General features: G+C 44.0%; 2 protein-coding genes across 6 annotated transcripts in view; both read left to right on the top strand.

Moving 5' to 3' along the window:
* Positions 1–18791, top strand: part of LOC130297439 (lysosomal alpha-glucosidase-like) — an 83934-nt gene extending 65143 nt beyond the window's left edge. For all 5 annotated transcript variants that reach the window (XM_056549918.1, XM_056549914.1, XM_056549917.1 and 2 more), the window contains exons 14-20: positions 5871–6022; positions 10065–10213; positions 11217–11358; positions 12236–12334; positions 14512–14676; positions 14770–14922; positions 18272–18791. In XM_056549918.1, the coding sequence (XP_056405893.1) occupies positions 5871–6022; positions 10065–10213; positions 11217–11358; positions 12236–12334; positions 14512–14676; positions 14770–14922; positions 18272–18334 (923 nt within the window). In that variant the 3' untranslated portion in view covers positions 18335–18791. The remainder of the gene's footprint in view (positions 1–5870; positions 6023–10064; positions 10214–11216; positions 11359–12235; positions 12335–14511; positions 14677–14769; positions 14923–18271) is intronic.
* A 17452-nt stretch (positions 18792–36243) lies between these two features.
* Positions 36244–62033, top strand: ENPP7 (ectonucleotide pyrophosphatase/phosphodiesterase 7). The gene is made up of 6 exons (XM_056549600.1): positions 36244–36517; positions 44679–44824; positions 49586–50209; positions 53233–53509; positions 56815–56958; positions 61868–62033. Exons 1-5 carry the CDS (start codon positions 36244–36246, stop codon positions 56940–56942), a joined length of 1449 nt encoding a protein of 482 aa, XP_056405575.1. The 3' UTR covers positions 56943–56958; positions 61868–62033.
* The last annotated feature ends 10056 nt before the right edge of the window (positions 62034–72089 follow it).

Below are 72089 nucleotides of genomic sequence, written 5' to 3'. Positions count from 1 at the left end.
CGTTGGATAGCACGGAGTCCGGAGGGGCGTGGCCAATCTAAGATGGCAGAGAGTTTATCTGGGTCCATTTGTAGTCCCTGGCCAGAGACCAAGTATCCTAGGAAAGGAAGAGATTGACATTCAAACAGACATTTCTCCATTTTGGCATAAAGTTGATTGTCTCGAAGTCTCTGAAGAACCATGCGGACATGCTGGCGATGTTCTTCTAAGTTGGCAGAAAAAATCAGAATATCGTCCAGATACACAACAACACAGGAATATAAGAGATCACGAAAAATTTCATTAACAAAGTCTTGGAAGACGGCAGGGGCGTTGCACAGGCCAAAGGGCATGACCAGATACTCAAAGTGTCCATCTCTGGTGTTAAATGCAGTTTTCCATTCGTCCCCCTCCCTGATGCGGATGAGATTATAAGCACCTCTTAAATCCAGTTTGGTAAAGATGTGGGCACCTTGAAGGCGATCAAAGAGTTCTGAGATAAGAGGTAGGGGGTAGCGGTTCTTTACCGTGATTTTATTAAGTCCGCGGTAATCAATGCAAGGACATAGGGAGCCATCTTTTTTGGACACAAAGAAAAATCCAGCTCCGGCAGGAGAGGAGGATTTGCGGATAAACCCCTTTTTTAAATTTTCCTGGATGTATTCAGACATAGCAAGAGTCTCTGGGGCGGACAGAGGATAAATTCTGCCCCGGGGTGGAGTAGTGCCCGGGAGGAGGTCAATAGGACAGTCATAAGGCCTGTGAGGAGGTAAAGTCTCAGCTTGCTTTTTGCAAAATACGTCAGCATAGTCCATATAAACCTTATGGAGACCGGTTACAGGGGGAACCACAGGGTCACGGCAGGGAGTACTGGGAACCGGTTTAAGACAGTCCTTGAAACAAGAAGTACCCCAGCTCTTGATCTCTCCTGTGGACCAATCAAGGGTTGGGGAATGGCGTTGAAGCCACGGTAGTCCAAGGAGAATTTCGGAAGTGCAATTGGAGAGGACCAAAAACTCAATTTTTTCGTGATGAGGTCCGATGCACATTAGGAGGGGCTCCGTGCGGTAACGCACGGTACAGTCCAATCTTTCATTGTTAACACAATTGATGTAGAGGGGTCTGGCGAGACTGGTCACCGGGATGTTGAACCTGTTGTTGAGAGAGGCCAAAATAAAATTTCCTGCAGATCCGGAATCCAAGAAGGCCATAGTAGAGAAGGAGAAGGTAGAGGCAGATATCCGCACAGGCACAGTAAGGCGTGGAGAAGCAGAGTTGACATCAAGCACTGTCTCACCTTTGTGCGGAGTCAGCGTACGTCTTTCCAGGCGGGGAGGACGGATAGGACAATCCTTCAGGAAGTGTTCGGTACCGGCACAGTACAGGCAAAGATCCTCCATGCGGCGTCGTCTCCTCTCTTGAGGTGTCAAGCGAGACCACTTGCATAGTCAACTTGCATAGCCTCCACGGCGGGAGGCACAGGAACGGATTGCAGAGGACCAGAGGAGAGAGGAGCCGGGGAGAAAAAACGCCTCGTGCGAACAAAGTCCATATCCTGGCGGAGCTCCTGACGCCTTTCGGAAAAACGCATGTCAATGCGAGTGGCTAGATGAATGAGTTCATGCAGGGTAGCAGGAATTTCTCGTGCGGCCAGAACATCTTTAATGTTGCTGGATAGGCCTTTTTTAAAGGTCGCGCAGAGGGCCTCATTATTCCAGGATAATTCGGAAGCAAGAGTACGGAATTGGATGGCGTACTCGCCAACGGAAGAATTACCCTGGACCAGGTTCAGCAGGTCAGTCTCAGCAGAAGAGGCTCGGGCAGGTTCCTCAAAGACACTTCGAATTTCCGAGAAGAAGGAGTGTACAGAGGCAGTGACGGGGTCATTGCGGTCCCAGAGCGGTGTGGCCCATGACAGAGCTTTCCCAGACAGAAGGCTGACTACGAAAGCCACCTTAGACCTTTCAGTAGGAAACTGGTCCGACATCATCTCCAAGTGCAGGGAACATTGTGAAAGAAAGCCACGGCAAAACTTAGAGTCCCCATCAAATTTATCCGGCAAGGATAGTCGTAGGCCGGAAGCGGCCACTCGCTGCGGAGGAGGTGCAGGAGCTGGCGGAGGAGATGATTGCTGAAGCTGTGGTAGTAGCTGCTGTAGCATCACGGTCAGTTGAGACAGCTGGTGGCCTTGTTGCGCTATCTGTTGCGACTGCTGGGCGACCACCGTGGTGAGGTCGGCGACAACTGGCAGTGGAACTTCAGCGGGATCCATGGCCGGATCTACTGTCACGATTCGGCTGGCAGGAGGTGGATCCTCTGTGCCAGAGAGGGATTGGCGTGGACCGTGCTAGTGGACCGGTTCTAAGTTACTACTGGTATTCACCAGAGCCCGCCGCAAAGCGGGATGGTCTTGCAGCAGCGGTAGTAACCAGGTCGTATCCACTAGCAACGGCTCAACCTCTCTGACTGCTGAAGATAGGCGCGGTACAAGGGAGTAGACAAGAGCAAGGTCGGACGTAGCAGAAGGTCGGGGCAGGCAGCAAGGATCGTAGTCAGGGGCAACGGCAGGAGGTCTGGAACACAGGCTAGGAACACACAAGGAAACGCTTTCACTGGCACAATGGCAACAAGATCCGGCGAGGGAGTGCAGGGGAAGTGAGGTATACATAGGGAGTGCACAGGTGAACACACTAATTAGACCAACTGCGTCAATCAGTGGCGCAGTGGCCCTTTAAATCGCAGAGACCCGGCGCGCGCGCGCCCTAGGGAGCGGGGCCGCGCGCGCCGGGACAGGACCGACGGAGAGCGAGTCAGGTACGGGAGCCGGGGTGCGCATCACGAGCGGGCACCACCCGCATCGCGAATCGCATCCCGGCTGGGGGCGGTATCGCAGCCCACCCGGTCAGTAGATCTGACCGGGGCGCTGCAGTAGCGAGGATGTTGCGAGCGCTCCGGGGAGGAGCGGGGACCCGGAGCGCTCGGCGTAACAGTTATTAGCCATAGTGCAGAGATCTTCCAAATCATCTGTGCTGGCTCCCTTGTAAGCTGTGACATCACATCACAGGCTCTAAATGGAGAGCTCCTATCCCTCCTCCCCTCTCCCTTCCCTGTCAGCATAGGACGAGATTAGTGATGTGAAGTGGGAAGCTGGTATTACTGCTCATTAGATTTATATGCAGCAGCATCGCAAGGCAGTAACATTCGGGCCTCAGATTAAATGACTGTTGCTGTGAATGTTTTGCTCAGCGTCTGCCTCACTCTCCCTATCTCACTGCTGCAGGCTGCGGTGCTGGTATTGTTACACACTGACATAACAGCTAGCAACCCATAACTGTCCAGCATATACCTTGCAGTACTATCCATACATAGCAGGGACAAGCATGAGTTACTTCATGTGAAGATAAGACAGGGCCATCAAAGGAGAGAGGGGGAGTTAACCCATTACTGTCCTCCTGCAGTGCCATGATCCATACAGGGACAAGCATTGGGGTCTCTTAGTCACAGCAGTAAGGTATGTATGTTAATGTAATCTTACGAGTGTGTTGTATGTCTGACTATATGGTAATCATGTGCATGTATGTCATACATGTGCAAAAGTGTGCCTATGTAAGTGGTTACAGTGTGTGTGAGTGTGTCTGTGTAAATGACCATGGTGCACATGACTGAGTATGTGTTAGGGCTCTTTAAGACAGGCCGAAGGGAGACAAGCAACAAGTGCTGATCTTGCTGATCAGTGCTTCTTTGCTGATCCTTCACAAGGCTCAATCAGTTGTGCTGTCTGACCAGATTGTTCATGTGGCCCATTAAATTCATCATTGCCGGCTGTACATCAGGGTGATGTGTGGCCGATAGCATTAATTTATATGGTCCCACAAAAGATCCAATCAGCACATAAATGAGTGTTTGCTCTTTCTTCGGGAATGAGTCTTCCTAGGAAAAAGACATTATGGCCTAAATATTGGTGGATGCATAAAGGGGACCTCTCTCTTATAATTGCTGCCCAAGTCTCTTTAAGACTATGTTAGGCACATAGAAAGAAATGTGTTTGTAAGGGACATGCTATGGTATATGCCAGTATCCAATTCTTCAGGGTTGCTGATGTATACCACAGTAATTTGCTGTCAATGGGTGTTTATGCTGTGGATTTGAGCAGTAATACCAGCTGTGTGTATGCTGCGTAAATCTAATAATCAGTAATACCAGCTCCCCCTCTTCACATTACTGGTCTTGTCCCCTGCTAACAGGAGGGGAGAAGGGATGTAAGTTTTGCATCCAGAACCCGTGACATGATGTCACAGCTTACAAGGGAGAGAACCCAGCTGATATGAAAGATCTGTGCACTATGGCTAACAATATTATATTAGTAAGTTGCTTTATTGTACTTTTCAATACAATACACAGGTTGTTTTTTCCCCAAACAACTCCTTTAATACAGCTAAAAAGCTGCTGTGTAAACAACTTGCTCAGCATTGCTATGTTTCATCTGATAAACCAAGAATGCCTAATAGCTCTCCTTCAGAATGAGGAAAATTGTTTCTCTAGTGCCACCTATTGGACATTGCTACCAGTTTGGTCAACGTTTAACCCATAGAGGGCCTTGAAACATGATTATCTAAGAACTGTTCATTTATTTATCATGACATAAAAAAAATATCCCACCTCAGTTTTTTAAACCTCTGCGAGTCCAGACAATCTCTTACTTACTCTGGTGAAATCTGTAAATAAGCCCATGGCTATTAGGGTTAGTCATCACATGATCCCGGGCATACCTATTTATTTCAGTAGTCCTCTCCATTCATGATATATATTCCTTTTTGCCAATTTGCAAATAAGTGCCATGGGGTGTTTTCCATCATGGTTGTAAGGGTCACAGCAAGTGGTGGATCCTCTGGGCCTGTGTGGATGATGACGTGAGCCGTGCCAGGGAGCAGAGTCTTCACCAGTTTTCACCAGTTTTCACCAGCTCCCGCTACAAAGTGGGATGGTCTTGCTGTGGCAGGCGGCACCCAGGTTGCTACCCCTAGCACGACTCGCCCACACAGGTAGCTGAGATGAAGTGAGGCACAGGAGGTCAAGACAAGATGTGGTCATGACAGCCGTAGGTCAGGGCAGGTGGCACAGTAGCAGGGTCTTTTAACGGAACTAGGATCAGGTACTTGGATAGACAGGATCACAGGAACACAGTAGCTTTCACTCAGGCACTAGGGCAACAAAGATCCGGCACAGGGCATGGGGAGGTGCACACACTTATAGAAAAGGAACAGGTGAAGACACTAATTAGGGCATACTGGCCCTTTAAATCCAAGAGCTCCAGCACACGCGTGCGCACCCTAGGAGGCGGAGGCACGCGCGCCAGGACTGAGAACACGGAAGACCAGGGAGGTGAGTGACGGGCTGGAATTCGCATGCGGGCACGTCCCACGATGCGAATCCCAGCCCCGCGGGCAGCAGGGACATGAGAGGAGAGCGCTCACAGCCAGTGTGTCTGGCCGGAGCACTGACGTAACAATGGTAAAAGCCCAGACAGAGCCCATGTCTACTTTATCAGGGCCCCATGGCTAGCATCTGCCTGTAGGTAAAGACATTAGATAAAGAGGAGATGGGCTGGACTCTTGCCATGCTGTGGAATACTCCCCCATGGCACTTGTGCCTGATATGCATACTAACAAAATGGCTTTTATTTTGGTGCTATTGAAGACTATTACAATAAAAAGGCATGTCTGGAATCAGATGAGAAGCCCTCTCTAGCCATGAGCGTATTTACACCCCTGTTTCCACTTTACAGGTGCAGGGGGTTAGATCTGCTGACAGATTTCCTTTGAAAATATTTTCCAAAGTTTCTTTAATAAAGCAACAACAGGTCTCATATGGTTTCTTTCTTTCCTTTGCAGGTATACTAATGTTTAATATGTACGGGGTTCCTTTAGTTGGAACAGATCTTTGTGGGTTTGTGGGTAATGTAACAGAAGAACTTTGTGTGCGCTGGAGTCAGGTCGGCGCATTTTATCCATTTATGAGGAACCACAACACAATGGATGCAACGGTAAGAAAATCATTTCACTTATGTCATTGTACATTTAGTAAGGACCTATGGTTACTGGTCTTCTAGAATTCCTTGGTTCCATACTTAAAGGGGTACTCTGCCCCTAGACATCTTATTTCCTATCCAAAGGATAGGGGATAAAATGTCAGATCTCGCCACGCCCCCTCCATTCATGTCTATTGCCCAGTGTACTAGCTGTCATACCCCCTCCCATAGACATGAATGGAGGGGGCATGGTGTGATGTCACAAACACGGAAGCCCCAGGCTTCCATGTTCAGAGCGCCGTGGGCCAGCCCGGAGATCGCTGGGGTCCCCGTTTCCGGACCCCGCGATCAGACATCTTATCCCCTATCCTTTGAATAGGGGATAAGATGTCTAGGAGTGGAGTATCCCTTTAAGTATTATACTGTTCCACTGTATACTATAGTGGAAGCTTATTTGCTTATCATTTACCATTTGTTGAAGCATGTACTGTATATATATTTCTCTTGGTCTCCACTGTCACGATGCCGGCTGGCAGAAGGTGGATCCTTTGTGCCAGAGAGGGATTGGCGTGGACCGTGCTAGTGGACCGGTTCTAAGTCACTACTGGTGTTCACCAGAGCCCGCCGCAAAGCGGGATGGTCTTGCTGCGGCGGTAGTGACCAGGTCGTATCCACTAGCAACGGCTCAACCTCTCTGACTGCTGAAGATAGGCGCGGTACAAGGGAGTAGACAGGAGCAAGGTCGGACGTAGCAGAAGGTCGGGGCAGGCAGCAAGGATCGTAGTCAATATGGCAATAGCAGGAGGTCAAGTACACAGTAAGGACAAACACAGTAAACGCTTTCTCAAGGCTCTAAGGCAACAAGATCCGGCAGGGGAGTGCAGGGGCAGTGATCAGATATAGTCTGGGAGCAGGTGGAAGCCAATTAAGCTAATTGGGCCAGGCACCAATCATTGGTGCACTGGCCCTTTAAGCCTCAGGGAGCTGGCGCGCGCGCCCTAGAGAGCGGAGCCGCGCGCGCCAGCACATGACAGCAGGGGACCGGAACGGGTAAGTGACCTGGGATGCGATTCGCGAGCGGGCGCGTCCCGCTGTGCGAATCGCATCCCCGACGGCCATGACCGTGCAGCGCTCCCGGTCAGCGGGACCGACCGGGGCGCTGCGGAGAGAGAGACGCCGTAAGCGCTCCGGGGAGGAGCGGGGACCCGGAGCGCTAGGCGTAACATCCACGTTGCTACTAAGCTGTTGTGAACACTAAGAGTTTTCTGCATTTTAAATGTTTTAGTGTGTAAATTTTCGGAGAATCTCGCAATCTAATGTCTTCAATCTATGGGCAGGGAAAAGCCTTATTTTCAATATTTTTAATCCTTGGCTGGTTGACTGAGGGAATTTGGAAAATACTAAAATCTAGTTTTACTCAATGCATTCCAGTAGTAGGTAGTGTAGAGATGCAAGAGCACACTTTAAAGTGGTACTCCAGGGGAATTATTTTTTTTTTTTTTAAATCAACTGGTGCCAGAAAGTTAAGCAGATTTGTAAATTATTTAAATTAAAAAATCTTTACCCTTCCAGTACTTTTTAGCAGCTGTATGCTAGAGAGGAAATTTTTTATTTCTTTTTTGTCTTGTCCACAGTGCTCTCTACTGACACCTCTGTCCGTGTCAGGAACTGTCCAGAGAAGTATAGGTTTGCTATGGGGATTTTCACCTGCTCTGGACAGTTCCTGATACGGCATCAGGTGTCAGCAGAGAGCACTGTGGACAAGACAAAAAAGAAATTCAAAAAGAAAATAATTTCCTCTGTAGCATACAGCTACTAAAAATAATAATAGAAGAATAGAATAGACTTTTAATAGAAGTCATTTATAAATCTGGCACCAGTTGATTTAAAAAAAAAAATATGTTTTTCACCGGAGTACCCCTTTAACCTGTTTAGGACCCAGGGCGTACCTGTATATCCTGAGTCCACTCCTGATCTATAACGTGGAGCCACGGCGTCGGGCCCGGCCTCTAATAACGGCCAGGACCCGTGGCTAATAGCGCGCGGCATTGATCGTGGTGCCGTGCGCTATTAACCCTTTAGACTCGGCGTTCAAAGTTGAACGCTGCGTCTAAAATGAAAGTGAAACCATGCCGGTTAGCTCAGGGAGCTATTCAGGATAGCAGCGGCGAAATCGCAGCATCCCGAACAGCTTACATGACAGCTGGAGGGTCCCTACCTGCCTCCTCTCTGTCTGATCACCGAATGACTGCTCAGTGCCTGAGATCCAGTAATGAGCAGTCAAGCGGCAGAATCATCGATCAATGGTTTCCTATGAGAAACCAGTGATCAATGTAAAAGATCAGTGTGTGCAGTGTTATAGGTCCCTATGGGAGCTATAACACTGCAAAAAAAAAGTGGAAAAAAAAGTGAATAAAGATCATTTAACCCCTCCCCTATTAAAAGTTTGAATCACCCCCCTTTTCCAATAAAAAAAAAAAACAAACAGTGTAAATAAAAATAAACATATGTGGTATCGCCGCATGAGGAAATGTCCGAATTATAAAAATATATCGTTAATTAAACCGCACGGTCAATGGCGTACGCGCAAAAAAATTCAATAAGTCCTATCAATGCAAAAATTGTACCACTAAAAACTTCAGATCACGGCGCAAAAAATGAGCCCTCATACCGCCCCATACGTGGAAAAATAAAAAAAGTTATAGGGGTCAGAAGATGACAATTTTAAACGTATACATTTTCCTGCATGTAGTTATGATTTTTTCCAGAAGTACGACAAAATCCAACCTATATAAGTAGGGTATCATTTTAATTGTATGGACCTACAGAATAAAGATAAGGTGTCATTTTTATCGAAAAATGTACTGCGTAGAAACGGAAGCCCCCAAAAGTTACAAAATGGCTTTTTTTTTTTTTCAATTTGTCGCACAATGATTTTTTTTTCCGTTTCGTGGTAGATTTTTGGGTAAAATGACTGATGTCATTACAAAGTAGAATTGGTGGCGCAAAAAATAAGCCATCAAATGGATTTTTAGGTGAAAAACTGAAAGAGTTATGATTTTTTTTAAATAAGAAGGAAAAAACAAAAATGCAAAAAAAACGAAAAACCCCGGGTCCTTAAGGAATAAGGCTACATTCACATTACAAAAAAGGAGATTCCATCTGCAGCGGGGTGCCAAAGAAATCCATTAATACTAGGACTGCACTGACATGCATCATCACCATTGATAGGAATGCGGTTCCCACGAAATTCTGCCAAAAGAATGAACCAGTTTATTCTCTCGCCAGAGTCTGGAATTTTCATTGCATGGCAAAATTTTCGGCAACGGAAATTCTGCAGTGTGCACGGTGCAGCAATATCCCATTGAAGACAAATAAGATTTCTAACATTCTGTTCTCACTTTGTTATTATGGGGTATTAAGTTTAAAATGGAGGAAAACTAGAATTTTATTTTTATTTTTTTTTAGCACAAGGCCGCAAGAACAAAATGTGAAAAAGTGAAAGGGTCTGGAGTCTTTCCGGTTGCACTGTAATTGACTTAAAGGGGTACTCCGCTGCTCGGCGTTTTGAACAAACTGTTCCGAAAGCTGGAGCTGGCATCGGGAGCTTGTGACGTCATAGCCACGCCCCCTCATGATGTCATCCGTCACACCCTCTCCCATAGACTTGCATTGAGGGGGCGGGGCGTGATATCATGAGGGGGCAGAGTTATGACATTACAAGCTCCCGTCGCCGGCTCCAGCGTCCACCAGTTTGCTCCAAACGCTGAGCAGCGGAGTACCCCTTTGAAGGTGTACTCATCCCACAGACATCCCATAGACATGGAGGGGGTGTGGAGTGATGTCACGTCTCTGGCCACCCACTGTTTAGAATGCCGGGTGCGGCATGGGTGCTGCACGGTGATCGCAGGGGTCCTTTGGATAGGAGATAAGATGTCTGTGGGCGGAGTACCCCTTTAATGAAAGTCGAGAAAAAACATAGCTGCATTTTTGTAGTTGTTGCTATATTTTTACATTGATATCAAACATAATGTTGTCCATGTTTATCCATTTACAGCCACAGGAGCCGTATGTATTTAGCAATGAAGCCCAAGAAGCCATAAGAAAAGCTGCGTTGAAACGTTATATGCTGCTTCCCTATCTATACACTTTGTTCCACAAGGCCCACACTCGTGGAGATACTGTGGCTAGAGCTCTTTTTCTGGAGTAAGTACATCTCAAAGGAATCTGTCAACCGTTTTAAGTCCACTCCACTTCATGCATAGAAGTGTAATGATACCTTGTGTTATAGTTATGCAACCTGTATGTCGAAGGAAAACTTCTATTACTGCTCCAGCCACCATCATGGCAAGTGCCCAGAAGGCAGGCCTTAACGTTAAGTGCCAAAAGCTCACTATATTGGATGTTTCTCCAGACCCTCTTCTCAACTCTAAATGATGAACCCAGAGGCGCTGTCTAGCTGAATGAAGGGTCGGGGAAGTGTTCAATACAGAAGGCTTTGGACACTTAAGGTGTAGGACCTGACTTCTGGACTCTTGCCATAGTGGTGGGACTTAAAGTGTACCTGTCATCAACAAAAACTTTTGATATAATGTAGATAATACCATTATATGTATATTTGTAATATACATTGGTTAAAAAAATATGTATATTTTTGTCCCTACAACTATTGCTTGTGTGTCTCTATGAGGAGTCCAAATACAGGAAGTGTGGGTGGACAAGCAGGGCTCTGTGCACTTAGGACAAACAGGGCTCTGTACACTAAGGCTCTGTGACATGCTATGGGCTCACACACCAGGATGTGTGACAAGTCAGGAGCCTGCACAGATCCCTGCTTGTCCCGCCCTCACTTCCTGTATTTGGACTCCTCAGACACACACAGGCAATAGCTGCAGGGACAGCATTTTTTCACCCAAAAATATACACATTTTTTAATCAATGTATATTACAAATATACATATAATGGTATTATCTACATTATATCAAAAGTTTTTATTGGCGACAGGTACACTTTAAAAAAAACATTTCTCTGGGTCCTGCAGAGTACATGACTGGAACACAAGGGGTCATTACATTCCTCTCATCTTCTGTATAGAGCAGATTTGAAGGCTCTAAACTGCTGACAGATTCTCTTTAACTTTCTAAACCTTTCATTTTCCATACATTCTGAAGAGTATTATAAATTATTTCTTCACATTTCCTTTATTAGGTTTCCCTCCGATAAAAATACTTGGACAATTGATCGCCAGTTCCTATGGGGAGAAGCCTTATATATCACTCCAGTCTTGGAAGAGGGGGAGACAGAAGTAAAAGGATATTTTCCTGCTGGGGTGTGGTATGATCTGGGTTCGGTATGTATATTAGTTATTTATTAAATTTGCCATGTCACAGCTGTCCCCATTTTGTACAGTTTTACCACATCTGATAAAACGTTATGACCTATTTAAAAATTAGAAAAAATTAGAAAATACCACTTATTGGTCTGATACTGCAGGGTGACAAAATAGCATCACATTTAGAAGAATGGGTGTTCTCTGACCCATGTTCCACTAAGTCAGCTGACCTCTGACATTCACATAGGGACTGAATCAAGAGTTGCCCATGTGGATATGTCACAAATGTCTTTGGTGGGAAACCTCTTTAGCATTGTCACACTTCATAAAATGACATAAATGGTGATTAACTATTTCCAGTCATTACATTAAAGAAGTACTGCACTGCAGCCATAGACACTTATCCCCCGCGATCTCCCATATGGGGACCCGGCATTTCCGCTGCTTTGCACGGCTAATGCGCGTGTCATTGACCTCACTGATGTTGACGACACGTTCCCCCAATACAGCTCTATGGGAGAGGCGGGGATGCATGAACACTGCATCCCTGCCTCTCCCATAGAGATACATGGAGGGGGGGTGTCGGCGTGGAGGGGGCATGTCACAGCATAGCCGTGGCCCCGTACAGGAGATCACGGGGGTCCTGCAGATAGGTGATAAGTGTCTTACACTGCAGATCTCCTTTAAGACTATATGTGTTTTGTACCTATTGTATCAGTTTTAGTAGCAGGGACTTTTATGTGCTTGGTGTTACATGACTGTGTTTTTATGTTCTCGTACACCTTTGTGTGACAGGTGTGTAACTGTGGCTTTCCATTGATGTTGTGTCACCTCTCTCACCCACACTACTACAGTGAACATTTTTTTTATTTTTGTATTTTTTCACCTTTGACAGGGTGCTGCACTTGAAAGTATAGGAGAATGGTTTACTCTTCCCTCACCGTTGGACACTATAAATATACACATTCGAGGTGGTTACATTATACCTGCACAGGTAATACACCGACACAAAACACAATCTGTTACATTCTTATTTATGATGCGCGTTCTGTGCCCATGGCAGAGGTCTCAGAATAGAAAATCAGATACTCATCTGGCGCTCGCAGGATCCGTCCAGGTGGTCAATAAGGTGAAAGACTACAGGTGTGGTAAAGAGTTCAGTCTTTATTGCTTCATAAAGGACAGACAACGCGTTTCGAGGGATCGCCCCTCTTCCTCAGGTCATGGGTGAGGAAGAGGGGCGATCCCTCGAAATGCGTTGTCTGTCCTTTGTGAAGCAATAAAGACTGAACTCTTTACCACACCTGTAGTCTTTCACCTTATTGACCACCTGGACGGATCCTGCGAGCGCCAGATGAGTATCTGATTTTCTATTCTGTGACCTCTGCCATGGGCACAGAACGCGCATCTTGACAAAACCGCCTCGACTATCTCGAGAAACGGAAGGATACAGGCTGCCGCGGATCGCACTATTTCGATACCAAGCCCACAACGGTGTCGCGCTCGCAGCGCGACACAACAAGGTGAGCAACTTCCCACCCCCATTTTCTCTTGTCCCCACGAGGTAACGGCACAGGGTGCGCTGGTCTTTTGTTCCCTTTTTCTCCTCCCTTTCTAAAATTCTTATTTATGACACACACTTCTTTCAGTGCCATTCTACCACAAATCCTGTATGACAACCCTATTTATATGTACAAAGAAATATATTTAATTGTATCCATGAATTGTGCGCCCAATGTTGTCCTAGGCTGCTGCCTACATTACCTATCCCTATTTAATCCCTAAAGAATCCCCAGATATTGCCATAGCATTTAATACATTTAACGGTGGAGAGCAAGGCTTCTATTGATCTTCCCATGTAAGAAGACGGCTTGCTTTAAAGGGAATGTGTCATCTTTTTTTCCCCTGTTTAGTCCCAGATACTGAAACCTGTTCTTTTTTCTAAATTATTTCTATTTTCTGATTGCAATTTTTTATTTTTTTTATTTTTTGTGCATTATTATGGGGACTGTCCTCTTGCCTGAGCTTTTTTTTAAACAGCATTCAGTGATATTCTTAACAGCAGGACCCATGGACATAGGCACAATAGACAGGATTTCAAAACAAACCTGTGTATGTTGTTTGCATAGTATACTTAAAGGCGTTCTCCACCATAAGGTGATTTTAGTTCGTACCTGGCAGACAGTAATGGACATGCTTAGGAAGGATCTGCGCTTGTCTTGGGGCTAAATGGCTATGTTATGAGATTACCATAATACTGTGACTAGCTTTTTGTGAACTGGTATTTCCTTTTTGAGTTTTCTTCTTTGCCTAAAAATCCCACAATTCCATCTTCCTCCCTCCTACACATCAGCCACCCCACCCATTGAAACATAAATGAGCTGCATCCATTCAAAAGACCTGTGGTTTTCAATCAGGGTGCCTACAGCTGTTGCATTAGTTGCAGATTGATCTCTCTCCCACCAAGCGATCCCTCCACCCATTGTAGCAGGCTCTCTGTCATAAGCCCCATTGCAACCTGGGAAATCAGCCCCATTGCAACCTGGGAAAAATCTGAGACAACAGTCATTTTGTATGCTTATAAAAATAAATATTGGGGTAAAAATCACATAAGAATTGTGCGAAAACCGTCACACACAGGTACAGACACCATATTATGAACTACACTAACTTTACAGCCCCTGTAGCATAGTCAAATAAAAAAATTCCTGGAATACCCCTTTAAAGTAGTACCATAGACAACTAAGGGATAAGGATAAGTGTCTGATAACCCGTACAGGGACCCGGCACTGCCACGGCTCTGTGTAGCTAATGCTCATGTCGCAGACCTCACAAAGAGGTTGACAGACACGTCCCCTCCATTCAGATCTACGAGAGGCGGGGAGGCACAAATGGTGCTTCTCCGCCTCTCCCATAGACATACATGAAGGGAGCATGTCGGCCGCAGCATCATGTTGCCTCCTGCATGGGAAGAGCTGCGGCAGAGTTGGAGCCCCGTACAGAAGGTCCCAGCGGTCGGACTCCCCGGGATCAGACACTTATCCCCTTTCCTGTGGATAGGGGATAAGTTGTATTAGGCTGCATCCATTAGTCACATGAACATATATGTTTCTGTAATGACGAGATGTTTGTTCTTGTTATACTGTATGTATTCTCACATGTGATCCACAGGAGCCAGGAATGACCACAGAAGAGTCGCGCAAGAACAGCCTCATACTCCTCGTGGCCCTTACAGCATGTGGATTTGCTAAAGGAGATCTCTACTGGGATGACGGAGACAGTTTGGACACCTACAAGAAGGGGGATTATAGCATGGTTGTCTTTATGGCACACAATGTAGGTTAAATATTATCAGAAAAGCTCAAATGGTAAGTTATACGTGTTGGCAGATACTTGACTTATACTCTTTTTTATTTTGTTATACCACAGAATGTTCTTCTGAATGAGGTGATAAAAATAAATTGTGAAGCAGAAAAACTGAAGCTGGAGGAGGTGGCAGTGTTTGGTGTACCGAAATGTCCTTCAGAAGTTCGGGTTAATGGTGCTGACACCAAAAACTTCAAGTACTTTCCAGAAACAAAGGTATTTATATACTTGAACCAGAACAACCTGTATTCATATATTTGCCCAATACTTAAGTAATAACTACATGTCCTATAACAAAAATGTTTCCAAGCAGACAATAAATCGTGTATCCTATGTAGTTTAGTCTTTATAATATTATTATATTTATCATTTTTTCGGGAGCTGTCCACAGTAGAAGCAAATCCCCATAGCAAACCTATTCTACTCTGTGCAGTTCCCGAGACAAGCAGAGATGTCAGCAGAGAGCACTGTTTCCAGACAGATAAGAACAACTCAACTTCAGCAGCTGATAATTATTGGAAGGATTAAGATTTTTTAATAGACGTAATTTCCAAATCTGTTTAACTTTCTGGAGCAAGTTGATCTAAAAAAAAAAAAAAAAAAAGTTTTCCCCTGGAATACCCCTTTAATGTGTACTTTTAATGGCCCTATCCTAACCGGTCTTTAGACTAATCATAAAGAGACACAAGTCTAGTACTTTGGTCCCATGCACGACACCCATTGAGCATTGTAACCCTGACATGATTGCTGAATGTTTCTCTATGCTGAATTTAAAGGGGGTACTCTGCCCCTATACATCTTATCCCCTATCCAAAGGATAAGGAATAAGATGTCTGATCGCGATCTCGGCTGTGACACCCCAGACATCCGGTGCACGGAGCAAACTTTGCTCCTTGCCGGATGACTGGCAATGCGGGGCGGAGGCTCGTGACGTCTCAGTCATGCCCCGCTCATGACATCACGGCCACACCCCCTCAAAGCAAGTCTATGGGAGAGGGAGCGTGGTCATTGAGGTGGCGTGGTCATGACACTAAGAGCGGGGCATGGCCACGACGGCATGAGCCTCCGGCGCTGCACTCGACACTCTAAATGAATGCAGGATGCAGCAGAGAGATCGCAGGGGAACCCAAGGGTGCGGCATCGGAGGCCTGTGACGTCACGACCATGCCCCCTCTTGATGTCATGGCCAAGCCCCCTCGATGCAAATCTATGGGAGGGGGCGTGTTGGCCATCACGCCCCCTCCCATAGACTTGCATTGAGAGGGAGGGTGTGATGTCACGAGGGGGCGTGGCCGTGAAGTCAGCGTTGCATTGCTAGTCATCAGGCGCGAAGTCCGTGCATCAGATGACTGCGGTGCTGCATCAGAGATCGCAGAGGTCCCAGCGATCCCCGCGATCAGACATCTTATCCCCTATCCTTTGGATAGGGGATAAGATGTCTAGGGGCGGAGTACCCCTTTAAGGATTAGGAAGGAAAGAATGGCAGATTTTTTTGGGAGTGCTGCTACTGCAATCTTTTAGCAAAAGCCAGAAGAATATTAAAGGGCAATGGGAAATATAAAGGAAGGACTTACACTTCATTTTTCATGCTGGATCCACTTTTGGCTTTGGTTTGCAGTGGCAGATTTCCAAAAAAATCTGTCGTGTTCAACACCAGCCTTACAGGTCCGCTTTATGTTCACACGCCAGATTTTTCGCATGGAAATTTGCATGGAAATTCTGCATGTGTTTACAGCCTTATTAACTTCAATGTGATTCCGCAATCCCATTAACACTGCAGAATTTTCACTGCAGATGTTCCGCAGTGAAAATTTAGAATTCCGCAAAAATATAAGTCACTACATTTTTGCAGAATTCCGGAAACCCATTAAAGGGAATTGGGTTAATTTTTTCTCCACAAAATGCAGAAATTATGTGAATTCATGCGGATTCCCCACCAAATTTATCAAAAGCAGTGTATGAAAAAGCTCCTTTTCGTGCGGAATTTGTGTGGAATTTCAGCATAAATTACGCAAAAATGGGAAAAATGCAGAATAATGTGCATGCATCAATATGGCCGAAATTCCGCATTTTAAAGCCAGAATTCTGGCGCATGAACATAGCATATAACTTTATACACACTGCAGAGCTAAATAAACACTGTATGCTACTGTATATTGCTTGATATGACCATATTGAAGATATATACTGGTTCTAGTGAAGAATTACTCAGCAGTATGGCTTTTGATGCAGACCTCCCAGTCCCTATGACTCCACCACGAAAGTCTTTGATATTAGGTGTATGCCCCCTCGCCCCAAAGTTGTTTTGCGGGAGCAGGGACGTTTGAAGGAATTTGGGGGTCCCAAGCAAAATAGACATTCTTTAGCTTGTGGTTGGGTGAACTTGGGTGGGGTAGAGGCATAGCTTAGAGGGCTACTCCGCTGCTCAGTGTTTGGAACAAACTGTTAAGAACACTGGAACCGGTGTCGGGAGCTCATGGCATCATAGCCCGGCCCCTCATGACATCACGCTCCGCCCCCTCAATGCAAGTCTATGGGAGGGGGCGTGGCAGCCCCCCATAGAGGGGGCGGGACGTGAAGTCATGGGGAGGCGAGGCTATGACATAACAAGCTCCCGACACCGGCTCCAGCGTTCGGAACAGTTTGTTCCAAACGCTGAGCAGCGGAGTACCCCTTTAACAAAAAACGAGCCCCTCTTTCTGTTTCTTAAACAGTGAGTGAAATGAACATTACGCATATTTCTATTTGACATGAGAGGCTAATGAAGATACAGAATTGGTCCGTATAAGGCTATGGGTGCCATATTACACTTATGTACAACTCCGAGGTTATTCAGAGCCATAATACACTACAGCAGTGTTCCTCAAGCTCGGTCCTCAAGACCCCCAACAGGTCATGTTATCAGGATGTCCTTAGTCTTTCGCAGGTGATATAACTGTGGTGATGCCTGATTCACCGACCATAATGATATCACCTGTTGGGGGGACTTGAGGACCGCGCTTGAGAAACACTGCTCTAGAGTGTTGTCTACATTTGGTGAAACTACACTTGCATGTAAAGCTTAAAGGGGTACTCCGGTGGAATTTTTTTTTTTAAATCAACTGGTGCCAGAAAGTTAAACAGATTTGTAAATTACTTCTATTACTTCCAGTACTTTTTAGTAGCTGTATACTACAGAGGAAATTCTTTTCTTTTTGAATTTATTTTTTGTCTTGTCCACAGTGCTCTCTGCTGACACCTCTGTCCATATCAGGAACTGTCCAGAGCAGGAGAAGATCCCCATAGGAAACATATGCTGCTCTGGATAGTTCCTTATATGGACAGAGATGTCAGCAGAGAGCACTGTGGACCAGACAAAAAAGAAATTCAAAAAGAAAAGAATTTCCTCTGTAGCATACAGCTGGTGAGGGTAAAGATGTTTTAATAGAAATAATTTACAAATCTGTTTAACTTTCTGACACCAGTTGATTTTCCACCGGAGTACCCCTTTAACAAAAAGAAAATGAAAAATGTGTTATTCTAATGTGAAACATCAAAATTCATGTATTCCATTGTCTTTCTTCAGCTTCTGAAGATTAAGGAGCTTTCTTTACCAATTGGAAAAAAGTTTGAAATCAAATGGTCTTAACCCTGAAGTGGAACCTGAAGCCATGCGGAGAAATGTGATATGGTGATGGATATATATATATATATATATATATATATATATATAGCATTTTCATTGTAAAATCAGTTATTTTTCCAGCCTTATACTTAGTCCAAGTTCACGATGAATATCCTTTCTGCTATTATCTTTACTATAAAAACGTAATTCTTTCATTTTGATGTAGCCGGGTGCATATTTGATTTCTTTAAACGCTAAATATTTTTCCCTCCTCATCCATAAAAACTATTTTTTTGTCCCCCCAAATTATTTACCCACTACCTCTGCATGGCATTAGACAGTGCTGTAGTCTTAGTGAAGGGATAAAGGCATATTGTAGAGGGCATATGTTTAGAACTCAGGTATGAATTGGGGCATTACTTTACCTTGCTGTTCCATGTTACATGATATGTACAGTAAGAATAAACCTTTACTAAACATGTTCATTTTTAGATTTCAATGTATGTAGTAGTTTTGACTTTAGCTCAATCACTTGTAATATTTCCAGGTCAATTATGCTTGAAATAAAAAATTATATGTCTTTTGCAAATATGTCTTATTTAGCCCACCCACCCTCCTTCTGGTAAGCATGTAGAATATTCACCCTTGCAAGGTAACAGTAATCCCAATGGAATGATGGTCCCACAGGGTAATCTGCAGGAAAGCCCCTATTTATTGTCTCAAGTAAACAAAGCGATAAAAACTGATGACAATTTGTTTCGGGGGTCATACGTTGCCCCTTTCATAGAGTAATATAAGCTGTTTACGTGGTGTAGATATGTGGTGTGCCATGGGGTGCAATGAGGTGTATGGGGCAGATGTTGTAGCCCAGCGGCAGATGGTATAAACCCCTAAATGTTCGTGACACCAGGGTGTGGTTTTCCTTAGTAACCACCCGAAGGTAGCTCCGCTATCCCTAGGTTAGGCAGGGTAATAATAGTCTAAGACCAGGTTAGGGTTAACGGTAGCTTTACTGAGGTAGACAGATGGTAATAGTCTTTATAGCTAGGCCAGGATCCCAGAGAGGTGGCCAGTAACACGGAGGGGACCTTGCAGCTTGCTGGGACTGTTTGAACAGACTTCAACTCAGCCACGCTGACTATAATAGTCTTGACTATAGACTTGACTTGACTGTAGGTAGTGACAGTAGACATAGATGACTTGACTTACTGACATGTGGCTGTAGGTGGCTTGAGGCCTCCAGATGTGCTGGACACTGGCTCTGAGACGTCTGGTCTTCACTGTTCCTCAGCAGGAGTCATAAGAGAGAGATTGTAATGGCTGCCCCTCTTATAAAGGGGGGCTAAGAAAGAAGCCCATAGGTCAAGCTGCAGGTCACCTGGCTAGCTGGTGCTCCCTAGGTAACAAACATGTGACAACAACATCATGTGACTAACTCAAAGGTCCTTTATACCTAATACACCTAATATACAGATAACACAATGGGGGAGACACTGCAGGAGAGCCCCTGGGACACAGAGGGACTCAACCTGACAGGGCCTAAGTACTGTATGGGACTATATCCCGTACTGGGACATCACAGTTATATTTGTTATGTACTCACCAATTGTAATTAAAAAAAATCCAATATTGGAGTCACTGTACTGTACTGTATAGATTGCATGGGAAAAATTAGGCTGTAATAGAGGTGTGGACATCATGGCAGTATTTATTACTAATGCAAAGTCCATATTTAGACTAATTATATTAAACTTGTGTGTTCCACCATGTTTAACAATGAGTTCTTGACAAAGGGGGCGGAGGACCTTGAAACGTCTTCGTTGCTCACATGGTGAGTCTCTCTGACTGTGGACGTGGAGTGAATCCAGCTCCTTATGGAGTGAAGAGTGTGATGTTCAGCTGCTCCATATAGGACTCAGATCTGTGCACTTGATGAATATGTGATTTGCAATACTTGTGATATTTCAACAAAATGGAATGATGCAATATTCTATATAAATGCAGGTGGAACAAAAAATCTTTTGGATTGAAGTGTGTTTTACTATATGGACTGACAATGAGTTCTGGCTGCTACCTGTATATATAATAATATTCACGTATGATGCAGAATATTTTACTGACAAAAATAATAAAGCATAGCACATGATATATGTATGTGTCCAAATTGGGCCAAAAGTGTCAATATTTTGTGTGACCACCATTAATTTCCAGCACTGCCTTAAAGGGGTACTCCGCTGCTTAGCATTTGGAACAAACTGTTCCGAACGCTGGAGCCAGCGCCGGGAGCTCGTGAAGTCATAGCCCTGCCCTCTCGTGAAGTCACGCCCGGCCCCCTCAATGCAAGTCTATGGGAGGGGGCATGACTGCCGTCATGCCCCCTCCCATACATTTGCATTGAGGGGGTGGGGGGTGACATCATGAGGGGGCGGGGCTATGACATCAGGAGCTCCCGGCGCCAGCTCCAGCGTTCGGAACAGTTTGTTCCAAACACTGAGCAGCGGAGTACCCCTTTAAGCCTCTTGGGCAAGGAGTTCACCAGAGCTTCACAGGTTGCCAGGGGACCAGTGGGGATTTGAATATAGTGTCAGCCATCTATCCTTTCTAACACCAAATTCATCTTGGTGCTGTGTTTGGGGTCCTTATTTTGTTGGAATAATGCTTTGCGGCTCAGTCTCCAAAGCGAGGAGATGATTCTGTGCTTTAGTACGTTAAAGCTCATGTTGGCATTCATGGTTTCCTCAATGGACTGTAGCTCCCCAGTTCCAGCAGGACTCATGCAGGCCCAGACCATGACACTCCATCACCATGCTTGACTGTAGGCAAGACACACTTGTCTTTGTACTCCTTACCTGGTTGCCACCACACATGCTTGACACCATATGAACCAAATAAGTTTATCTTGGTCTTATCAGACCTCAGGACATGGTACCAGTAATCCATGTCCTTAGTCTGCTTGCTTGTCTTTAGCAAACTGTTTGTAGGCTTTCTTGTGCAGACCGATTTGATGTAGTGTGGTCTAAACACTGACAGACTGACCGACCACCCCTTCAACCTCTGCAGCAATGCTGGCAGCACTTATACTGTATGTCTTTTTCCCAAAGACATTTTCTAGATATGACAATGAGCACATGCACTCAACTTCTCTGTATGGACCCTTTTAGTGTCTTGGCTATATTTCTATAGCCTAGGCCATCTTTATGTAGAGCAACAATTCTTTTTTTCAGATCCTTAGAGAGTTCTTTGCCATGAGGTGCCATGTTGAACTTCTAGTGACCAGTATTAACCAGTTGCCATCTAAGGATGAGCCGGCTCATCCTGAGTTGGCAACCATTGTATGGCGTGGGCTCCCAACTCGAGCCCGCATCATACTGGCTAGCCTCAAGTTGATTCCTGTAGCTGGGGGCCAGTGTTAATAGCTTAACAGCCGACATGCGGCGATTGCCGCGGACGGCTTTTAACCCTTTAGATCACCGCTGTCAAAGTTGACAGCAGCATCTAAAGGGACATTTAAACCATCCCTGGTGGTCCAGTGGATAGACAGGTAATCTTTATTCTGTAGGTTCATACGACAATACCAAATGTATACAGGTTTTAATTTGTTTTACTACTTTCCAAAAATTATAACTTTTTGTTCAAAAATGTATATGCTTAAAACTGTCCTTCTCTGCCCCTATAACTCTTTTACACTGAATCCAAGTCAATCACACTTCTGTGAAATCGCACTGTCCACTCAGGAAGCAGCACTGATTGACAATCAATTTCACATGCTGTTGTGCAAATGGAACAGCCAACAGGTGGAAATTATAGGCAATTAGCAAGACACCCCCAATAAAGGAGTTGTTCTGCAGGTGGTGACCACAGACCACTTCTCATTTCCCATGCTTCCTGGCTGATGTTTTGGTCATTTTGAATGCTGGCGGTGCTTTCACTCTAGTGGTAGCATGAGACAGAGTCTACAACGCACACAAGTGGCTCAGGTAGTGCAGCTCATCCAAGATGGCACATCAATGCGAGCTGTGACAAGGTTTGCTGTGTCTGTCACCGTAGTGTCCAGAGAATGGAGGTGCTACCAGGAGACAGACCAGTGCATCAGAAGATGTGGAGGAGGCTGTAGGAGGGCAACAACCCAGCAGCAGGACCGCTACCTCTGCCTTTGTGCAAGGAGGAGCAGGAGGTGCACTGCCAGAGCCCTGGAAAATTACCTCCAGCAGGCCACAAATGTGCATGTGCCACTCAAATGGTCAGAAACAGACTCCATGAGGGTGGTATGAGGGCCTGACATCCACAGGTGGGGGTTGTGCTTACAGCCCAACACCGTGCAGGACGTTTGGCATTTGGCAGAGAACTCCAAGATTGTCAAATTCGCCACTGGCACCCTGTACTCTTCACAGATGAAAGCAGGTTCACACTGAGCACATGTGACAGACGTGACAGAGTCTGGAGACGCCGTGGAGAACGTTCTGCTGCCTGAAATATCCTCCAGCATGACCGGTTTGGCGGTGGGTCAGTAATGGTGTGGGGAGGCATTTCTTTGGGGGGGCCGCACAGCCCTCCATGTGCTTGCCAGGGGTAGCCTGACTGCCATTAGGTACCGAGATGAGATCCTCAGACCCCTTGTGAGACCATATGCTGGTGCGGTTGGCCCTGGGTTCCTCCTAATGTAAGACAATGCTAGACCTCATGTGCCTGGAGTGTGTCAGCAGTTCCTGCAAGAGGAAGGCATTGATGCTATGGACTGGCCCACCCTTTCCCCAGACCTGAATCCGATTGAGCACATCTGGGACATCATGTCTCGCTCTATCCACCAACGCCATGTTGCACCACAGACTGTCCAGGAGTTGGCGGATGCTTTAGTCCAGGTCTGAGAGGACATCCCTCAGGAGGCCATCCGCCACCTCATCAGGAGCATGCCCAGGCATTGTAGGGAGGTCATATGGGCACGTGGAGGCCACACACACTACTGAGCCTCATTTTGACTTGTTTTAAGGACATTACATAAAGTTGGATCAGCCTGTAGTGTGGTTTTCCACTTTGATTTTGAGTGTGACTCCATATCCAGACCTCTATGGGTTGATAAATTTGATTTCCATTGATAATTTTTGTGTGATTTTGTTGTCAGCACATTCAACTATGTAAAGACGAAAGTAATTAATACGATTAGTTCATTCATTCAGATCTAGGATGTGTTATCTTAGTGTTCCCTTTATTTTTTTGAGCAGTGTATTTTTCTGTACATAGGGTTGTATGAGAACTAATTTTTTGCACAGGATCTTTTTTATTGGTACCATTTAATAATTCGGACAATTACGTGCGCAGAAATACCACATGTGTTTATGGGACTGGGGGGTGATTAAAACTTTTATTAGGGAAGGGGCTTAATTAAATTGTTTTTACCTTTTTTACACTACTTTTTAGTCCCCATAAGAGACTATTACATGCAATCTGTAGATTGCATACACTAAACAATGCTGTGCCATAGCACAGCTTTGATCAGTGTTATTGGTGCTCCATTGTTCCAGGCTGCCATGGCTTTCTGTAGCATTGGAGCGCCGATTGGACTACAGGAGACAGGTAAGGGCCCTCCTGCTGTCCTTTCAGCTGATCGGGACCTCACAATTTCTGCTGGGATCATATTTTTTACATTCAACATTGATTGCGACGTCTAATGAGTTAATGCCAGACATTACTCCTATCTGTGATGTTCTACATTAGCCACGTTATCAGCAGCCGAGGTGTAACTTGTAGCTTCTGGGCCCCAAGACTAAATCTGTAACAGGGCCCCATGTCTACCATGTACCATTTTTAATACTGGTGTTGCGACTACTACTTCCGCACCTTCTATAGTTACACCCCTGGCCGGGACCATCCCACTATGTCATAGAATGAGAGCGGGCACAGGGCATACATTTTCGCCCTGCCTTAACCATTTCTAATACAGTAATGTATCTTTCAGGTAAGATAAACCATGTCTAGAAGATTCTGCTTTTGATGATCTAAGCAGATAGAGAGAGTTATCATTAATATTGTCTGACCTTGTCTATGATCATGACTCAATGATTCCAGAACTTATCTCCAGTGTCCTGTCTTGTCCTTTATGTAATATTTTATCAGGTTTACAACTGATTTGCAGGGAACAATAAATTGGAGAGATAACATAAAATAAACTTAGATAGACTTTGCATATGGCCAATGTGCATGTGTCTTCTCTCACTTGCAAGGTGTGAGCAAATCTTCACCATCATACTTGGTTACTTGCTCTTAAAGGGGTACTCCACCCCTAGACATCTTATCCCCTATCCCCCGCGATCTCCGCACTGCAGCCGGCGTTCGTTTAGAGTGTCGGGTTCAGCACCGAAGGCACATGACATCACAGTCACGCTCTGCTCGTGACGTCATGGCCACACACCCTCAATGCAAGTCTATGGGAGGGGGCGTGACGGCCGTCACGCCCCCTCCCAAAGACTTGCATTGAGGGGGCATGGCCGTGGCGTCACGAGCAGAGCGTGACCGTGATGTCACAAGCCTCTGCCCTGATTCACCAGTTATCCGGCATGGAGTGAAGTCCCCCCCCCCCCCCCATTCCTGGGATAGCGGCATCTCATGAGAAGCACAACTACATGTTCTGAGGATATCCTGTAAAAACATTTGTGAATGGGGCATTATGCTCCTCACCGAGAGCTGCTGGAGATGCCAACGTAGTGCAAGTCTATTGGTTACCAGGGTTGTCCTTCTTTTCCTTGTGCTGTGGTACAATCCAGACATTTACATGTTGGCGATGTCCATGTGATGGCTGCACCTTCCTCATCGTTGTAAGTGATATTATAAGTTATTTTGTCTTGAACATATGAACACGAGGCGAGCAGATCCCCGGCCCGGATTAGACGGTAAGAGTCCAAGCTCTATCTTGTCCATATGTACTGTCCTGGGAGGAGCTTTTTCTACCTTCCTATGGCTTTCTAGGTTGTGTCTCCATCTTATCATCATCATCCTAGAAATCACATGATAAAACATCTGTCCAGCATCTTCATGGTGGACTCGTACCTGCCCTGTACTGGCTGTAGGGTAGGTTCACTATAGGCGTCCATCTCAACCTTAGTTTTTAGGATAGATAAAATGTACATTATAGTTCACTTTGTATTCAATGACATTATACCCCAAATTGGGCTTTAGAAAGGACAATTGTTTATGTTTTTTGGTTGTTTATTTTAGTTTTTACTTACTATTGTTCTTTTCCCTTTCTTTATCTTTCCTTTCCACTTTCTCCTTGTTTAGTTTATTTTTCACTTAGTGTGGCTAGTAACCATGCTTCGGATAGAAAACAAAAATGATAAGGAAGGCTTTATAATCTTTCTCCATGGTCCATTTATCAGTGTTTTTATGGTATCTTTGGCAAAGGTTGCTTCTAAGTAATAGTCCTCGGATTATCTCAAGATAAAAGACGAAAAACAAACATCATTTTAATAGCAAACAAAATGAAGGTTTGAGGAATTTAAGATTGTCGGAAAGCGTGATAATATTACTTACATTTTTTGTTTTATCAGTATTTTATCGTATTTGTCCTCGCTGACCTCACCTTCTTGAAAGAACGTTAGATGGTGAAATACTGATAGAGCTGGAGTGTGTTGTAATCAGGACGGCCATCAGTGTGGTGTGTAATAGAATAATACGATAATCTTATGAAATATATCATATCTGGGCACTTTTATGTGTTAGGCTCCTTTTAGATAACGGATGGAAACAAACAGGCAGTTCTTTCCCCCTCATGGCTTGGTCTGATATTCATTGTCAGCTGCCAAAAAGTCGTGGCATAACATTTTTTAGCACCAGGTTAAACAAACAGCCTGAGCCACATAATCTGGTGCATGATTAGACTTTCTAGTCTGCCCTATTTCTTAAATAGAATTTGTAACCAATGCTGCCCCCCCTCCTTTACTTTACTTTTTTCAATTGGTCTTGTCATTAAAGTTTTAGGTCTGTGTCCCTTTAAGGGATACTTCAGTGAAAAACTTTTTTTAAATCAACTGGTGCCAGAAAGTTAAACAGATTTGTAAATAGCTTCTATAAAAAAAATCTTAATCCTTCCAGTACTTTTTAGGGGCTGTATACTACAGAGGAAATGCTTTTCTTTTTGGATTTCTCTTCTGTCACAACCACAGTGCTCTCTGCTGACCTCTGCTGTCCATTTTAGGAACTGTCCAGAGCAGGAGAAAATCATCATAGCAAACATATGCTGCTCTGGACAGTTCCTAAAATGGACAGCAGAGGTCAGCAGAGAGCACTGTGGTCGTGACCGAAGAGAAATCCAAAAAGAAAAGCATTTCCTCTGCAGTATACAGCCCCTAAAAAGTACTGGAAGGGTTAAGATTTTTTAATAGAAGTAATTTACAAATCTGTTTAACTTTCTGGCACCAGTTGATTAAAAAAAAAAAAAAGTTTTCCACGGGAGTACCCCTTTAATTGTCACTTTTTCTTTTGCTCTTTGACTGATGTGTGGGTCCATTTCCTTCTGGATTTGGTTGATAATCGCTAGCCATGTTTTAAAGGGGTACTCCGCTGCCCCAGAGTTCGGAACATCTTGTTCCTAACACTTGGAGCGGGCAACAGGGGGTCGTGACATCATGACCATGCCCCTCCTGACGTCTCGCCATGCCCCCTCAATACAAGTCTATGGCCCCTTCCATAAACTTGCATTTAGGGGGTGTGACGTGATGTTACGACCCCTGCCACCCACACCCGCGTTCTAAACGAAAGCTAGGTGCTGCACAGAGATTACTGGGGGTCCCAGCTGCGGGACCCCCACAATCAGACATCTTATCCCCTATCCTTTTGATAGTGGATAAGATGTCTAGGGGCAGAGTACCCTATTAACCCCTTAGTGTTACCAAGTGTTTTTCCGTTTTTGAACTTTAGTTTTTTCCTCATTTTAAAAATCATAACCCTAAAAATCCATATGATGGCTTTTTATTTGCACCACCAATTCTACTTTGCAGTGACATCAGTTATTTTACCCAAAATCATTGTGCGACAAAATTGAACAAAAAACACCATTTTTAATTTTTGGGGGCTTCCGTTTCTACACAGTAAATTTTTTGATAGAAATGACACCTTTTCTTTATTCTATAGGTCCATACGATTAAAATGATACCCTACTTATATAGGTTTGATTTTGTTGTACTGCTGGAAAAAATCCTTCTGGAGTGATCCCGACTCTTTTTTGTCGGGTTTTGCACACAAATTGTGTCGAATGTGACGAATTTTGTGACCAAAAAACCCCAAAACCCTCCATTTTACAAGAAAATCCTGAAAAGGGGGTGTGGCCACGGGTTAAAGTGGTCGTGGTCCCGACAAAAGGGACAGTTTAAAAATCTAAATGTGACGAATATTTTCTTGCAGATCACAGATTGCAAATTACTTTTTCAGTATAAAGTTCAGGGTAAGGCTGGGTTCACCCTACGGTTTGTAATTACGGTTCCCGTATACGGCTGGGAGGAGGGGTGGGTGGGGCTTAATCGCGGCGCCCGCACTCAGCCGTATTCGGGATCATAGCGCTCGCTGCCTCTGCCCCAGTCTGCGGCTTCCCTGCGCGTCCCGGTCAGATACGCTGACCGGGAGCGCATGATTTCCTCCGTCGGGGATGCGGTTAGTGTGGCGGACGGTCCCCGCACACACGCCGCATCCTGAGTCCTCTTACCCGCGGTCCCGTCCCCTTGCGCTGCCTCTTCCTCCTGGCGTGCGCGGCCCCACTCCATAGGGCGCGCGCGCGCCGGCTTCATGAAATTTAAAGGGCCAGCGCACCCTTGATTGGTGCTTGGCCCTTACTGTCTATAAAAGTCTCCAGCCCCTTCCTGCCCTCGCCGGATCTTTGTGCCTCGTGCCTCAGAGAAAGCGTTCCCATTATTAAAGTGTTCCCTGCCTGTTGCCGACCCTTGCCCGTGACCACCGCCTCTGAACCTTTGCTGCCTGCCTAGACCTGTTGCTAGTGACTACCGCTTCTGAACCTGTGCCGCCTGCCCTGACCTTTGCTACATCTGACTACGCTTCTGTCCGTTCCTCCTGTACCGCGCCTATCTCAGCAACCAGAGGGGTTGAGTCGCTATCTGGTGGAACGACCTGGGGGCTACCTGCCGCAGCAAGACCATCCCGCTTTGCGGCGGGCTCTGGTGAAGACCAGTAGCTCCTTAGATTCCGTTCCCTGGGTACGGCCCACGCCATCACTCCTCTGGTCCAGTGGATCCACCTCCAGTCACCTGTCCGGACCGTTACAATAACCAATAGCAAAAGACCAGTAAGACATAAAACAAGATGTCCATTAGATAGAATTCAGAGAGAAGGTGCTTACAAAATTGGCAAGCGGCAATGAGGGTGCACTTAGAGGTGACTGCTCAGTATTTCTCTGCCTATTAAAGGGGTACTCCTGTGGAAATTTTTTTTTTTTAAAATCAACTGGTGCCAGAAAGTTAAACAGATTTGTAAATAACTTCTATTAAAAAAATCTTTACCCTTCCAGTACTTATCAGCTGCTTTACACTACAGAGGAAATTCTTTTCTTTATGAATTAATTTTTTGTCCTGTCCACAGTGCTCTCTGCTGACGCCTGCTGCCCATATCAGGAACTGTCCAGAGCAGCATAGGTTTGCTATGGGGATTTTCTCCTGCTCTGGACAGTTCCTGCTACGGGAATCAGGTGTCAGCAGAGAGCACTGTGGACAAGACAAAAAAGAAATTCAAAAAGAAAAGAATTTCCTCTGTAGCATACAGCTGCTAAAAAGTACTGGAAGGGTAAAGATTTTTTTAATAGAAGTAATTTACAAATCTGTTTAACTTTCTGGCACCAGTTGATTTAAAAAGAAAAAAGAAAAAGAAAAAAGATTTTCACCGGAGTACCCCTTTAAGATCATCACAACTAAATAAATGATGACCAAGACATCAGAAAATTACCAATTTTGCCAGAAACTGTGGATCCCAAATACGAAAAACTGATCTTTACTGACATACCTGACAACAATTATTCTAAACCAATCAGCATATAGCACAAAAATCCCTTGGAGCACACCTCAAAACTGCTGAGCCTCCAAAATACATAATGTGACATTGATTAGACATTAGATTGAACAAGGTATATTGAATAAAAAATAACAAAACAGCCCATACAAATTTTAAGATCACAAAATCTTTTTGCCACCCACTCTATGGGTAACATCATCCTCAGAAACAAAGCCTAAAAGCAGACTCACAGGCAAGCTGTGGCTATGTTTAGATACCATTTTTTTCCTTTATGCTCAGGGTATACACATAAAAAGACATAAAAAGGTTCCACTATACACTATACACTCACAATACTAACAGCGGGCAAGTTCATTAATGGTCTGAACACACTCAGTGACTAACCTCTGATGAAGCTCTGAGAAGCAAAACATGTCAGGTGAGCTATGTGCCTGACCTTTTAGTAAGCCTGTGTTGCTGGTCCATTGGTAACATCTGTTGTTTGGTTTTCAGCCAAAACGGTGATATATGATGTAAAAGCACATTTTCTATGGGTCGTGAGCCCAAGTGATAGTAAATACAGTGATATTATATAACTATCAGTGATTGGTGACACTGATGTTTTACATTTTTGGTTATACCAGTACTGTTTCTAAAACACCAATAAAAGTTATATTTTAGGGTCGGGATATAAAGAAAGTGTATTGAAGGGGTTATCCACCCTAAGGATAACAGTCTACCTCAGGAACTGGTCACAGCAGGAAAAATTAACTTTAAAACAGGGTTAGATACATTCCTGGAACAAAATAAGATTAATGCTTATGAAGAAATATAAAATCCCATCCCTTCCCCAATATCGCGCCACACCCCTACCCTTCAATTCCCTGGTTGAACTTGATGGATGTATGTTTTTTCAACCGTACTAACTATGTAACTATGTAAGGTGACTCTAGTACTTACCTGCCAGACTGTAATGGACATGCTTAGGAAGGATCTGTGCTTGTCTTGGGGCTAAATGGCTGTTTTGTGATTCCACTATAACGCTGCTGCTTTATTTTTATGAAAATTTCCTGTTCTAGTTCCCTGCTTCCAACTACAAGTCCCATGATCCCTTAATTGTAAGTGTGAGTTCACTTTTCCCTCTCTCACACATCAACCTCCCAACCTTTTGCACCACACCTGAGCTACTACTCCCTGCAGCCCTGTGGAGAATGATTTTCTCCCCCACCCATTGGTCGCTACACCCATTGAAGCAGATAGGCTCCTTTCATCACCTGACTTGTGATGTAATGTCTCGGGCCGCACTGCAACCTGGAAAACCTGAGACAACACTGATTTTGTATGCTGTTAAAAATAAACCTTGGGGCAAAGATCACCATGAAACACAGGTAGAGACACTAGTGTTGGGCAATGCGAATATTCGCAATGCGAATATTTGTCGTGAATATTGCATATTCGCGAATTCCCGAATATTGCGAATATAGCACAAAATATTCGGAATTACGAATATTCGCATTTTTTTCACAGTACACATCCCAGTGGTCATCCCTCCCTGCTTCCAGCTTGTGGTGTAAACAAGGTTCCAATACTAGTTACTGTGTCAGACTGGCGGGCACCCGAAAATTCGCATATGCAAATTTTCACGCATATTGACCCCTCTCTTCTTTTAGCTCTTTTATCACTTTATGCGCATGCAAATTTTATGGCGCATAGTAAAAAAAAAGGCCGAATATATGATGAATATTCGTCCATATATGCGCGAAATATCGCAAATTCGACTATGGCCTATGCCGTTATAACACTAACAGACACTATATTATAAACTACACTAATCTTACAGCCTCAGTAGCATAGTCAAATAAAACAATTCCTGGAATACCCCTTTAAATGGGCACTCCACCTGAAAACATTTACATTTAAATCAACTGGTGCTAGAAAGTTAAACAGATTTGTAAATTATCTCTATAAAAAAAAAATCACAATCCTTCCAGTACTTATTAGCTGCTGTATAATACACTTAAAGTTCTTTTCTTTTTAAATCCTGCATAAGCATGAAGATACAGTCATGGCCATAAATGTTGGCACCCCTGAAATTTTTCAAGAAAATGAAGTATTTCTCACAGAAAAGGATTGCAGTAACACATGTTTTGCTATACACATGATTATTACCTTTGTGTGTATTGGAACTAAACCAAAAAAGGGAGGAAAAAAAGCAAATTGGACATAATGTCACACCAAAATTATTGTCACCCTTTCCAAATTGTGAAAAATAAGATTGTTTCAAGCATGTGAAGCTTTAAACTCACCTGGGGCAAATAACAGGTGTGGGCAATATAAAAACATCACACCTGAAAGCAGATAAAAAGTAGAGAAGTTCACTTAGTCTTTGCATTGTGTGTCTGTGTGTGCCACACTAAGCATGGACAACAGAAAGAGGAGAAGAGAACTGTCTGAGGACTTGAGAACCAAAATTGTGGAAAAATATCAACAATCTCAAGGTTACAAGTCCATCTCCAGAGATCTAGATTTGCCTTTGTCCACAGTGCGCAACATTATCAAGAAGTTTGTAACCCATGGCAGTGTAATCTCCCTGGGCATGGACGGAAGAGAAAAATTCCACGCAGGATAGTCCTGATGGTGGATAAGCAGCCCCAAACAAGTTCCAAATGTATTTAAGCTGTCCTGCAGGCTCAGGGAGCATCAGTGTCAGTGCGAACTATCTATTGACATTTAAATGAAATGAAACGCTATGGCAGGAGACCCAGGAGGACCCCACTTCTCACACAGAGACATAAAAAAGCAAGACTACATTTTGCCAAAATGAACTTGAGTAAGCCAAAATCCTTCTGGGAAAACGTCTTGTGGACAGATGAGACCAAGATAGAGCTTTTTGGTAAAGCACAACATTCTACTGTTTACCGAAAACGGAATGAGGCCTACAAAGAAAAGAACACAAGACCTACAGTGACATATGGTGGAGGTCCAATGATGTTTTGGGGTTGCTTTGCTGCCTCTGGCACTGGGTGCCTTGAATGTGTACAAGACATCATGAAATCTGAGAATTACCAACGTATTTTGGGTCGCACTGTACAGCCCAGTGTCAGAAAGCTGGGTTTGCATCCAAGATCTTGTGTCTTCCAGCAGGACAATGACCCCAAAAATCTCCCAGAAAGGGATAGAAACAAAGCACTGGAGAGTTCTTAAGTGGCAGCAATGAGTCCAGATCTAAATCCCATTGATCACCTGTGGAGAGATCTTAAAATTGCTGGTGGGAAAAGGCGCCTTCCAATAAGAGAGACCTGGAGCAGTTTGCAAAGAAAGAGTGGTCCAACATTCCGGCTGAGAGGTGGAAGAAGCTTATTGATGGTTGTAGGAAGCGACTGATTTCAGTTATTTTTTCCAAAGGGTGCGCAACCAAATATTAAGTTAAGGGTGTCAATATTTTGTCCAGCCAATTTTTGGAGTTTGGTGTGACATTATGCTTTTTTTTCCTCCGTTTTTTGGTTTAGTTCCAATTCACACAAAGGGAATAAACATGTGTATAGCAAAACATGTGTCACTGCAATCCCTTTCTGTGAGTAATACTTCATTTTCTTGAAAAATTTCAGGGGTGCCAACATTTATGGCCATGAGCTAGAGTTCAGAGACAAGATTCAGCCAAACTTAAGAGACAACAGATGATGATGTCTTGTCTTGGGAAAGAGGGAGGAGTCAACAGCTGAAGACAACACCACACTGACAATATGAGGACTACATAACCTCCTGCCGGGAGTAGAATTTGTGATAACACTATATTACTAAGTTATATGTATTGAGGTGATAGTTTTAATTGTATACAATTTTCTGATATTGGAATACTCCTTTAAATTTAGGATTTTATATCTAGTATGTCAATTAGCATCGCCACTTGGGAGCGTTTATAGCATCTTACTCTATGAAGGCTGAATATGTCTGTCTGTGAACTGGCATATTGTTTATATTTTCATCAAGCATTTTTTGTTTAGTTTTTCTGGCTAGTTGATAGAGCTGCCTTCTTACACTATATTTTCTCCATTAAACCCTATAAAATAGTAGAGAAGATGTTGAGAGCTTCTTGCATAGCCTTCCCATAAGGATAGCTCAGAATTATCAAAAATTTGTGAACAGAAAACTTTAGAGAAATTCAGATGGGTGTTACTTACCTGTATTAACGCAAGCAAGAAAATCAAAGATATCCAAGTCCGCCCACCAACACTTCAAGCGAAAAAGTAGACTAGACTAAAACTTAAAGGGGTACTCCGGTGGAAAACATTTTTATTTATTTCTGGTGCCAGAAAGTAAAACAGATTTGTAAATGACTTCTATAAAAAATTATTTTCATTTTTAACTTTTTTGTCTTGTCCACAGTGCTCTCTGCTGACACCTCTGTCCGTGTCAGGAACTGTCCAGAGCCGCATAGGTTTGCAATGGGGATTTTTCTCATGCTCTGGACGGGCATCAGGTGTCAGCAGAGAGCACTGTGGACAAGACAAAAAAGAAATTAAAAAAGAAAAGAATTTCCTCTGTAGTATACAGCTGCTAAAAAGTACTGGAAGGGTAAAGATTTTTTAATAGAAGTCATTTACATATCAGTTTAACTTCCTGGCATCATTTCATTAAAAAAAAAAAAAGTTTTCCACCGGAGTACCCCTTTAACATTAATTTGTACCATTAAAATTTTCCTCTCAAAGCTGGACAGATGGTAAATTCACACTGGTGCGCAAAATACAAAAAACACGTGATAAACACATAAAAACAATCAGGTGCAAGCAGATACTCTTACTGCCAAATTAGTCACAGTTATCACAATTGATAAGCAAAGGACATTTGTATTAGCCTAGCCATCTCTGGCCCTAGCCCCGTGACTTAGGGTGGGACACTGGGTAGGACAACTGATGGGGGTGGCGGAGGAGCCTTTAAAGGGGTGTTCCACTGCCCCAGTGACCGGAACAATTTGTTCCGAATGCAGGGTGCGGGCTATAGAGGTCGTGATGTTATACACACGCCCCTAGTGATGTCACACCACGCCCCCTCAATGCAAGTCTATGGGAGGGGGCGTGGCGGCTGCCACGCTCCCTCCCATAGACTTGCATTGAGGAGACGTGGCATGGCGTCACTAGGGGGCGTGACTGTGACATCACGACCCCTGTAGCCCGCACCCAGCATTCGGACCAAAATTTTTTGGACGCTGGGGCAGTGGAGTACCCCTTTAAAACCATACTCTACCCCTAGATTGACTAACCCTAGACAGAGTGATCATCCTAAAAAGGACGGCCCTGCACTGGAACTTTAATAAATAAATAAATGGATATCCACTGAGATAAATATTGCACAATGCCCTATATGCCATTTAAGCTCCAGTACACTAGACTATAGCAGGCGCTTAGCATGTACAATATTAATCATCTGGCAAATACACAAAAGTTAAAGGGCACCTGTCCCCAAATAAACTTTTCAAAACTACCTCAGGCTATGTTCCCAAACTACTCCTAACACTCCTCCCACCCTTCAAAAACATTTCAGAGCTTTAAAAAGCTGTGTATCATACCTTTATTCTTGCTCACATAGTGCAATTTCCCAGCAGGAGAAAAATGGCCATTTCCCAGCAAGCATGACATCACTGAAGCCTGCTGGGAGACCACTTCCGCCCTCACATGGTTGCAGTGCTGTGATGAATAGAAGACCTCAGGCTCTGTGTATCTTTCAGTGAGGCTCTATGCAGCTGTCAATCAAGTTCAGTGCAGAGAAACACTTCCTGAGTTTGGTCTTCTGCCATTACAAGCAGGAGACCAAAATCTGAGATGTTATGCGTTCTGGCCAAGAAGGGAGACCCCTGGTGGCCAGAAGTATACAGCTGAAAAGCTAACATAAAATGTATATATATTTTTTTTTTTTTATGGAAGCCAATTACAAAAGTTATTTATTTGGCATAAGGAATCAAATATAAAAAATCATGTTTAATGATGACATTGCCCATTTAAGGAAATGCATGATACAAATAGAATAAGATGCCAAAATTGGATGTCGGTGATGCTGTATATCTCTTTTGCACTCTTATATGCACTTTATAGTCTCTCACAGTGGGGCATAGTACTATTACCAGTCTGTTTATGCTAGTAAGTGAGTTAGCTCATGGTAGAGACTGACAGTACAATAAGGAAGGTTCCTGTGAAGGGCCGTCCTTTTTAGGACGATCACTCTGTCTAGCATTCGTCAATATAGGGTTAGAGTAGGACTTTAAAGGGATACTCCACTGTCCCAGCATCCAAAACATTTTGTTCCGAACGCTGGGTGCGGGTTACGGGGGTTGTGACGTCACGGCAACGCCCCCTAGTGACGCCATGCCACGTCCCCTCAATGCAAGTTTATGGGAGGGGGCGTGGCAGCTGCCACGCCCCCTCCCATAGACTTGCATTGAGCGGGTATAGCATGACGTCACTAGAGGGCGTATGCATGACGTCACAACCTCCATAGCCCGCACCCTGCATTCGGAACAAAATGTGGAGTACCCCTTTAAAGGCTCTTCCTCCACCCCCACCAGTTGTCCCACCCTGAGTCACGGGGCTAGGGCCAGAGATGGCTAGGCTGATACATATGTCCTTTGCTTATCAATTGTGATAACTGAGACTAATTTGGCAACTAATAAATGTTAGGTTTTAGTCTACTTTTTTGTAGTAACAATAACGATAAAAACAAACAAATGTAAAAAGGTTAAGCGTTGCGAGTAATAATTATTTTATTGTTACATAAAAGAAGTATAACAAGGAAGAGGTCACATGATAATTATTCATATTAAAGCCATAAACAAAAAAAAACTTGTGAACTGTAGACGCCAGCTTGTTATTGATCCCTGTACATTGTAAAGATTTTTCTCCGATAAGATATCTGGACAAACTTTGTTCTCGCACATTATAAATATATGCACCGAGCTCATGGATCAGTCTTTCTCAGCTCCCATTAAGATGTTGACGTCCTGTGCAGTGATCTTAACTTTGCTGGCGCTGGGTTCATCGATCCCTTTACACCCAAGAAATAAGGCCCCCCATAAACTTTTGCTCATCTCTTTTGATGGATTCCGTTGGAACTATGACCAAGATGTTGATACCCCCAATCTGGATACTATGAGCGATGATGGAGTAAAAGCAAAGTACATGACTCCGGCATTCATAACTATTACAAGTCCTTGTCATTTCACCCTACTGACAGGTGAGTGAGTGATAGGAACGTATTTAGGCTGAAGAGAACATTACAATTACATCCTGCGTACAGGCAACAATATTACACCAAATCTATGCTTTGTTTTCTTTTACTATGTCTGAATATATGACATTGATTTTTCAAAGGGGTACTCCGGTGGAAAAAGGTTTTGTTTGTAAATCAACTGGTGCCAGAAAGTTAAACAGATTTGTAAATTGCTTCTGTTAAAAAAAATCTTAATCCTTCCAGTACTTATTAGCTGCTAAATACTACAGAGGAAATTCATTTCTTTTTGGAACACAGAGCTCTCTGCTGACATCACAAGCACAGTGCTCTCTGCTCCATTTTAAGAACTGTCCAGAGTAGGAGAAAATCCCCATAAAACCTCTCCTGCTCTGAAAAAAAAGTTTTCCACCGGAGTACCCCTTTAAGTGCAAAATAAACCGTTTATTATGAGTTTCATATGAAATATTTACATATAAAAATACAAAGTAATATACAATCACTTGCCACTTTATTAGCTACATCTGTTCAATTACTTTTAATCAAAAATAGCCAATCAACCAATCACATGGCAGCAACGCAATGCCTTTAGGCATGTACACATGGTCAAGACAACTTGCTGAAGTTCAAACAGAGCTTCAGAATGAGAAAGAAAGGGGATTTTAAACATGGCATGGTTGTTGGTGCCAGATGGACTGATCTGAGTATTTTAGAAACTACTGATCTACTTGGATTTTCAAGCACAACCATTTCCAGGGTCTGAAAAGAGAAAATATCCAGTGAGCTGCAATTGTGTGAATGAAAATGCCTTGGTGTTGTCAGAGGAGAATAGGCAGACTGGTTCGAGATGACACATAGGCAAGAAAGATAAACAGAAATTTATAAATTAAATGTAGTAAGAATGGAGGACGGCACTCACCCAAGATGGTAGCTTCAAAAAGGTTCTTTATTATATGAACACGGTGGCAGGGTCAGACAGGTAAATGAACAGGAACGCAGAGGGCCTCAGCGTGCAGGTAGATTTATGAACTACTTCTTTTTAAAAAAACGTAACCCTTTCAGCACTTATGACCTTCTGAAGTTGAGTTGTTCTTTTCTGTCTAAGTGCTCTCTGATGACACTTGTCTCGGGAACTGTCCAGAGTTGAAGCAAATCCCCATAGCAAACCTCTACTCTGTCAGTTCCCGAGACAAGCAGAGATGTTAGCAGAGAGCACTGTTGCCAGACAGAAAAGAACAACTCAACTTCAGCAGCTGATAATTATTGGAAGGATTAAGTTTTTTTTTTATAGAAGTAATTTACAAATCTGGGAAAGAAATGTATAGATTTGTGTAGCTCACTTAGTAGTAGATTGTACCTGAGGTTAAAGGTGTTGCCTTTACCCAAGAAGGCCTATAATTAAAATGTATGAAGGTATATAAACATAATTTATATAAAACCAGTCCTCAAGGTACAATTTGAAAAAAGAAAAAGGATATAAGAAATAAGAGTTGGTCCAGTAAAAGTTAATATATGGTATTTATTGATTACAACAATTATTTAAAATATATAATATAGGACAACCTATTAAACCTCAGCAGGGCCCTTGCATAGGGGTCCAAAAAATTGAGAATGGTAAAATGGAAAAAAGAAAAAGGTAAAACAATTATGTGGAGATAAAATATAATAATAAAATATAATAATGTACTGTATATCGAAAACAGTTATTGGCAGTCTCTGGTGTAAATCAAGTTCATTCGTTTAAAGCGCTTGTTAAAGGGTGCCTGAGATGTTCAGCATTGGAGTGGAAATATACTGTAGTAATGAGCTGGAGATCTGTCACAGTTCATTCATAAATTAGGATACAGATTTGCCGCAATGGTACAGTGTGACAATGTTGGCACAGTTCATGTAACAGTGTGTAGATGTTGTCAATCTTCGGTAGATGATACAGTGTTGCCAAAGGGCTGTGCTGCACTGCAGTATCGTACGGCTGTTTGTAATAGAGTTCGGTGCACAGCACCACTCACCGGCTCCTAGGAAGAACAAGACGGGACAGACTGGCATGGCTGGGCAGTCGGCACAGATGGAAAAGTGACTGTCCGGCAGTTGGATAGCTGAATCCTGGGCTGGCAGGGCTGGCGTCCGGCCTGTTGAGGTAAATGTCCTGGACTCTGGTTTGCTGTTGGATGTTCCGGAGCTAGTTGCGGGAGTGGTGATCTGTGGTGGCGTCCTCGTGTCTGAACGGAGCGCTATCTGCGCGCGTAAAGCGGTGGTCACCGCACAGAGGGCATCCAGCAGTTGCGAATGATTAGCGATATACAGTGTATTCTCAAATGGCTATATGCGTTTCAAGGCCTCGGGCCTTTTCTTCAGTAGCAATGGAGATGACATCTCCATTGCTACTGAACATCCAACGGCAAACCAGAGTCCAGGACATTTACCTCAACAGGCCGGACGCCAGCCCTGCCAGCCCAGGACTCAGCTATCCAACTGCCGGACAGTCACTTTTCCATCTGTGCCGACTGCCCAGCCATGCCAGTCTGTCCCGTCTTGTTCTTCCTAGGAGCCGGTGAGTGGTGCTGTGCACCGAACTCTATTACAAACAGCCGTATGATACTGCAGTGCAGCACAGCCCTTTGGCAACACTGTATCATCTACCGACGATTGAATTGTGACAATATCCATACACTGTCACATGAACTGTGCCAACATTGTCACACTGTACCATTGCGGCAAATCTGTATCCTAATTTATGAATGAACTGTGACAGATCGCCAGCCCATTACTACAGTATATTTCCACTCCAATGCTGAACATCTCAGGCACCCTTTAACAAGCGCTTTAAACGAATGAACTTGATTTACACCAGAGACTGACAATAACTGTTTTCGATATACAGTACATTATTATATTTTATTATTATATTTTATCTCCACATAATTGTTTTACCTTTTTCTTTTTTCCATTTTACCATTCTCATTTTTTTGGACCCCTATACCCCATGCAAGGGCCCTGCTGAGGTTTAATAGGTTGTCCTATATTATATATTTTAAATAATTGTTGTAATCAATAAATACCATATATTAACTTTTACTGGACCAACTCTTATTTCTTATATCCTTTTTCTTTTTTCAAAGTGTACCTTGAGAACTGGTTTTATATAAATTACGTTAATTTACAAATCTGTTTAACTTTCTGGAGCCAGTTGATATATAAAATAAGTTTTTTCCTGGAATACCCCTTTAAAGAACAGAAGACACTTCTGTCAGCTAAGAATAGGTAGAAACTAAGGATACAATTCACACAGGCACCAAAATTGACAATGAAAGACTGGAAGAACATTGGTCTGATGAGTCTCAATTCCAGCTGCAGAATTCAGATGGCAGGGTCAGAATTTTGTGTAAATTACGTGAAAGCATGGATTGTATCAATGGTTCAAAGTCACTTAACCTGTTAAGGACCCAGGGCGTACCTGTACGCCCTGATTCCGCTCCCGATCTATAACGCGGGGCCACGGCCTCTAACAACGGCCGGGACCCGTGGCTAATAGCACGCGGCATTAATCGCGCTGCCGCGCGCTATTAACCCTGAATGAAAGTGAAACCATGCCGGTTAGCTCAGGGAGCTGTTCGGGATAGCCGCGGCGAAATCGCGGCATCCCGAACAGCTTACAGGACAGCAGGAGGGCCCCTTCCTGCCTCCTCACTGTCCGATCGCCGAATGACTGCTCAGTGCCTGAGATCCAGGCATGAGCAGTCAAGCGGCAAAATCATCGATCACTGGTTTCCTATGAGAAACCAGTGATCAATGTAAAAGATCAGTGTGTGCAGTGTTATAGGTCCCTATGGGATAACAATGATCAGTGTGTGCAGTGTTATAGGTCCCTATGGGATCTATAACACTGCAAAAAAAAAGTGGAAAAAAAAAGTGAATAAAGATCATTTAACCCCTCCCCTATTAAAAGTTGGAATCACCCCCCTTTTCCCATAAAAAAATAAAAAAATAAAAACAGTGTAAATAAATAAAAAAATAAACATATGGTATCGCCATGTTCGGAAATGTCCGAATTATAAAAATATATCATTAATTAAACCGCACGGTCAATGGCGTAAGCGCCAAAAAAATTGCAAAGTCCAAAATAGTGCATTATAGAAGTTATAGGGGTCAGAAGATGACAATTTTAAATGTATAAATTTTCCTGCATGTAGTTTTGATTTTTTCCAGAAGTCCGACAAAATCAAACCTATATAAGTAGGGGATCATTTTAACCGTATGGTCCTACAGAATAAAGATAAGGTGTCATTTTTACCGAAAAATTTACTGCGTAGAAACGGAAGCCCCCAAAATTTACAAAACTGCGTTTTTTTTTTCAATTTTGCCTCACAATGATTTTTTTTTCTGTTTCGCTGTAGATTTTTGGGTAAAATTACAGATTTTTAGGTGAAAGATTGAAAGAGTTATGATTTTTTAAAGGTAAGGAGGAAAAAACGAAAATGCAAAAACGGAAAAACACCGGGTCCTTAAGGGGTTAAATCCCTATCCTCCCCATTCTGATGTTTAGTTTGAACTTCAGCTGTTGTCTTGACCACATCTACATGCCTAAATGCATTTAGTTTCTGCCATGTAATTGACTGATTAGCTATTTGTGTTAACAAGCTATTGACCAATGAGTGTATAGTAGTGTGAAGTCATGAATCCCATCTAAGTTAACTAAATAATTAATTTGCTACATACTTGTCAGTCTAAGAATGCAGCATTCTATAGTTACAAAGCTAAAACAGTTAAAAGAAAGAATATCTATGAAGATAAGAGGATAAGAGGTATCTGGTGTAGGCCAACCTTATCGAATAAAAAATGAGCCTACCTGCCCTCAAAGGGGAAAATGATCTTACTGCTTCCATGTGGTAATCAGAATGAATTAACATTCAAAACACGAATTCCATACACCTGTCATGTCACGCCGCCTCCCATAGGCTTGCATAGAGGGGGCAGGGCATGATGTCATGAGGAGGCGGGGCTATGGTGTCACGAGCTCCTGGCGCCGTCTCCAGCATTCGGAACAGTTTGTTCCAAACGCTGAGCAACAGAGTACCCCTTGAAGCTCTCGTGTTCCTGCTGTGACCAGTTCCTGAGATAGACTGTTCCATAGATTCACAGTTGCTACGGTAAAGAAGACCTGTGGCCTCTAGAAGTTGAACCTTATCTTCTCCACAGAAAGTGCCCCTTGTCTTTTGAGAAGGTTTGATTTTTTTTTATGAGCCATCTATATATTTATTCTAGTTAGGCTGGGTTCACACCACGTTTTGTACTTACGGTTCCCACATACGGCTGGGAGGAGGAGGGGGGCGAAGCTTAATCGCGGCGCCCGCACTCAGCCGTATAGGGGAACCGTATTTAATGCATGTCTATGAGCCGACCGGAGTGAACCGCAGCCTCCAGTCGGCTGTGTTTTCGGCTGTATGCGGTTTCCTGACCGTAGGCAAAAAAGCGGTCGACCACGTTTTTGCCTGCGGTCGGGAAACCACATACGGCCAAAAATGCAGCCAACTGGAGGCTGCGGTTCACTCCGGTCGGCTCATAGACATGCATTAAATACGGTTCCCCTATACGGCCGAGTGCGGGTGCCGCGATTAAGCCCCGCCCCCCTCCTCCCAGCCATATGCGGGAACCGTAAGTACAAAACGTGGTGTGAACCTAGCCTTAGTCATGTCCCACCTAAAGGTGACAATCTGATATGTATGCGGCCTTCTAATTCTCCCGCGACAATTTGTTCCAAACGCTGAGCAGCGGAGTACCCCTTTCATTCCAAATACATTAAATGCTAGGCTAAGAATTCATATAAATGGGCAGATAAGGAGACATAAGCTGTTGGCTAAACATTCCAGTTTTTATGTGTATGGTCACTTTAAGATGTCTTTTCTCAAGACTAAATAAATGTAATTCTTTTCTTCTTCTAACTAATATCCTGCATGCTCCTTATTAATTTAGTGGCTTTTCTTTGTATTTTGCTCAACTGTATATTTTCTTATGACGGGGGAATGATGCAGCTTTGGGCTAAAAGCACCCCACTGCCCTCACCTACTTGAGTACAGTGGGGTGTATATTTCAGATGAGGCCACTACAGTATATTCTTAGTAAAGCGGTAATATTATGCCCCTGTCACACTAGTCCATGCTTTTTGAATATACAAAAGCATTATGTAGTCCTTGGAAGCAACTGACATTGCATAATGTTATGCATATATTCCATAGTCTATACCATACCACAAAGCTTGGTGCAAAAATAGAAACAGAACTGTTAAAGGGGTACTCTAGACATTTTATTCCTTATCCAAAGGATTGGAGATAAGATGTCCGATCTCGGAGGTCCCGCCGCTTAGAACCCCCGCGATCTCTGTGCAGCACCCTGCATTCTGAAAGTTATTTTCAGTAGTAGTCCCCCCTGTGAATTGTTGCCCCCCACCACCGTTGGTAGCGGTCCCCTGAAAATAGGTGTCCCCCTCCTGTAGATAGTTGCTGCTCCTGTAAACCCCCCCCCCGGCAATAGGTAGCAGTCCCCCTGTAGATAATTGCCCCACCTATAAATATGGGAGGTGGGTAGTGCCCACCCCAACCCCTCCCCCCTGTAGGCAGAAGACCCCTTGAATATAGATCCTTCCCACCTGTAGGTAGCAGACCCCCTGAAGATCGATGCCCCTCCAACCAGAGGTTGAGGTATCTTTGTAGGTAGATGCCTCCACCCTGTAGATAGATGCTCCCCACCTTGTAGGTTGTAGTCTCCCTTTACATAGGTGGCCCCCTGTAGGTAGCAGACCCCCTGTAGATAGATTCCTCCAACCCTGTAAGTAGTAGTCTCCCTGTAGATAGATGTCCCTCCTGTAGGTAGCAGACCCCCTGTAAATAGATGCCCCCAAACCTGTAGGTAGCAGACCCCCTGAAGATCGATGCATGCCCCTCGAGGTTGAGGTATCCCTGTAGATAGATGCCCCCCCACCCTGTAGATAGATGCTCCCCACCTTGTAGGTTGTAGTCTCCCTGTACATAGGTGGCCCCCTTTAGGTAGCAGACCCCCTGTAGATAGATGCCCCCCCCCCCACCCTGTAGATAGATGCTCCCCACCTTGTAGGTTGTAGTCTGCCTGTACATAGGTGGCCCCCTTTAGGTAGCAGACCCCTGTAGATAGATGCCCCCAACCCTGTAAGTTGTAGTCTCCCTGTAGATAGATGCCTCCTGTAAGTAGCAGTCCTCTGTAGATAGATGCCACCAACCCTGTAGGTTGTTGTCTCTCTGTAGATAGATGCCCCCCCCCCCCCCCCCCCCCCCGTAGGTAGCAGAACTCCTGTAGATAGATGCCTCCTTTGTAGCTAGCATACCCCTGTAGATAGATATATGCCCCCACAGTAGGTAGCAGTCTCCATGAAGATAGATGCCCCCCTGTAGGTAGCAAAGCCCCTGTAGAAAAATGCCCCCCTAGCAGACCCCTTGTAGACAGACGTCCCTCTGGAAGTCATATACTTTTCTGCGCTCCATTACTTGTCCGGTCCGGGACCTACGTCTATAGGCGACAGCCCTAAGCAGTAGGTCCCCCAACCAGAGGAGCAGGGGAGCACAGAAGCTGAAGATACCTGTGGCGGACACTGTGGCCGGGTCGTCCAGACTCCTCAGTAGTCTGGACCTAAAGGTGTCCCGCCACTGCCTCTCCTGACATCTGAGCATAATGATATTAGATTACCGGATGTGCTTGCGCGCGGCGCGTCCCGTTGGGCTACCTGCTGGCAGCCACTGCTTTCTTTAAATGGCAGTGGCTGCCGGCCCCAGCCGATGTGAGTATGTTGCTTCCCAAAGCTTGGCATGAGGGGGGCGTTCCAGGATTGCGGAACATGACCCCAAAAAGAGAATGTCCCTCCAGGGTCTGGCTCTGCTTGCACAAAGCAGGGCTATATGCTTGAAAAATTCACCTGCCCGGCGCCCGAAACTGCATGTTCCGGTTGTCAGGTAACTGGATTTCCACCACCATGATTTTGCTTATATTCTACACCGGATATATCTTTATTACAAAAAATTTATAGATTTGGGCTACAGTAAATCAAATTTGAAAGTTGCGATGACAGTTTATAAGGGGAAATGTAGCTTCAAGTTAAAGAAAAATAATGCTGATAATTTTCCCTATATGCTGTTTACTTCAGGAAAATACATTGAGAATCACGGTGTTATACACAACTTGTTCTTCAACATCTCCAATTTTCAAAAGGAAGGTTATCTCTCTACACAAGGCATCTCTTCCTGGTGGGATAATGGATCACTTCCTATCTGGATTACGGCTCAGAGGCAGGTAAGTAGTTTCAATTGCAAACTAAGTAGTATTTGTAGATACACAAACTGGTAAAAAATAAATCTATACATTTTATATATATATATATATATATATATATATATATATATATATAACAAAAAGATAGAAATATGTTTGTTTAGGTCAACTAGGGAAGTAGAGAAGACATGCCCCTATTGATAAAGAGAAAGGCAAAAAACATAAAACAGAGTCCAATCTACCTTAAAGGGGAATTCTAAGATAAAATGTTATCACCTATCCACAGCATAGGGGATATCTAAATGATTGGTGGGGGTCTGACTGCTGGGACCCCCATGATTAATAGAACAGATGTCCCTTGTAATCCTAGCGATGGGCTTGATATCACCAGTTCTTTTGATAGCTGATAACATAAATAGGATAACCTCTTTAATCTCTTAAATGGGCACTATCATATTAAAAAACTGTTTATATGTTGTATATATTGGCTAAACATTAACCTTTCTAATAAACTTCATAAAAAATGTATCTCCTTTTTTTTATTTTTTTTATTACAAATCTTAGCTTATAAAAAAAGACCACTAGAGGTCTCCATACCATCCAGAACGTGTTCTTTTCCAGTTGCAGCATCATCTTTGTCCCAGTTGAAGCACAGGCTGAGACAGAGTCCAGGAAATGAGGGCTGGACTATCAGTCCTCTGTGCTCACTCCTGTCCTGTCTATTAGACTACTGTCTGAAAACAGAGAGGAGGGGTTACAGAGCAGCCTGCAGTGATTGGATGAGGAGACCCAGCACAACAGTCTTAGGGAGGAAGTGAATGCATGGTGAGTGAGGGCGGGCTCATTTTCTTTTTCTCTGTTCTTCTTGCTCAGCTATACCTGCCCATCTTTTGAATATTCATAATTCTTCACTCTTACATCTTTAAGACATGAGAGTTAAAAACTATAACTATTCACAAGATGGGCAGACATAGCTAGTAATTTACATACCAGCAACGTAGGCTATGTCTCATAGACGGCTGGACCAATTTTAGTAAGTATAAGATCTTTTTACTCAGATTCTGTGTATTGGGTTTAGTGCAGGTGAACAGGCTGTCAGATTACCTTAAAGGTCATGTTCACACCACCGAATGTCTGCATGGAAAATCTCCATGCGGACATTCCGAAGACTGCGGGTGTCGGCCCAATATGCTTGCGCTGGGACTGCACAGGAATGGCTATGCATTCCATGCCGAGTCCACAGAAGGAATGAAAAGGTTCATTCTTTCTGCGGACAAGGAATTCAAAATTTCCGTGCCAGAAACAACTGGCATGGAAGTTCCACTGTGTAAACAGTGCAGCAGAATCCCATTGAATTCAATGGGACTCTGCTGCTCCCGAATCTCTGTACAGAATTCCTATGCGGAATTCTGCATGGAAATTCTGAGATGTGAACATAGCCTAACACAACTCAAGGTTCAGGAAAAAACTTAGATCACCATAGGCAATCCGAGACAACACCTAAAATACAATAGACACACCAGAATCAAGGGGTCTAACCAACCAGTGTCACCATACTCCCAACAGCAACTTCTGTAGGCACTTGTTACAACTGATACATGGTGGAAGAAAATAGAAAGATCTTACTCCATTGTAAGAAGTCAAATAACCAAGGTATGTTCTGGTGCCTGGGTTATCTTGAGCTCTACTTTTCCGGTGCTGCAAAGCAAGAGGTGTCATAGAAAAGTCCACCATTTTTCGGTGCTGATCTTACAGTTCTCACTGTATTTGATACACCCACAGTCCTCTTTGGTATGTTTGTGAGGCTGTAGCTCTAAAGAAATCATATATATTAATTTTGAAATAATGTACAAAGTCAGCGGCTTCTTATATTTTTCACTGATATAAATGATGTTCTGATGTCTATCTTGTATAAGTCCTAGAACCCATCTAGGTTCAAATGCTGTAACTGCCTCTTAAAGGGGTACTCCGCCCCTAGACATCTTATCCCCTATCCAAAGAATAGGGGATAAGATGTCTGATCTCCCTGCTGCACCCGGCATTCATTTTGAGTGTGGGGTGCAGCGCCTAAGGCTCGTGATGTCACGGCCACGCCCCCTCTTTGCAAGTCTATGGAAAGGGGCATGACGACCGTCACGCCCCCTCCCATAGACTTGCATTGAGGGGGCATGACTGTGACATCATGAGCTTCCGCCCCGTATCGCCAGTCATCCGGCACAGAGCTAAGTTCGCTCCATGCACCAGATGTTTGGGGTGCCGCCGCCGAGATCACGCAATCAGACATCTAATCCCCAATAATCCTTGATAATCCATGAGTCCAATTGCCCCCCGAAACAATGCCAGAACACGTCAGCAGCACAGAGGTAAAGAAATGACAAGCTCAGAGTCCTGTCTACAAATGCTCGCAGTTTAGGTAATAAGATCATTGAACTTGGGTCTTTTTGCTGATGACACAAAGATTTGTAACAGGGTTGATGTTCCTGGAGGGATCCGCCAAATAGAAAAGGATTTAGGAAAACTAGAAGAATGGTCAGAACTCTGGCAACTGAAATGTAATGTGGATAAGTGCAAGATAATGCACTTGGGGTGTAAAAACCCTCGGGCAGAATATAGAATATTTGACACAGTCCTGACCTCAGTATCTGACCATGATAATCTCTTCTATGGTTTGTTGGAGGACCTTAGGAGGTCCTTGGGTCACGTGTTACCCATAAATCTTTGTAATGGTGATTGACATCAGTAATGGACCAATTAGCACTAGTCCAGCCCCTGCCCATATAAGGGAGCTGTAGCCAATAATCGCTCTCTTGGGTTGCTGCTCTCGTGGATGCTGGATAGCAGGACAGTTCTATGCAACTTTCAGAGACACGTTAGGCCTCAAAAACCTACCGGCCTCAGCAGAACTAAAACCGTGAGTTCTAATCTACCCCCACTAAAGCTAGCGTGACTACTGGACCGCAACTAATCCCCTAAATCCAGTGGAACAGCGCAATAATATGTAAAGACTCTAAATTGCTAAAGTCCCGACCGTTGTCAATCTCCAAAGAAAGCACTTATATGCATAGAGACTGTTCCGTTATTGAAGCTTGCAGAAAACCTTCAGTAAAAGTTATACCTGTTTTCAGAAAACTCTCCGGTTGTGGACATACTGTTATTCTCTACCTCCCTATCGCTCTTGGGAAGGGTGGCGATAGGACAAGCATTACTGGGGAGTCCTCACCCTGGGTTAACAAGCACCCTTTAACTAACGCACAGCTACACTCCCCATACACAACATCCCCCAGGCTATCACGTAGCTTTTTGGCGTCCTACGAACAAGATACGGGTGTGTGCCTCAGGCTATCACATAAGATAGGGATGGGCATAGCTATCCTTCATATAAGATAGAGATAAGCATAAGGCTATCCTTCATATAAGATATTGATGAGCATAAGGCTATCCTTCATATAAGATGGAGATAGGTATAAGGCTATACTTCATATAAGATATGGATGAGCATAAGGCTATCCTTCATATAAGATAGAGATAGGTATAAGGCTATCCTTCATATAAGATAGAGATAGGTATAAGGCTATCCTTCATATAAGATAGAGATAGGTATAAGGCTATCCTTCATATAAGATAGGGATAGGTATAAGGCTATCCTTCATACAAGATAGGGATAGGTATAAGGCTATCCTTCATATAAGATAGAGATAGGCATAAGACTGTCCTTCATATAAGATAGAGATAGGTATAAGGCTATCCTTCATATAAGATAGGGATAGGCATAAGGCTATACTTCATATAAGATAGAGATAGGCATAAGGCTATCCTTCATATAAGATAGGGATAGACATAAGGCTATCCTTCATATAAGATAGAGATAGGCATAAGGCTATCCTTCATATAAGATAGGGATAGATATAAGGCTATCCCTCATATAAGATAGAGATAAGCATAAGGCTATCCCTCATATAAGATAGAGATAGACATAAGGCTATCCCTCATATAAGATAGAGATAAGCATAAGGCTATCCTTCATATAAGATAGAGATAGACATAAGGCTATCCTTCATATAAGATAGAGATAGGTATAAGGCTATCCCTCATATAAGATAGAGATAAGCATAAGGCTATAGTTCATATAAGATAGGGATAGACATAAGGCTATCCTTCATATAAGATAGAGATAGGCATAAGGCTATCCTTCATATAAGGCTATCCCTCATATAAGATAGAGATAAGCATAAGGCTATCCCTCATATAAGATAGAGATAAGCATAAGGCTATCCTTCACATAAGATAGAGATAGACATAAGGCTATCCTTCATATAAGATAGAGATAGGCATAAGGCTATCCTTCATATAAGATAGGGATAGATATAAGGCTATCCCTCATATAAGATAGAGATAAGCATAAGGCTATCCTTCATATAAGATAGAGATAGACATAAGGCTATCCTTCATATAAGATAGAGATAGGTATAAGGCTATCCCTCATATAAGATAGAGATAAGCATAAGGCTATCCTTCATATAAGATAGGGCCAGGGACTATTGATAGGATTCAGATTATTGGGCAGACTAGACGAGCCAAATGGTTCTTATCTGCCGACACATTCTAGGTTTCTGTACTTTGGATAGGGAATAAGTTGTCTATGGGCGGATTACCCCTTAAAAATTCATAAATAATAACTAAAGTTATGGTTCAGAATCGGTTGTACTTTTATTTTACCACAATAACCTTTAATAAATATCATAAAACATTTTATATGAACTGAAATATTATTCTTTTGTCCAGGGTTTAAAAACTGGATCCCTTTTCTTTCCTGGTGGTAATGCTACATATAGAGGGGAAACTGTGAACGTTAAAAGAGTTGAAAATAGAGGACACAACTATGGCAACGAAACAGAATGGAAAGAAAATGTAGAAACTGTGATGAAGTGGTTCACAGAGGAAGATCTTGACTTTGTGGCGCTGTATTTTGGGGAACCCGATTCAACGGGACACAAATATGGACCAGAAACGGAGGAGCGTAAAGACATGGTTAGACAAGTAGATCGCATGGTTGGACACATACGAGATCGGGTGCGACACTATGATTTGGAAGCCCAACTCAATATTATAATAATTGCAGATCATGGTATGACTACAGTACAAAAAGATCAGGATGAGATTGTCCTGAGGAAAATACCGGGTTTTTCCTTTTCTGACCTTCAGTTTCATTTAGTGGATTATGGACCAGCAGGACTTCTAGTACCTAAAGAGGGAAACTTAGAAAAAGTATATCAAGCATTAAAAGGTGCACATCCTAAATTAAATGTCTACAAGAAGGAGGAAGTTCCGGCTAGACTGCACTTTTCAACCCATGAAAGAATCACACCTTTAGTACTGTATGGGGAACCAGGATACGTAATCAATGGGGTAAGAACTATTCTTTTATCCCTGATATTTTACGTTTTTTGCTATGCTAGTATAACCAGGAGAATTGGAATACTGAATGTTATATATTTACATATTTATTTTATTTACATATCTACTTTAGTCTATTATTATTAACTTTTTAGTCAGGGTCTCATGTTGCAGCTAACAAACTTCAATATAAAGAATAGCTGGCACCCAAACAGGTTCATGTACAAACAGGTATCATGAAGTAGCAGGGGGTACAGTCAGGCAAGGTAGAACTGTCATAAGGCAACAGACGTTTCATGCTGCAATTCCTCTGGCCTGTGGAAGCGTCAGAAAGGCTTGAAACTGCTATTACATTACGACACCCCTGCTTTGTCTGTACCTTCTGCTACTTCATGTTACCTGTTTGTAGGGTGGTTATTAATGGTACTTATTCTGATTGGGTGACTGTTACTAGTGGGGTACCACAGGGGTCTGTCTTGGGTCCTGTCCTATTTAATATATTCATTAATGACCTTGTAGAGGGGTTGAATAGTAAAGTAGCAATCTTTGCAGATGACACTAAACTCTGTAAGGCGGTAAACACAATAGAGGACAGTGCACTGTTACAAATGGATCTGGATAGGTTGGAGGTTTGGGCTGGGAAGTGGCAGATGAGGCTCAACACTGATAAATGTAAGGTAATGCACATGGGGAAGAAAAATCCGGGCTGGGATTATGTATTAAATGGGTGAACACTTGGGACGACTGACATGGAAAAGGACTTAGGAGTCTTAGTTAATAGTAAATTTAGCTGTAGTGACCAGTGTCGGGCAGCTGCTGCCAAGGCTAATAAAATCATGGGGTGCATCAATAGAGGCATAGATGTCCACGACAAGGAAATAATTCTACCGCTGTACAAATCACTAGTCAGACCACACATAGAATACTGTGTACAGTACTGGGCCCCAGTGTACAAGAAAGATATAGTGGAGCTGGAGAGGGTTCAAAGACGCGCAACCAGAGTAATACGGGGAATGGGAGGACTACAGTACCCAGAAAGATTATCAGAATTATTGTTATTTAGTTTAGAAAAAAGAAGGCTTAGGGGCTACCTAATAACTATGTATAAATATCTCAGGGGACAGTACAGAGATCTCTCCTATGATCTATTCATACCCAGGACTGTATCTATAACAAGGGGGCATCCTCTACATCTAGAGGAAAGAAGATTTCTACACCAGCACAGACAGAGGATTCTTTACTGTAAGAGCAGTGAGACTGTGGAATTCTCTCCCGGAGGAAGTGGTCATAGAGTTCAAAAAGGGGCTGGATGCATTTTTGGAGAGTAATAACATTACTGGTTATGAATACTAGATTTATAGGGACAGAAGGTTGATCCAGGGATTTATTCTGACTGCGGGAAGGAGTTTTTACCTCTAGTATGAGGGTTTTTTGCCTTCCTCTGGATCAACTCAACTCAGTAGGGACTCATTAGGGATATAGGTTGAACTTGATGGACTCTGGTCTTTTTTCAACCTTATGAACTAAGTTACCTAAATAAAGAAGAGTGCTACAGATTGGTGAGTGCCACCGTCAAGTCAAGCAGGGATAAGTGCATCCCTTGATGGTGGTTTCGGTTCTCTGTAGACGCAGGTGCATAGCAAGGTCCAAAAATAATAAACAACACAGTACAGATGTCAGGAAGCAGGTTAGGATACAAAGAGGTAACATGCAGAGTACAAGAAACAAAACACAGGGGGTAAACATCCCAACATATAGGGAGCGGTCAAATAAGCCAGATCAAACCCGAGATTTCAGCAAAGGGACCAAATCAATGAGCAGGGTATAGTAATGTCACAAATCAAGGTCAGAATACACAGGATTAAATGAACACTGTAGTGGAATATAACTCATAGATCACAGGGGGCCTCCCGCGATCTCCTGTACGGGGCTGTACAGTCTGCTTGAAGAGGGCATTCTGTCCTGGCATGAAATGACAGCCGAAACGCCCCCTCTATGTATCCCATGGAGACAGCATGGTGCTTCCTGCGGACTGCCACGGCCCCATATAGGAGATCGCCGGGGGTCCCAGCAATCTATAACTGCGATCTATTACTTATCCCCTATCCTTCGGATAAGGGGATAAGTTATATTCTACTAAAGTACTCCTTTAAACAAGATAGGAGTATACAAGAGCTAGTGCAGAGGAACTGAACACAAGCAATTTGAGATGTCAACTGACTGGGTATATACGTGCAGCTGAGAAGGGTGTGGACACTAAGACCAGATGTAATTGGCTCTTGTCAAGCCTGCTGATAGGCCCATGCATTGTCACAGCAATGCATGACACTTGAGCTAAACACAGGAAATTAACCCCTATAGGGGTTATCCAGAAATAGAAAAACAGAGCTAATTTCATTCAAAAAAAGCTCCACATCTGTACCCAGGCTGTTTATGGTATTACAACTTGGCTGCATTCATTCAATTGGAACTGAGCTGCGGAACCACACCCAACCTGGAGACAGACGGGGAGTGGTTTTTGAAAGAAAATGTTCTTCTATTCCTGGATAACCCCTTTAAAGGGTTACTCCGCTCCCCAGCATCTGGAACATTGAGTTTCGAACGCTGTGTGAGGGCTTCCGTGTTCACGTACGCACCCTCGTGACGTCACGGTCTGCCCCCTCAATGAAAGACTATGGGAAGGGGGCGCAACAGGGCTTAACGAGCATTAGGAACTCAATGTTCCGGACGCTGGGTAGTGGAGTAACCCTTTAAGGCTGCATTCACACCACTATTCTTTCATACGGTGACTGGATGTGAAAACCGGGCTCTCCTGTATCCCAGCCGGACCCGGTCCGCATCTTATTCATTTGAATGAGCCAACCGGAGTCAGATAGGGACTCCCGTCAACTCATTTTTGCCCCGTATCCAGTTTTGTGACCAGACTGAAAACAGTTATATACTACGGTGATGATGGCACAAGAATGTGATGGACTAATCTAGTAAGACTCATTTAGGGATATCTTCTAACTACATCTCTCTCTCTTTTTATTTAGCATTTTCCGGCCCAGTTTAATAAAGGTGAACACGGCTTCGATAATAATGTTATGGATATGCAAACCATATTCAGAGCTGTGGGCCCTTCATTCAAAAGAGGCCTGACAGTGGAGCCCTTCGAAAGTGTTAATGTGTATCCTCTAATGTGTGAGCTGTTGGGAATAACACCAGAGCCTCACGATGGAAACCTTAATGTAACAAAGAACATGTTGGTGGAGAACATTCAAGATGATGACACAGATGATGAGGAGGATACAGACCATACAGATGACGCAGGTTTGATTCCATAAATGTCAATGATATTCAGAACAATTTTATATAAAACCCGGTACTCCGCTGCTAGGCGTTTGGAACAAACTGTTCTGAACGCTGGATGCGGCGCCAGGAGCTCGTGATGTCATAGCCCCGCCCCCTCATGATGTCACACCTCGCCCCCTTAATGCAAGTCTATGGGAGGGGGTGTGACAGCCGTCACGCCCCCTCCCATAGACTTGCATTAAGGGGGCGGGGTGTGACATCATGAGGGGGCGGGGCTATGACATCACGAGCTCCCGGCACTGGCTCCAGCGTTCAGAACAGTTTGTTCCAAACGCCTAGCAGCGGAGTACCCATTTCAATAATAAACAAATTAAACACATGTAAATAGATAAAATATTGGACACATTTTTTTTAGTTTTTTAACCGCTTTCAGACCAGGCTCAATACTCTCTGACCAGACACATTTTCAGATTTTTTAGAACATGCGGATTTTAAAAGCCATACAGCTTTTACGTCTTTGGATCTTAAAATAATTTCTGCACCTTTTTTCTGTTACATCACAACTTATTTTCATGTCATTTTTTTAATCTTGATAAGTTTTTTCTTTACCGGTAAATCTTTTTTATGTTTTTTCATTAAAGTGTACCTATCGGTTTAAAAAACTTTTGAAATGTCCTAGGGACATGCCAAAAGCTTTGATCAGTCGGGGTCTTAGTGTTCAGACCCAAACCAAGTGTTAGAATTAGAGAAAAGGCAATCCCATAGACTTACATTGTAAGTTTGTCTCACATAATATGCTATTTTCCTGCTAGTTCTAGCTATTGGTCGCAGCCTGAACACTCAGACCCTGACCGATCAAAACTTTTGACATGCCTCTACAACTATGTCAAAAGTTTATTATCTGACATAATAGCCTCAGTTACAGGAGGGAATAAAGCCCTCCGAAACCTACGACAGAGCTCATCTAAGTGTGCTAAGACCCAGCAGCTCACTACCGATACTGGGCACCCAGTGATCACATGATCACCAGGTCGAGAAGCCATCTGGCCTCCGGCTGAGCTGTGTAGAGAGTTCAACTGGCTCCAGAAAGTTAAACAGATTTGTAAATTACTTCTATTAAAAAATCTTAATCCTTTCAGTACTTATGAGCTGCTGAAGTTGAGTTGTTCTTTTCTGTCTAAGTGCTCTCTGATGACACCTGTCTCGGGAACTGTCCAGAGAAGAAGCAAATCCCCATAGCAAACCTCTTCTACTCTGTGTAGTTCCCGAGACAAGCAGAGATGTCAGCAGAGAGCACTGTTGTCAGACAGAAAAAAACAACTCAACTTGCGCAGCTGATAATTATTGGAAGGATTAAGATTTTTTAATAGAAGCTATTTACAAATCTGTTTAACTTTCCGGAGCCAGTTGATATAAAAAATAAAAAGTTTTTTCCTGGAATACCCCTTTAAAGTTTAAAGGGGGTCAGTAAGTGGTAAAAGGTGTTGAGCTGGAAGCAGAAAAGGTCCTACCTCTTCTTCTCTCCAATGCTCCAGTTCCAAGACTGGAGAGACTGGTGCTTGTCCCAATCATTGTGTGCAGGCGGAACCATAATGTTGCAGCATCATCATGCAGCCATTGGACATCGTGTGTGGGTGTGGTTTCGCCCGCATACGATGATGAAGACAAGCACCCTCCCCTACTGTCTCCAAAAAGTATACTTCAGACCAGGGATCAAAAGTGAGGTCCCAGGGAGCAGAAGAGGTGGGACCGGCTTCCAGGACAACCCCTTTAATCCAGTATTTCATAAATAATTAGTTGGACTTAAAGGGGTACTCCGGCGGAATTTTTTTTTTTTTTTTTAATCACCTGGTGCCAAAAAGTTAAATAGATTTGTAAATTACTTAATCCTTCCAGTACTTTTCAGCTGCTGTATACTACAGAGGAAATTCTTTTCTTTTGGGATTTCTTTTCTGTCTGACCACAGTGCTCTCTGCTTACACCTCTGTCCATTTTAGGAACTGTCCAGAGCAGAATAGGTTTGCTATGGGGATTTTTTCCTGCTCAGGACAGTTCCTAAAATGGACAGAGGTGTCAGCAGAGAGCTCTGTGATCAGACAGAAAAGAAATCCAAAAAGAAAAGAGCTTCCTCTGTAGTATACAGCAACTGATAAGTACTGGGAGGATTAAAGGGATATTCCAGGAAAACCTCTTCATATATATATATATATATATATATATATATATATATATATATATATACAGTATATATATATATATATATATTTTTTTTTTAACTGGCTCCAGAAAGTTAGACAGATTTGTAAATTACTTCTATAAAAAAAATCTTAATCCTTCCAATAATTATCAGCTGCTGAAGTTGAGTTGTATTTTCTGTCTGACAACAGTGCTCTCTGCTGACATCTCTGCTTGTCTCGGGAACTGCACAGAGTAGAAGAGGTTTGCTATGGGGATTTGCTTCTACTTAGACAGAAAAGAACAACTCAACTTCAGCAGCTCATAAGTACTGAAAGGATTAAGATATTTTTTTTATAGAAGTAATTTTACAAATCTGTGTAACTTTCTGGCACCAGTTCATGTAAAAAAAAAAAAACGTTTTCCACCGGTTTTGTATCTGGTTTTGTAAGATATTGTAAGTGCATTGTAGTGTGTAACTACAGATATAGCCTCACTTACCTTCCCTTGGTTGTGAATTGGAGCCTATTGAGAGTTCCGGTAGCATGTTGTCATAACGTATTGAATTTTCTATGGTGAGAAATGTATTATTCTGCAACATAAAGAGTTAAGCTCCTGTAGTGAGCGAAACACATCAGACTGGATGTTATTTGTGCAACTATTTTTACTTGAAGAAATAAAATCTCCTTCTGCATTTGCCTCATGATATGCACATTGCATGCCACAATCCATAATATAAGATTCTCCCTTTAAAGGGGTACTCCCCCAGCTGCCCCAGCGTTTGGAACAGCGGGGGGGGGGGGGGGGGTTGGAACAGCGGGGGGGGGACATGACGTTACGCCATGCCCCATGACGTTACGCCACGCCCCCTCCCATAGACTTGCATTGAGGGGGTAGCCGTGACATCACAAGGGGGTGTGGCCATGACTTCACGAACCCCGCCGACGGCCCCCAGCACTCTAAACCAACGCCGGGTGTTGCACAGAGATCATGGGGTCCCAATTGCGGGATTCCCGCGATTATACATCTTATCTTCTATCCTTTGGATAGGGAATAAGATGTCTAGGGGAGGAGTACCCCTTTAAAGCAAATATATATTTTTTTAAAATAACTTGGGTAAATATATGTCTATGTTTTACTCCTTTTAGACTCTTTACGGGAGGTGATTTACCATGCCACAATTGGACTCACTGTTGTCGTTGGAATTCTGTTCATTATTTTCGTCATCGCGCTTATTGTCATGGCCGTCAAAAGGCGAAGAAAAACAACATTTTAAAGTGATGTGAGGAGAGGTTAAGTATAAACGACATCAAATTACAATATTAAATCTTCTAATATGTGTGTAGGTGGGCACGTGCTATATTACAGACCATCATTTAAAGGGGTTGTCTAGAATTAGAGAAGCATGGCTGATTTCTTTCAAAAACAGTAACCCCGACTGTATAAGGCTCTGTGTACTAGTACAGTGGTCCCTCAAGTTACAATATTAATTGGTTCCAGGACGACCATTGTATGTTGAAACCATTGTATGTTGAGACCAGAACTCTATGGAAACCTGGTAATTGGTTCTAAAGGCACCAAAATGTCATCCAAAAATAGGAAAATGTGAGGATTAAAGAAAAATAAGTAGATAACTAATATAGAAAAAGCAAATCCTTACATATAAAAGTGATAAAGATCTGCTGAGAGCTGTAAATCACGGTCTGTCAGTGTTTCCCAAGCAGGGAGACTCCAGCTGTTGCAAAACTACAACTCCCAGCATGCCCGGACAGCCAAAGGCTGTCCGGGCATGCTGGGAGTTGTAGTTTTGCAACAGCTGGGGCCACCCTGCTTGGGAAACACTGGTCTATGTAGAGGACAGGAGCTTCTTCAGGGTCCTGTACAGTACACAGTGTCCCAAAAAAGTATTGGAGTCACCCTCACCTGGTGTCCAAAGGAGCAGCTAACCCTGATACAGGTAAAGTGTACAGAACATGTAATGCCAGACACCAGTCAGTGCATACGCTTCAGTAATACAGGGGTTTTACCAGTGAATGCCCATTTTGATTGGTCGGTTCTTCCAGCCATTGACACGTTTCACATATCTGGACTGTAGGTAGCATTGTATGTTGAGTCTGGTTTCAACTTACGATGGTCCAGAAAAGACCATTGTATGTTGAAACTATTGTATGTTGAGGCCATTGTAAGTTGAGGGATCACTGTATATCATCTACCAAACTAGACACAAACCTCTGACAGGTGTAACACTTGTTTTGGAAGAAAGCAGCCATTTTTTTATTCTGGACAGCACTTTCGGTGTGAATTTCTAATACCATATTGCATAAATTAAGCTATTAGTGAAATACCAGTGAAGATTCGGCTAATCATTATGGTGCTTAGTGTAACTCTTTTTGTCCTGAATGCTGGGTGCGGGCTGCAGGGGTCGTGACGTCACGGCCATGCCCCCTCAATGCAAGTCTATAGGAGGGGACGTGGTGGCTGCCACGCCCCCTCCCATTAACTTGCATTTAACCCCTGCAGCACGCACCCAGCATTCGGAACAAAAAGAGTTACACTAAGCACCATATTGACACTGGTAACAAGCTAAGGGAAATAAAGGAGAAGGTTACACTGAGCACTGTGGACATACAGCAGTAGGAACTGTCCAGAGTAGGAGCAAATCCCCATAGCAAACCTCTCCTGCTCTGGGCAGTTCCTGAGACAGACAGAGGTGTCAGCAGAGAGCACTGTGTTCAGACAGAAAAGAACAACTCAACTTCAGTAGCTGATAAGTACTGGTAGGATCAAGATTTTTTAATAGAAGTAATTTACAAATTAAAATACAAAGTACTGGCTGAAAGATTGCATAACAAGTAAGAAAAAACTAAATAAACAGAACAAAGGGAATGGGGGCTGGGTTTAGCATGTGCTATGTGCAGGAGTGAGAGAAAACCTGGGCCATGTACCTGCAGAGTGAGCCAGTTTGCCTCCTAAAGATGATCAACACTGTCCCTTAAAGGGGTACTCCGCTGCTGGAGCCGGCACCAAGAGCTCGTGATGTCATAGCCACGCCCCCTAATGATGTCACACCCCGTCCCCTCAATGCAAGTCTATGGGAGAGGGCGGGACAGCCGCCATGCCCACTCCCATAGACTTGCATTGAGGGGTGGGGCTATGACATCACAAGCTCCCGGTGCCGGCTCCAACGTTCGGAACAGTTTGTTCCAAACGCTGAGCAGCGGAGTACTCCTTTAAAGATAAACCTCACCACCCATAAAGTTCAGAGTAGCTGTCTCTTGTGTAAACACCCATGTTCCTACTGCTGTATGTTCAGTGCTCAGTGTAACCTTCTCCTCCATTTCCCTTAGCTTGTCACCAGTATTAATTTAGTATATTTATTTTATTTTTATATTTTATTAAATATTTTATATATATATATATATATATATATATATATATATATATATATATATATGTATATATATTTAAAGGGGTATTCTAGGGAAAAAAAACATATACTCAAATACACAGAGGATAAGTGTCTGACCGTGGGGGTTCTCTGACTGCTGGGATCCCCTGGACATGCTCCGCACTCCCCCCTATACTTACCGATCCGGCCATCACGTCTCTGAAAAAGGGGCCCAGAGCGCTCCAGAGACCGTTAAGTATAGCGGAGTAAGTGGGTCCTTATACAGAACATTGCAGGAGGCTCAGCAGTCACATCCCCCCACGATTAGACAATTATCCCCTATCCACAGGATAGGGGTACATTTATTTCCCTGAAAGCTGGTGAACATGGGGAAAGAAGGTGCAGCAGAGCAGCATTGACTACCGCTGCCCTGGTGTACTGTAAGTCACTTGAAAAAAACTTAGAGGGGGTTGTTCAGGATTAGAAATATAGAGCTAATTTCTTTAAAAAAAACAACAACAAAAAAACAACAAAGCACCACATATTTCCTCAGGTTGTGTGTGGTATTGCAGCTCACTGCAATTATTGAACCAAGTTGTAATACCGCACACAACCTGAGGACAGGTAAGGTGCTGTTTTTGGAACAAATTAGCTCTGTTTTTCTGTTTCCGGAGGAATCCCATTAGAGAAAGTTGTCAGAGTCGCCATTTTTTCTTCAGAGTAAGGCTAATCCCTGGTGCCCTATGTGCCAATTGGGCCATGTATCACATCCACAAACATGTAGAGTAACTAAGGAGATAGCCCTGTTTTCTCCCCATTCCTCTTTAAAGGGGTACTCCGGTGGAACACCTTTTATTTTAAATGAACTGGTGCCAGAAAGTTTAACAGATTTGTAAATTACTTCTATTAACAAATCTTAATCCTTCCAGTACTTAACAGCAGCTGTATGCGACAGAGGATAATTCTTTTCTTTTTGAATTTCTTTTTTGTCTTGTCCACAGTGCTCTCTGCTGACACCTGATGCCCGTATCAGGAACTGTCCAGAGCAGGAGAAAATCCCCATAGCAAACCTGTGCTACTCTGGACAGTTCCTGACACAAACAAAGGTGTCAGCAGAGAGCAATGTGGTCAAGACAAAAAGAAATTAAAAAAGAAAAGAATTTCCTCTGTAGCATATAGCAACTGATAAGTACTGGAAGGGTTAAGATTTTTTAATAGAAGTCATTTACAAATCTGTTTAACTTTCTGGCACCAGTTGATTTAAAAAAAAATGTACCCCTTTAACCCAGTGCACATAAGCCAGGAAGTTTCGGATGAGACTGGGTTAGGCTTCATACTTTTTGGTCTACACAGTGAGTGTGGCCATTTTATTGAAAGGAATCTCCTAGTAAGTCGGTGTTCACACCTGTATATGAGGCTTTATCAGGAGATTTCACCACAGATTCCATCCCATCCTGACATCTTGATGAAACCTGACAAACCTCATGACAGGTCTAGAGACTCCGTGGGCACAAATGGCATCTGTTCTATGACTGACCCTGCACCGTGTCATGGATCTTGAGGTTTAGTAAAACGAACATAGTCTATTTGTGATTCCGTTTGGTCTGACACATGGTGGGATACATTATATTGGTGGCACTGAATGGTTTGGTACACTAAACAGCAGAGGAGCATAATAAAGAAAACACAGATTGTACTTCTATTATACTATATATATATATATATATATATATATATATATATATATATATATATATATATATATATATATATATATATATACCGTATAAACTCGAGTATAAGCCGACCCGAATTTAAGCCGAGGCCCCTAATTTCACCCCAAAAACCCAGGAAAAGCTATTGACTCAACTATAAGCCTAGGGTGGGAAATACATCATCCCCCCCATGTCATCATCCAGACCCCCGTCATTAACACCCCTGTCATCACCCCCCACGTCATCATCATCACCCCCTTCATCATCACCGTCAATCCCTCAGTGGTCTTAAACCTGTGGACCTCCAAATGTTGCAAAACTACAACTCTAGCATGCCCAGACAGCCATCGGCCTTCTTCATCATCCAGACCCCCCTTTAGTTTTCTACTCACCTCCCCTCGGTGGGAAGGAAGGGTGAGCTGGTCCGGGCCATCTATGCTGCAGGGACCGTCCGGTGGGGAGGGTTAGTCATTCCAGGCTGTCCATCTTCACCGGGAGGCCCTCTTCTCTGCTCCGGGCCAGCCCCGGCATAGTGATGTTGCCTTCACGACGACGCCCAGGGACGTTCAAGCGCAGGGACATCACGGACGTCTGCTGCGCACGGAAGTCCCTGTGCGTTGTCGTCAAGGCAACGTCACTAGTCTGGGGCCGGCCCGGAACGGAGAAGAGGGCCCCCCGGTGAAGATGGACAGCCCGGAACGACTAAGCCTCCCCACCGGATGGTCCCTGCAGCATAGATGGCCCAGACCAGCTCACCCTTCCTTCCCACCGAGGGGAGGTGAGTAGAAAACTAAAGTGGGGTCTGGATGATGACGAAGGCCGCAGTGGTCTTCAACCTGCAGACCTCCAGATGTTTCAAAACTACAACTCCCAGCATGCTGGGAGTTGTAGTTTTGCAACATCTGGAGGTCCGCAGGTTGAAGACCACTGAGAAGGGGTTGACAGGTGGAGAGTTCACTCGAGTATAAGCCGAGGGGTGCGTTTTCAGCACGAAAAATCGTGCTGAAAAACTCGGCTTATACTCGAGTATATACGGTAATGACCTAATGATCTAATTTTCTTGTGCACTGATGCATTTTTTTTTTACATGTTTTGCAGATTCTTCTGTTATTTATTGAATTTGTAAACTTACAAGAGGACTTGTCTAATATGTCTTTGTGACCTGCAGACCATGTTACTATAATAAATCATAGACTACAGCGATGTGGGAGGAAAACTGATTTCCAAATAAATGTATGATCCACGGGACACTGACTTCATACACCTGGGAAAATATTTTACAAACATGTAACAATAAAAATGTTTGCCTCAATACTTAGTTTGTATTTTCTAAATTTTTACAACATATTCTGATAATAATGGTAAAGTTGTGGTGGTAATTAGTGTGAACGCAGCCTTAAAGGGGTACTCCACTGCTAGACATCTTATTCCCTCTCCAAAGCATAGGGGATAAGATATATGATCGCGGGGGTCCTGCCGCTGGGACCCCCATGATCTCTAGCAGCACCTGGCGTTCTGAACGAATGCTGGGTTCCGGTGGCAGTGGTCGTGATGTCAGTCTTTTTTTGGCCTTAAAGGGGTACTCTGGCCCTAGACAGGTTATCCCTTATCCAAAAGATAGGGGATAATATGTCTGATCACGGGGGGTTCGGCTGCTGGGACCCCCCCCCCCCCCCTGCGATCTCCGAGCCGGCGCTGCGACGTTCAGGAACGCTGCGTTGTTCCGTGTTCATGAGGTCACGCCACACCCCATCCATGCACGTCTATGGGAGGGGGCGTGACGGCCGTCACGCCCCCTCCCATTGACATGCATGGAGGGGTGTGGCATGACGTCTCAAGAGGGCGTGGTGTGACGTCACCACTCCTGCCGGCAGAACCCAGCTTTTATTCAGAACACCAGGTGCTGTGCGGAGATCGCGAGGAAGGGGGGGTTTAATCCCCTTTGGATACGGGATAAGATGTCTAGTGGTGGAATACCCCTTTAAAGGTGTTATCAAGCACTTAAAGAGTACCTGTCATTTGGAAAAACTTTTGACACGTCCTAGCGATATGTCAAAAGTCTTGATCGGCGGGGGTCCGAGTCTTCAGACCTTTGCCCATCTGGAGAACGAGCCAGAACAAGTCTTCCCTGCCACCCACTCCTCTCCCTGCTTCTGTATCACGTGATCGAGACACGATCATAGACTTAATTGCAAGTTTGTCTTAATCACATGACACGGAGGCGGGAGACAACGCACTGAGTGCGAACATCTCCCGGCTCATTCCCCTGATCAATCAGACTTATGCCGATCCAAACTTTTGACATTTTCACTAGGACATGTCTTCTCTAGACTCTGTCACACGGCAGAGACATACTCGGCACAGGAACCTTTCTCAATTGCTCTTTTGGGTACATCAGTGTGACAGTCACAGGCACAGATGCTCAGATGACCAAATGTGACACTTGAAGCTCCCCTTACAAATGGTCAGAGCAGCAGTCTGTTCTCTCTTTGCTGCAGCATTCTTCTACAACCGCAGCCAAGCCGAACTGATCACGGAACAGAGTATTAATACTGTACTGACATGTAAGTCATATGACGGAAGGGACATCCTTATTCTTCACCATTTTAGATATGTGCTGCCCTGTGAAAGGGAACACTCTTATTTACATACAGAGGCAGTAAACACTCGGCAATGCTCTATGACCTACATACATTTTCATCAGTTGTTCCAATCTCCTAGCCTGGATTAGTCCATCGTAAAACAAGTAAGGAACTGAAACACAAAAGGGGAAGTCTACATAGCCCTGCATTTCATACATTGGTCTTAAAGGGGTACTCCGGTGGAAAACATTTTTTATAAATCAACCGGTGCCAGAAAATGAAACAGATTTGTAAATTACTTCTATAAAAAAATCTTAATCCTTCCAGTCTTTATCAGCTGCTGTAAACTACAGAGGAAGTTGAGTTGTTCCTTTATGTCTGACCACAGTGCTCTCTGCTGCCACCTCTGTCCATGTCAGGAACTGTCCAGAGCAGGAGCAAATCCCCATAGAAAACCTATCCTGATCTGGACAGTTCCTGACATGGACAGAGGTTTCAGCAGAGAGCACTGTGGTCAGACAGAAAAGAAATTCAAAAAGAAAAGAACTTCCTGTGGAGCATACAGCAGCTGATGAGTACTGGAAGGGTTACGATTTTTAAATAGAAATCATTTACAAATCTGTTTAACTTTCTGGCACCAGTTGGTGTAAAATAAAAAAATAAAAATTTCCACCGGAGTACCCCTTTAAAACTTTAGGACACAGTTTTTTCTTTTTCTCCGTATTTTTTATGATTATAGTTTTCTTTTAACCAAACGATGAGTGGAAACTTGCAGGAGTTGTGCAGTCCTCTGCTTCATCTTGTTCATCTGTGTTCATCTTTGTCCCTCTGCTCCATCTTGTCCATCTGCGTTCATTTATGTCCCTCTGCTCCATCTTGTCCATCTACCTCCCTCTGCTCCATCTTGTCCATCTGCGTTCATCTACGTCCCTCTGCTCCATCTTGTCCATCTGCGTTCATCTACGTCCCTCTTCTCCATCTACCTCCCTCTACTCCATCTGCGTTCATCTTTGTCCCTCTGCTCCATCTTGTCCATCTGCGTTCATCTATGTCCCTCTGCTTCATCTTGTCCATCTGCGTTCATCTACGACCCTCTGCTCCATCTTGTCCATCTGCGTTCATCTACGTCCTTCTTCTCCATCTATCTCCCTCTACTTCATCTGCGTTCATCTATGTCCCTCTTCTCCATCTGCATTCATCTACGTCCCTCTACTCCATCTGCTTTCATCTATGTCCCTCTACTCAATCTTGGCCATCTGCGTTCATCTACGTCCCTCTTCTCCATCTGCATTCATCTACGTCCCTCTACTCCATCTGCTTTCATCTATGTCCCTCTACTCAATCTTGGCCATCTGCGTTGATCTACGTCCCTCTACTCCATCTTGTCCATCTGCATTCATCTACGTCCCTCTGCTCCATCTGCTTTCATCTACGTCCCTCTACTCCATCTTGTCCATCTGCCTTCATCTACGTCCCTCTACTCCATCTTGTTCATCTGCGTTCATCTATGTCCCTCTGCTCCATCTGCATTCATCTACATCCCTCTACTCCATCTTGTTCATCTGTGTTCATCTAGGTCCCTCTGCTCCATCGTGTCCATCTGCATTCATCTACGTCCCTCTGCTCCATCGTGTTATCTGCGTTCATCTACGTCCCTCTGCTCCATCTGCATTCATCTACGTCCCTCTTCTCCATCTTGTCCATCTGCGTTCATCTACGGCGCTCGGCTCCATCTTGTCCATCTGCATTCATCTACGGCCCTCTGCTCCATCTTGTCCATCTGCGTTCATCTACGTCCCTCTGCTCCATCTTGTCCATCTGCGTTCATCTACGTCCCTCTGCATTCATCTATGTCCCTCTACTCCATCTGCTTTCATCTATGTCCCTCTACTCAATCTTGGCCATCTGCATTCATCTATGTCCCTCTGCTCCATCTTGTCCATCTACCTCCCTCTGCTCCATCTTGTCCATCTGCGTTCATCTACGTCCCTCTTCTCCATCTGCATTCATCTACGTCCCTCTACTCCATCTGCTTTCATCTATGTCCCTCTACTCAATCTTGGCCATCTGCGTTCATCTACGTCCCTCTACTCCATCTGCATTCATCTACATCCCTCTGCTCCATCTGCATTCATCTATGTCCCTCTACTCCATCTTGTCCATCTGCCTTCATCTACGTCCCTCTACTCCATCTTGTTCATCTACGTCCCTCTGCTCCATCTGCATTCATCTACATCCCTCTACTCCATCTTGTTCATCTGTGTTCATCTACGTCCCTCTGCATTCATCTAGGTCCCTCTGCTCCATCGTGTCCATCTGCATTCATCTACGTCCCTCTGCTCCATCGTGTTATCTGCGTTCATCTACGTCCCTCTGCTCCATCTGCATTCATCTACGTCCCTCTTCTCCATCTTGTCCATCTGCGTTCATCTACAGCGCTCGGCTCCATCTTGTCCATCTGCATTCATCTACGTCCCTCTGCTCCATCTTGTCCATCTGCGTTCATCTACGTCCTTCTTCTCCATCTACCTCCCTCTACTTCATCTGCGTTCATCTATGTCCCTCTTCTCCATCTGCATTCATCTACGTCCCTCTACTCCATCTGCTTTCATCTATGTCCCTCTACTCAATCTTGGCCATCTGCGTTCATCTACGTCCCTCTTCTCCATCTGCATTCATCTACGTCCCTCTACTCCATCTGCTTTCATCTATGTCCCTCTACTCAATCTTGGCCATCTGCATTCATCTATGTCCCTCTGCTCCATCTTGTCCATCTACCTCCCTCTGCTCCATCTTGTCCATCTGCATTCATCTACGTCCATCTGCTCCATCTTGTCCATCTGCGTTCATCTACGTCCCTCTGCTCCATCTTGTTTATCTGTGTTCATCTACATCTCTCTGCTCCATCTTGTCAAATCAGGTGTCAAATAGTCACAATTTTATTTAAAAAGACATGACACTGAAAATGGCAAACCCCCGACTCGCGAAGAGTCACCCTCCAGTACTCAGGCGAGGAAAAAACCCCTGTGGGGGAAACCTCAAGGGAGCCATGACTGGAGAGCTGCCCCTCCTCTGGGCTTAGAGGGTAATGCCAATATGTAACATAGCACAACTTACACAATTCACAGACAACAACATAACATAAACAGACGACATAAAATAAACAGACAACATGACGAAAACAGACAACACATATAGGAAACCGGATGGTACAGAGATCTGGCTGCAATATCCTTCACCAAATTGATGGCTAGGTGGGGGTTGCATTTCTCTCTTACATATCCAGGTGAACTTCTCCAGTAGGTGAACACAGGGTTAATGGGGTTGTCTAAAGCAGATAACCCTTTCCCCTGCTAAAAACAAAAAAAAAAAAAAAACACTGCACTAGCGGATGTTTTATACTTTTTAAAATTAAATGTCCAAAACAATCCCTTTGGCACTTGGTTTTCTTTCTGGCAGTTTTTGGAGCACTGTCACTGCAGTTTTTGAGCCAAAGTCAGAAGTGGATCCATAAGGCAGGAGACGTGTAAGTCCTTCCTTTATATTTCCCATTTTGAATTCACTTCTGGCTTTGACTCAAAAACTGCACTGGCAGTTTTCCAAAAACTGTAAGAGAAAAAACCAAGTGGAAACTTAGCCTTTTAGAGACAGATGCCTGCAAGTGTTTATATGCAAAAACAGAGGTATTGAAAGAAGCAACAGATTTTACCAAGTGATCCAAAAATGATCCACTTTGGGGAGAAGTAAGAGGTTTTGTGCCCAGAAAGTAAAGCAGTCAAAAATGATTCCCATTTTGGGGCGTTGCGACAGGATTGACATCCTAGAAAGTGCCCAAAAGTGACACAAAACCCTCAATTCCCAGGTTTTTCACAATTCTGGCTTAACTTAATTTTCAGTTATGGAGTATTGAATGATGGGGGGGGGGGATAGATTTTTTTTTTATTTAGCACAAATCCACAAAATAACAAAATAAAAAAAAGTGAAAGAGTCTAAAGACTTTCCGTATGCATTGTATGACAAATTTGCCTGGATAGACAGCGAAAAATTATTCTACCCGGGTGCAGACCATGTGGGTATTGAAGAGAATGGGCACTTAAACCTGCACAGGGAGCTCATGTACATGCAAACAGAGATGGCGTATGGGTCGGAACTTATGTAGGGGTGGTGCTCGTGGCAAAAAAAGTCCAAAGTAAAAAATAAAGTAGAGCCCGGCACTCACCAATGATGCTTGAATATGTGAAGAGTTTATTCACATCACAAGAAAAGGTACAGGACGCGTTTCGCGTCCTGTACCTTTTCTTGTGATGTGAATAAACTCTTCACCCATTCAAGCATCGTTTGGTGAGTGCCAGGCAGTAAACCTTCCTCAGCTGTCTAACCAAATGACCGACTAGTGCTAGAAATATACATGAGGAGGCGCCCGGAGGTGTGATGTCATCACCGGGCGCCTCCTCATGTATATTTTTGGCGCTAGTCGGTCATTTGGTTAGACAGCTGAGGAAGGCTTACTGCCGAAACGCGTCCTATACCTTTTCTTGTGATGTGAATAAAGTCTTCACCCTTTCAAGCATCATTGGTGAGTGCCGGGCTCTACTTTATTTATGCAAATTGTGAGACATCAGCCAGTCCTCAGCCAATGATGGAATGAAGATATTTTTTTTTCAATGCAAGATTCCTGCTAAATGTCTTAAAGGGGCACTCCAGTGGAAAACATTTTTTAAAATCCACTGGTGCCAGAAAGTTAAACAGATTTGTAAATTACTTCTATTTAAAAATCTTAACCCTTTCAGTACTTATCAGCTGCTGTATACTACAGAGGAAGTTGAATTTTGTACTATCTGACCACAGTGCTCTCTGCTGACATCTCTGTCCATTTCAGGAACTGTCCAGAGCAGGATAGGTTTGCTATGGGGATTTGTTCCTGCTCTGGACAGTTCCTGACATGGACAGAGGTGTCAGCAGAGAGCACTGTGGTCAGACTGAAAGAACAACTCAACTTCCTCTGTAGTATACAGCAGCTGATAAGTACTGGAAGGGTTAAGATTTTTAAATAGAAGTCATTTACAAATCTGTTTACCTTTCTGGCACCAGTTGATTTATAAAAACAATTTACACTGGAGTACCCCTTTAACCTCTAAGGGTTCAGGGCATCCCTGTACACCCTGCACTTAGTCCTGGTCTATAACGCGGGGTCACGCCGTGACCCCGCGTCATAGCGGGTCGGTCCTGGCAGCTAATGAAAGCCGGGACCCTGGGCTAATAGCGTGCGGCACCGATCGTTGTGCCGCGCGCTATTAACCCTTTAGACACGGAGTTCAAAGTTGATCGCCATATCTAAAGTAACAAAAATACACTCCCGACAGCTCAGTGGGGCTGATCGGGACCAACGCGGTGAAATCCAGGCTTGAGCAATCGACCACCGATGACACTGATCATTGCCATTTTAATGAATGGCAGTGATCTGTGTAGAAGATCAGTGTGTGCAGTGTTATAGCAACTAGGGGGGGGCTATAACATTGCAAAAAAAAAAGTGTGGAAAAAAAGTGAATAAAGATAATTTAACCCCTTCCCTAGGAATCACCCCCCTTTTCCCATTAAAAAAAAAAAAAAAACGTGTAAATAAAAATAAACATATGTGGTATCTTCGCATGTGGAAATGTCTGAATTATAAAAATATATTGTAAATTAAACTGCATGGTCAATGGCGTACGCGCAAAAAAAACAAAAATAGTGCATTTTTGGTCCCTTTTTATTTCATGAAAAAATTAATAAAAAGTGATCAAAAAGTCTGATCAATACAAAAATGATACCACTAAAAACAGACCACGGCGCAAAAAATGAGCCCTCATACGGCCTCGTGCACACATGGAAAAGTAAAAGTTATAGGGGTCAAAAGATGACAATTTTAAACGTATAAATTTTCCTGCATGTAGTTATGATTTTTTCCAGAAGTGCGACAAAATCAAACCTATATAAGTAGGGGATCATTTTAATCGTATGGACCTACAGGTGTAATTTTTACCGAAAAATGCACTGCGTAGAAACGGAAGCCCCCAAAAGTTACAAAATGGCATTTTTTCTTCAATTTTGTTGCACAATTAATTTTTTTTCTGTTTCACCGTCAATTTTTTGGTAAAATGACTGATGTCACTGCAAAGTAGAATTGGTGCCGCAAAAAATAAGCCATAATATGGAATTTTAGGTGCAAAATTTAAAGTGTTATGATTTTTAAAAGGTAAGGTGGAAAAAAACGAAAGTGCAAAAACAGAAAAACCCTGAGTCCTTAAGGGGTTAAAGGGTTTATCCACCATACTGTCAGACAGTAATGGATATGCTTAGAAAGGATCTGTGCTTGTCTTGGGGCTAAATGGCTATGCTGTTGTTACGCCGAGCGCTCCGGGTCCCCGCTCCTCCCCGGAGCGCTCGCTACACTCTCGTCACTGCAGCGCTCCGGTCAGATCCACTGACCCGGGGCGCTGCGATACCGCCTCCAGCCGGGATGCGATTCGCGATGCGGGTGGCGCCCGCTCGCGATGCGCACCCCGGCTCCCGTACCTGACTCGCTCTCCGTCGGTCCTGTCTCGGCGCGCGCGGCCCCGCTCCCTAGGGCGCGCGCGCGCCGGGTCTTTGCGATTTAAAGGGCCACTGCGCCGCTGATTGGCGCAGTGGTTCCTATTAGTGTGTTCACCTGTGCACTCCTTATTTATACCTCACTTCCCCTGCACTCCCTCGCCGGATCTTGTTGCCATTGTGCCAGTGAAAGCGTTTCCTTGTGTGTTCCTAGCCTGTGTTCCAGACCTCCTGCCGTTGCCCCTGACTACGATCCTTGCTGCCTGCCCCGACCTTCTGCTACGTCCGACCTTGCTTCTGTCTACTCCCTTGTACCGCGCCTATCTTCAGCAGTCAGAGAGGTTGAGCCGTTGCTAGTGGATACGACCTGGTCACTACCGCCGCAGCAAGACCATCCCGCTTTGCGGCGGGCTCTGGTGAAAACCAGTAGTGACTTAGAACCGATCCACTAGCACGGTCCACGCCAATCCCTCTCTGGCACAGAGGATCCACTACCTGCCAGCCGGCATCGTGACAGTAGATCCGGCCATGGATCCCGCTGAAGTTCCTCTGCCAGTTGTCGCTGACCTCACCACGGTGGTCGCCCAGCAGTCACAACAGATAGCGCAACAAGGCCAACAACTGTCTCAACTGACCGTGATGCTACAGCAGCTACTACCACAGCTTCAGCAATCATCTCCTCCGCCAGCTCCTGCACCTCCTCCGCAGCGAGAGGCCGCTTCTGGTCTACGACTATCCTTGCCGGATAAATTTGATGGGGACTCTAAATTCTGCCGTGGCTTTCTTTCCCAATGTTCCCTGCACTTGGAGATGATGTCGGACCAGTTTCCTACTGAAAGGTCTAAGGTGGCTTTCGTAGTCAGCCTTCTGTCTGGAAAAGCTCTGTCATGGGCCACACCGCTCTGGGACCGCAATGACCCCGTCACTGCCTCTATACACTCCTTCTTCTCGGAAATTCGAAGTGTCTTTGAGGAATCTGCCCGAGCCTCTTCTGCTGAGACTGCCCTGTTGAACCTGGTCCAGGGTAATTCTTCCGTTGGCGAGTACGCCGTACAATTCCGTACTCTTGCTTCAGAATTATCCTGGAATAATGAGGCCCTCTGCGCGACCTTTAAAAAAGGCCTATCCAGCAACATTAAAGATGTTCTGGCCGCACGAGAAATCCCTGCTAACCTACATGAACTCATTCATCTAGCCACTCGCATTGACATGCGTTTTTCCGAAAGGCGTCAGGAGCTCCGCCAGGATATGGACTTTGTTCGCACGAGGCGTTTTTTCTCCCCGGCTCCTCTCTCCTCTGGTCCCCTGCAATCCGTTCCTGTGCCTCCCGCCGTGGAGGCTATGCAGGTCGACCGGTCTCGCCTGACACCTCAAGAGAGGACACGACGCCGCATGGAGAATCTCTGCCTGTACTGTGCCAGTACCGAACACTTCCTGAAGGATTGTCCTATCCGTCCTCCCCGCCTGGAAAGACGTACGCTGACTCCGCACAAAGGTGAGACAGTCCTTGATGTCTACTCTGCTTCTCCACGTCTTACTGTGCCTGTGCGGATATCTGCCTCTGCCTTCTCCTTCTCTACTATGGCCTTCTTGGATTCCGGATCTGCAGGAAATTTTATTTTGGCCTCTCTCGTCAACAGGTTCAACATCCCGGTGACCAGTCTCGCCAGACCCCTCTACATCAATTGTGTAAACAATGAAAGATTGGACTGTACCATACGTTTCCGCACGGAGCCCCTTCTAATGTGCATCGGACCTCATCACGAGAAGATTGAATTTTTGGTCCTCCCCAATTGCACTTCTGAAATTCTCCTTGGACTACCCTGGCTTCAACTCCATTCCCCAACCCTGGATTGGTCCACTGGGGAGATCAAGAGTTGGGGGCCCTCTTGTTTCAAGGACTGCCTAAAACCGGTTCCCAGTACCCCTTGCCGTGACTCTGTGGTTCCCCCTGTAACCGGTCTCCCTAAGGCCTATATGGACTTTGCGGATGTTTTTTGCAAAAAAACAAGCTGAGACTCTACCTCCTCACAGGCCTTATGATTGTCCTATTGACCTCCTCCCGGGCACTACTCCACCCCGGGGCAGAATTTATCCTCTGTCCGCCCCAGAGACTCTTGCTATGTCTGAGTACATCCAGGAAAATTTAAAAAAGGGCTTTATCCGTA

This window comes from Hyla sarda, chromosome 13 (genome assembly GCF_029499605.1).
Source record: "Hyla sarda isolate aHylSar1 chromosome 13, aHylSar1.hap1, whole genome shotgun sequence".
NCBI classification, from domain to species: domain Eukaryota; kingdom Metazoa; phylum Chordata; class Amphibia; order Anura; family Hylidae; genus Hyla; species Hyla sarda.
The sequence above is the reverse complement of the archived record's forward strand: the minus strand, read 5'-3'. Positions and strand labels throughout refer to the sequence as shown.

Excerpts from the sequence above, each read along its gene's own strand:
- ENPP7 (XM_056549600.1), top strand. The coding sequence starts at position 36,244 with ATGGATCAGTCTTTCTCAGCTCCCATTAAGATGTTGACGTCCTGTGCA. Across the intron at positions 36,518-44,678 it reads TCATTTCACCCTACTGACAG|GAAAATACATTGAGAATCAC; the intron begins GTGAGTGAGTGA and ends TGTTTACTTCAG. Across the intron at positions 50,210-53,232 it reads CAGGATACGTAATCAATGGG|CATTTTCCGGCCCAGTTTAA; the intron begins GTAAGAACTATT and ends CTTTTTATTTAG.